Source organism: Lipophrys pholis (assembly GCF_963383615.2).
Source record: "Lipophrys pholis genome assembly, chromosome: 1".
Taxonomy (NCBI): Eukaryota; Metazoa; Chordata; class Actinopteri; order Blenniiformes; family Blenniidae; genus Lipophrys; species Lipophrys pholis.
The window spans coordinates 51,175,936-51,248,024 of record NC_137635.1 but is presented as its reverse complement, the minus strand read 5'-3'; the positions used below and the strand labels follow the sequence as shown (position 1 = coordinate 51,248,024).

Sequence of the window (72,089 nt, the reverse complement as noted above, 5' to 3'; positions counted from 1 at the left end):
TTAAAATGAAGATAACACAGCTCATACAGATTCATATGTAGGTTTGTTTTATATACATGACTGTATCTTAACTGAATATACTCTTTTAGCTATTTTGATAATTTTCTATTTTACTTTATCTAATCATTTAAGCTTTCTTCAAAATACTTTTCAGCCAAATTAGATAGTTTATCAGCTGTAGTAGCTTATTCTTTGACTTTTTTTCCCCAAGCAATTTTATTCATTTTTAACTATTTGGCCTTTCTCTGTTTTTAGCTGTGTTAGCAGTTTTTATTAATCTGAATCTCAAAAATGTATAAAAGTAATTGTATTGATTTTTGAAGGTGCAGGATGTAAAATTTTAGTGAGTCGTCTTGTGTAAGTAATGCACTGCACCATCTGGTGGTACAGAGCGGTACTGCAAGAGTTGAAATATTTATATTTAAGCATACTCCGTCGTTATTTATGATCTTAAAAGTATTTTTACCTGGTAAAAGTATTATTAACGTGTAATGTGAGTATTTGTGATATATATTATTTCCCAAAAAAAGAAAAAAGAAACTTAAACCACCACTGAGCCCCAGTGATATTTATAATGGATTACTTCCTCTGCCTTGCACTGAGCTGCATTGCAGAGCCAGATCTTTGGCTCACTGTGAGAGCCGTATCGAATGTGTCCGAATCGTCCTAACGGGGTGGAAAAACGGTGGGATTAGGGCGGGCCGGGCGGCCGCAGTGGGCCAGTAATATCCCGTCCACATTCTTCACACTCCGGCTTTATTGAGTGGCGGCTCGGCGGGACGACATTCCTCCGGTACGCGACTCTCTCTCTGCCCTCTGCTATGCTGAGTATGCGCAGGTGGCTGAGGGAGCCTCCATTTATTTTCCCCCAGCATATGAAACAAATGTTTGGCATTCCTGAGAGCGGGCGCTCCGCTGCAGAGCGGCCTGTTAGTGGGCGGCTCCGCGCCAGCTACACATTTCACATTCACATCCCAGGAAGGTGAAAAAACACACAGAAACATATTCTGTGCGAGTGCGATCGCTCGTCTGGAGAGAAAAAAATAAATAATTACTGAGGAATTTTCCTCAATTTACTTTAAGAAGTTTAAAAAAATGAAGATGGGGAAGACAGCAGCTCTGAAACTGTTTTCAGGAACCATTAAAAGTAACAAGCTGAGACTTTAGTCACTTTGACCGAGTTATACTAATCAGTGACCAAAAGTCAAGGCATTAAAGCAATAGATGACTGTGGTCTATTGCAGCACCGATGAAAGTCACATTAAACAGGGGTTTGGTGAAATAGTAACCACAGTAATCTGACATTTCTCAATGTCTGTGAATGAGTTTGGGACCCAAGCTTAGTAATTCAATACCAACAAGAAATAACCACCTCAGTTTCAGCTACTGAAGTTACACTTGTTATGTTAGCGTTAGCAGTTGCTGGAGCTAAAGGTTACTATTTCACCAAAGCCCTGTCTCATGTGACTGTCAGTCGTCCTGAAAATAACATGAAAAATGTACCAGGCTAATGCTAATGGATTACTGTGATGCCACCGCTTTTGTTTTCTTTCTTTTTTTTTTTTTTTTTACCAGTAATGTGTTGGTAACTGATTATTATCATTAAATGGGTAATGTGGTTACAGTTACTGAATATTCAGAAGGTACTTCTTGCTTTTTGAGCACACAAGAACAGGTTGTGAAGGTAATACATATAACACATATGAAGGAATACATTAGTTTACAAAGGTTTGTGTGTTTTAAAAGAAGAATAAGAATGATTAGTCACAATAAAAACACTTTTTGGGGGGTTGTAATGTATGATACGCATAAACCGTACCTCATAAATGAAACACTTTATGATCAGTAATGTATTTTCTTGTAGTTTGCATGCATATACTTCATAATAATAATACATTTGATTTCAAGGCGCCTTTCTTGGCACTCAAGGACACTGTAAAATCATATACTTAAAATACTTCTGAAAATCTAATGTCACTGGGATCAATTGTAGCTATAAACTCCCACATTGAACATATATAAGTCACATTATATGACTTTTAAATATAGGCTCAAGCACAATAACATGACCAGAGCGCTTACACACAAACACACTACTGTGACATTTTACCTACACACAAAAAAAAATTGTTTAATGTGCATAAAAATTTGCATAAAAACACAACAAAACCAAGAAAAGCTGATCAAGTTCAGGAGTTAGTGATAAATTGTGAAGTTTTGATCATGTCTTGATTCCAGACTCATCTGATCTTTGGCGTCCCCTGTGGACGGTTATGTGCATTGCAGACGCTTTAACTTCAACCTGATGTTTTGACTTTTTAAAAATGATGATTTTATTAAATATATGTGCTTCTCTGACTTTTTAATAATAGCTTTTATTGATAGGGACTCTGCTGATGTGCCAGCTGCGATAAAAAAGTGTGTCTGCAGTTTGCGGAGGTCTGCAGCGGCGTGCTGGAGGCCATGCGGCGCACACACGGCGCGCTCCCCGGGGGTGTGCCTTCACTCCCCGGGGTCTATATATGGGGATGCCGCGTCCCTCCGCGCGCTGCCTCCGCTCTTACCTGCTCCTCACATGACAACATGGACTCGTGCTTCCGCGCACTCTGCGTGACTTTCGTGCTGGCGTCGTGCGGCCGGAGGTCAGGTGCGGCCGGGCCGGTGATCCGCTGCGAGCCGTGCGACGCGGGGGCCCGGCTCCTGTGCAAGCCGCTCCCGCAGGACTGCGCGGAGAAGGTGCGGGAGCCGGGCTGCGGCTGCTGCCTGACATGCGCGCTCCGCCCCGGGCAGCCGTGCGGCGTGTACACCGGGAGGTGCGGGGCCGGGCTGATCTGCCAGCATCGGCCCGGGGAGGAGAAGCCGCTGCAGGCGCTGCTGGAGGGCCGCGGGGTCTGCGGGCCGGCGGCCGGCAGGAGGCCGCCCGGGAGAGCCGCGGCGCCCGCCAATGAACTGCCAGGTAACCGGGGAGAGCACCGGAGAGCTCACAGTCACTGTAACGGAGTACAAATACTCATATTACTGGAAGTAACGTGCACTTATGTGATTGTTTTTTTTCAAATGAGGAACTTTACTCATACTTTATTACAATATTGTAATATAGTTAAATTATTTCCATAAAGTAATATCACAAATACAGTACTGTGACTACTTTGAGTATTTTTTCCCAAATATGTAAACTTCAATACTTTAGTACAATTTACACTATGTAATCTATTTCAGTACTTTACAAATAATAAAATTTGGAAGTACTGTTTACTTTTTTCAAATAAGAACTTTACTCATACTTTAGTACAATTTATACCATGTAATCTACTTCACTACTTTTAAAGTCAAAGTGTAGAAGTAACAATTTACAAATATGCACTTTTATGAGTGTTTTTCCTAAATATAAGTTCACTTAGTACAATTTAGATAATGCAATATACTTCATTACTTTTGAAATCATAATAGCATAAAGTAACTAACTACAAATATCTACAGTATTATAACTACTTTGAGTATTTATTTTTTTTCAAATAGGTAATTTTTCAATACTTCAGTCCAATTAACACCTTGTAATCTATTTCAAGTTTGGAAGTAACGGATTACAATTACTTGCACTACTGGAAGTATCAAGTACTTTTATGTTTATTTGTTTTTTTTGATATGTATCTTTACTCATGCTTAGTCACATTATACATCATGTAATCCAATTCACTAATTTTGAAATCATAAGTATGCGAAGTAACTAATACAGGACTGTAACTTGGTACTTTGAGTATTTTCTTGGAAAGATTTAACTTTCCTCATACTTAAGTACAATTTACACAATGTAATCTACTTCAATACTTTTAAAATCATAGTAACTAATTACAAATACTTGCATTACTCAAGATAATGTGTACTTTTATGAGCTTGTTCACATGGGGAACTTTACTCATCCTCTAGTACATGTTAGATTATGTAATCTACTTCATTACTTTTTCAATGAAAAGTTGGATGTAAGTAATTACTCACAAATCATCAACTAACTTGTACTTTTATGGGTGTTTTTTAATATAAGGAACTTTACATAGCTAATTACAGTTTACATAATGTAATCATACAATACGGAAGTAACTAATTACAAATACTCCCACAACTGTAACTAACATGTACTTTGATGAGCATTTTTCTTAAATTATTGCGCTTTACTCATACTTTAGTACAATTTACATCATGTAATCTACATCATTACTTTGTGAATACTTACAGCTTGGAAGTAACTAATTACAAATACTCCTATCACTGTAACTAACAGGTACTTTTATGAGTTAGTTTTTAAAACACTTACTTGACTCATATTTAAGTGTGACTCACACCATGTAATCTACCTCACTACTTTTGAAATCATAGGGTTTGGAAGTAACGAATTACAAATACTGTACTTTAACTGCTTTATACTTTTATTAGTATCTTTTTTGAATTCTTGGCAGTAATGTCCACTTTTATGAGTGTTTTGTCCCAAACGTGTAATTTTAACAATATTTATGTACAATTTACTCCAGCTACTTCATTACTTTTGTATTCGTAGGGTGTATACTCTCATTAATGGTATTTTCTCAAAGAACTCAGATGTTTAGAGAGTACTTCTGAAAAACCAGAACCAATTGTTCTCTATCAGTCAACTGATCTTGTTGACCCTTGCCTTCACAACGGTTTTAAGTCGCTGTCGTCTTGGCAACAGCATTTCCTGTAACCGCGTCATCCACACGGCATGGCGTTTTAGTAAAACGGCACTTCGGCTTTGACGTGTGGGCGGGCGAAACGCGCATTTGCTGAAAATGATGATGTCATCGCCTCACATCTTGACCCCGCGACGTCACTTAACAACAACAATGGCGGACTACGTGCTCCAGGTCGAGCTGCAGAAGTTACTGAAGCTGTGTAGTTTAATAAGACGATATGTTAGACTGGTCGATTTCTCCATTGTTGCATGGTCCATGTTTTCTTCACCATTTTTTGTGTATTTCTGTGGCAGCGTAACAGCGCCTCCTATAGGCATGGCATATGTACTACATAATTTTGAGTAGTTGTAATGGTGTTGCGTGGAAGCAGAGGTTTCCTGTGTGAACGAGGAACTTTTTTAAGAACAAGAGGGAGAGAAAAGATCGCTTTGGCTATAGTGGACAGGGACTAAAGGGCGGCGTTCACATTTCCCTGTTTGATCTGGATCAAGGTTCTCTTCAGGGAGTTTCTAGGAAAGGCCGCTTCGAACGCTCCCCTGAACTCTGAACCGCATCTAACAAGCGATTTCTGGTCCCTTTGAAAAGGTCGATCCCGGTTCTCATGCAAGCGGTCTTTTCAGCGGGCGGGGTGAGAGGACGTGGCGTAGAGCGCAATGCATTCTGGGTCCAATCAGAAGAAGCAGACACAGAAAGAAAAAGTTGGAAAATATCTCGTGAGCAGACGTGGAGTAGTGAGGAAGAAGTAGAGGAAGACTCCTATTGATATCTGGTGTGAAGAGGATATGTTGCCGTTGTTTGTTGCAACCCATTAGCCACGAGATTATTAGCCTAGCCAACACGGGCTAAAGCGGCGGTACTTTCGATTTTGGTCCGGACCAATCAATGAGTCGTGTTTTTTTCTTTACTTCCTCTCTCATCAGCGCTTGTTTCAGGCAACAGTGCCCCCAAACGGGCAGCTGTTGTAATTGCTTGACATTTTCCAGGCGGTTTGATCCGGTCCCAAAAGTGCTGCTTGCACGCCAAACGAACCAAATGAACATGGGAACCCCCCCCAATGTAAACCACGTCCTGAACTATTCAATTGTGAAAGGCCCCTCAGAGTAGACCGTGACCTGGATGAATGAATCTTCCACCAATCTGTTCTGTTTTCTGCCTTTAGTGGAGAACGCCGAGACTCTGGAGGAGGAGCGAAATTCCACCGGCTCCGGCCTTCAGACCCCGTCCAGCACCCACAGACCCGCTGGACCCCTCAGACTCCCGCCTCTCCCCTTCTTCCCCTCCGTCAAGTCCGACATCCTCCGCCGGGACCATCAGAAGAGGACCCAGACCTTTAAGATGGAGGATCTCCCGGGACCGCTCATCACGGACCAGCAAAACTTCTCTCTGGAGACCAAGCAGGAGCCCGAGTATGTAAGTACCGAAAACCGATATTTTTCCGTCCTGGGAGGACGGCAGGAATGTTTTTCTCCTCTTCCTCTGTGTTTTGGTGTTTTCCTCCGCCTGCGGGTGATGAAATGCTTTGGGTCGCGGCGCTGACGGTTGGCAGGGATCGCGAGCGGGAGAATGGCATGGCAGACGAGTGGGTACCGTGGCCCTGTGGCTGACCCGGGTCAGGCGGTTGTTTAGCCACAAGGCGTCCGCGTGCCGGGCGCACCGGGAGCCAGAGAGTGATGGATTGGCCCGCGTGAGCGCCTGTTGGGAAGCCCTGCTGCTATTTTCATCGTCTCCTTGGCCAGAGAAGTGAGCACGCTCTAGTAATGGGCTTCGACTGGCTGCTGTGATTAGTGAGTGGAGAACTTGGACTTGAAGACGAACCTTTTTGGTTCCTTTAGAACCCCCCCCCCCCCCCCCCCCCCCCCCCCCACACACACACACACACACCCTTTGTGGAATATGTCACAGTTTTAAGCAGCTTTCACAAACTTTCAAGTGCGGCCGAATTAATTTCTCGCCTCTTTTCATATCGCCAGCACCATTGTTGAGGCCGAGCTGAGCGGCGAAGCGGCTTAGGCAAATTATGTCCTCATGAAAACATTAAGTTCGTACCACTGAATAAAACAGTTTTTTTTTTTTAATGCAGCCATGTAACTTAATATTATTTCCTAGAGAACCTAGGATGCCTGCAAAGCAGGTTTCTCTGTAGGAACACGGTGCGGTAGATGAAGTGGTTGGCACTATCGCCTCACAGCAAGACATTTGGTCCAAGCTTGGGGGCGTCTCTGTGCGGCGTTTGCATGTTCCTCCAGTTTCCTCCCACGGTCCAAAGTCTCTCTCTTTCTTTTTGCCTTATGTTGGTCTGGTAACCCAAACAAGGTGTATCCTAAACTACCGGCAGAGCGTAAAACTAGCTGTTAGCATTCCAAATTATAGTTCAATTTGTGCAGCATCTTGCTTCTGTGCTGCTTTTCCCTCAACTCCACTATTTGGAATTCCTCCTTCAGAATAACGTCACTTCCTGGGGAAAGAAAGAAAAAAAAAAAGCAGGTTGTAATTTTCTAGTTTATCAAAACTTGTGTGGATGCCTCCAGTGAAGCTGTTCTGGTTCCAGTTAGTTTTGAGTATAAAAGAATAAATGAGTCCAGATTTCATTCACAAAAAGTGGTCATTTGGACATGTGGGTGTGAAGGACTCATTTAATGCCGTGAAAACGTCCAGCAGACGCTGCGCTTTTATCACGTGTGATGACTAAATGAGGTTCTCGCACATTCATGCAAAATTCATCAGTGTGACGTGTGACATCCAGGCAAAGTTTGAAGCTGTTCAGTTCGATCACCGTCTTAACAATGAATTAAAATCTTTTTCTTGCATTTGTCTTTCTCCACCTCGTTGTCCAGAGATGCACAATGACGGAATTGATCGAGTTTTGGCACTATTCCTCGTGTAACGTCTCGTTGTGTTGGATGTTTTGCAGGGTCCCTGCCGGAGGGAGATGGAGAGCATCCTCAGCAGCCTCAAGATCACCAACATCCTCAACCCCAGAGGTTTCCGCATCCCCAACTGTGACAAGAAGGGCTTCTATAAGAAAAAACAGGTAGAAGGCTGCAGATAATCACCTCCTGCTGGAGCATTTATCGGAATAGGAACACAAAGTTAGCCTTTTGCTTTACGTTAATAAAGATTAAACGCTGCGCCACGGCGGCTCTTTGGCTCTCCTGCAGCCCAATTACAGATTTCTTGCTGTCCTCCTGCATTCATCGGTAGTTATTAGAGCCTCATCACTGCACCGCCACACCAGTGAGGTAGACCCGAGCCGCTGGCTGCTTGAAACAGGAAGCCGCAAGGGGCCAAACCCCAGTGGGGCCGACGGCCGGGACGAGGGCCGCTTTAACGGGAACCCTCCCAGGGAGACAGACGTCAAGGTGGCCGCCGGCACCCCATGCGCTCGCCCCATAATTGCTGGACTTTTTTTTTGAGTAGGCAAGACACAGAAATAGAGCTGCAGCCATCCCCGCGCTCACGTGGTTCCTCTTCACCCACGATCGGGTTGTAATAAATGAGCGGTCCTGACGCATTCATATGGAGGCACTTAAGGCTCCCGCGCCACTGCATCAGCGAGGCATTATTACATAGCAGCGCCTCCTGCTTAATGGAAGTTTTTCTCCTTGACCTGCAATCATCTCATAACCAACCTCGCAACGCCAGGCTCATTGTCTTTGTTTATGCAGAGTGCGCCCGGCGTACCACGCTGAGCCCTCAGGCGCTCAAGGAGAGGCAGACACATGCTCAACGTGCACTCTCGCAATATTTTAAAACCAAACTGCAGCGATTAACAGTAAATGCCCGGAATGGGTTGGTGCATTAAGCAAATGTTGGATGATTTGGGTTACTTCAACGGAGTTCTTATCTTACCGCAGCTCATATGAAAAAATTAAATAAATAAATGAATAAAAAAATGCGTGTGTTTTTATGACCGATTCACTAAGTTTCTTGTAAATATTGAGCAAAAAGGAGGACGTGTCCCCTCCTGATCATCTCCAGCTCCCTCCGTGGAGCTGCAGCACAGTGGCTTCAGCCCTTTTGAAAACCAATGGCTGCATGTTTTACTGGAGTGGAGGTTGACCTTTAGTAAAATTGGCAGTAAAATAACAGCCCTTGGGTAGCTCCACAGACTCTGTAAGTCATTTGTAGTACCCATAATTTGGAGCTGTGGGGTATAATCAGCAACAGATGATTCGTACTGGCCACCGGCTTCTGAAAATAGATCCCGCTTCACAGTTGTTCACAAACGGGACTTAAGCAAATATTTTACCAGGTTTCTGTTTACCTTAAAGCTCCCTGTGTGTGTGTGTGTGTGTGTGTGTGTGTGTGTGTGTGTGTGTGTGTGTGTGTGTGTGTGTGTGTGTGTGTGTGTGTGTGTGTGTGTGTGTGTGTGTGTGTGTGTGTGTGTGTAACAGGAGGTAGACCATAAAAGCAGCTCAAAATACCACAGCAGGCTGAATAGCCAAGGCTGCGTCGACTCAGCACAATCTGCCCATTAATGCCTCTTAACTCTGCTGTTCTACTTCATTGACTAAAGTGGCTCGTTACCCATAATGCAGCGTATTCAACTTGGGGTCTGCGCCTCCCTCTCTCGCTCTCTCTCTCTCTCTCTCTCTCTCTCTCTCTCCCTCCCTTCAATTTCAGTGCCGTCCGTCCAAAGGCAGAAAGCGAGGCTTCTGTTGGTGTGTGGACAAATACGGAGAGCCTCTGCCAGGCTTCGATGGGAAGGAGCGAGGCGACGCCCAGTACTACAACTCCGACGGCCAATAGGAGGAGAGCGGGCGGCGAGGGCGGGAGGGAGCCAACGTGGAGAATTGTAAACAAATGGAGACACTGAGGATATTGGAAGAGAGGTCAAGAGATGACTCGACCGATATATGGATGTTTTGCTCTTTCTATCTGTTGCCTGTGGGACCTTTTTTTTTTTTTTTTCATAGGCGGAGCAAAAAGGGGAACAGAAGAGATTTTTTTTTTTAATTTTCAAGTAGAAATTGTGCACATTTTGTACTTTTTGTTCCTGGGATGAAGCTGTTTTTTTGGGGGGGGCGGGGCGGGGGGGGGGGGGGGGGGGTTGTCTCTGACTCATTGCGCACAGCTCCCGGGAAGACGAACCAGAGGCCTTTCTTTTTCTTTCCCCCCCTTGACTGTAAAACGCAGTGACCACGACGCTCTTCATTTACGCACAATTTAAAAAAAAAAAAAACAAACAAAGAAAAAAAAAAACGGCATATGTGTTACATGCTTGTAAATCACCACCTATATGCTCCGTTGCTCGTATGTTCCATTGTGTGTGGTCACGTAAGCATGCAAGTGCCTTTTTTTTATTATTATTATTATTATTATTTTTTTTTTATATGAATTCCCCGGCCGCTCTCCCGCTCCCCGACGGGCTGGAGGCGGCGGTTGCGACTCACAGTGCACACGATGGGACATTTCTATTCACACTGTGGTTCTTACTGTTTTGTTGTCACCTTGCATAAGCTGAACATTTGAGGTATCTCTCCTCTCTGTGTAGCCAGTGATATTTTTTGCAGCACTTGTCTGGGTTTAATGCTGTTTGCATGTACAATGCAACCCTCAGAGGTCTATTTTTAATTAATAAAGGCAGTTTAAAATAATCTGGGAGTCTTTATTTTTCTTTTTCTTTCTCCATCTATTATAAGACATCCTTAATGAGTTCGTCGCTCCTGTCTACTGAAAGGACCTGCAGCACGTTATAAATCCAAGATAGATGTTTGGTTGATTAATTAACGTTTTATTGAAGATACACATTCACACATATATATATATATGCATATATACACACATCTCAAATAAAAATAGGAATAGCAGCATTCCTGGTTTTCACTGCATGGCCTCCACGGCAAACAAAAACATCGAGACATGAGTGGAAAATTTTTTTTTAATAAATACTAGAAGCGCTCAAACACAAACGCTAATCGAAGTCCCTTTAATAAGTGAGAGAGAAGTGTATCTGAGAGGAGCTCTCAGAAGTCCTCCGCTCACCATGTGGGCCTGCAGAGACTAGCAGAGGTAGACAAAATGCTGAATAACCCGTCCCCTAACCTCACAGCCACTCGGATGAGCCCTGATATGTTTGTGCTCGGCCGCCGCGCACATACTTGCGGCACTCGGAAGCATTTCCCCCCTCAAAATACCCATTGAGGAAACGCCAGTGGAGATACATTCAGGTTGGATGAATGAGCGGCTGTGTTGTTTCGTGCCAAGTGTAAGCTCCACTTTTGAATGAATCTTAGAAAGAAAAAAAGGAGAAGAAGAAGAAGAAGAAGAAGAAAAAAAAGATTCTGAAGACTCCGAAATGGGGCTTGGCAGAGTTTCGGACTGGTGTTTTTTTTTTGTTTGTTTGTTTTTTTTTTTTTTTTGGAGCAATGGAGTTATTTAGTCAGAAACACAAACAGAGTCGCCCTATTTACAACTGGCAAACATATAAAACATCTAAAAATGACAAATGGTTAATCACAGTGAGAATATACAAGACGTGAATAAATAAACCATGATACATACATCATGTAAATAAAAAGGGAGGAAAGTTCCCTCTGTGGAATAACATCCTGTGACTCTGAGAGTAGGTTTACATTCATGTTGAGTCACAAAAAAAAAAAAAAAAGGAAATGGCCACGTGTGTGAAGTGTGTTTGCGAGGTAGTCCGTCTTCTAGTGAGTGACTTCCTGGTGACACTCTGAGTCACCGACCAGGTCGCTGGACCCCGGGAGCTTCTTCCCGTTCCAGGAGGAGACGCACCAGCAGCGAGCGGGCGGTCCCGCCAGAGATGACTCACACTGAAGCAAACAAAATCACCCCGTAATTTAAGCGTGGATCCCGTTCAGGATGTTGTGGATGGGCGTTTCCATGCGACGGATTCCTACCTGCTTGGCCTTGTAGAAGCCGTGCTTGTCGCAGTTGGGGAGGTAGAAGGTCGTGAACTTGTCTCCGAGCTTCTGCTGGGAGCTGGCGATCATGTCCAGTGCCGTGTGCAGCTCGGTGTGACAGGGACCCTGAGCAGAGACCAACGCAGTGAGAACAAGTTCACCACAATGCCACTGTCGGACCGCTTCGGTTCATCTTATCTCTCCTGAAAAAGCCACAATGCCTCGCGCACAAGAACTCCACCTTGTGGACACAGTGACAAATTACCTCCATTTCATTATCTTTCAGAGGAGACAAGGAGACAGTTGGGACATGTCTGTCAAAAAAATAAACAAATCTCCTTCACCCTTTATAAGGCAAGTAGCTATTTAGTTCCCACATCTCTTCTTGTTTCTTCCAAACTCACAGTGAGCGGCGAGTAATTTGACAGAAAATACAGAGAAAGATGTATCTCTGACAGGCTTTTGGGGTATTCGAGAGTCTGTCTGAGTTCTAGAATATGTTAAAATTCTAGAGTCTGTCAGACTTTTAGCCTGTCAGTATTTGAGAGTGGGTCTGAGTTCTAGAAGTTTCTGGAGTATGTTATAGTTCAAGAGTGTGTCAGAGTTCTAGAGCGTGTCAGTATTCCACAAACTTCTGGAGTATGTTGTAATTCTAGAGCGTGTCAGAGTTCTATGAACTTCTGGAGTATTTTACATTTCTAGAGCGTGCCAGAGTTCTACAAACTTCTGGAGTATGTTGTACTTCTAGAGTGTGTCAGAGTTCTATGAACTTCTGGAGTATTTTACAATTCTAGAGCGTGCCAGAGTTCTAGAAGCTTCTGGAGTATGTTATAGAGTGTGTCAGAGTTCTAGAGTGTGTTGGGGTTCTAGAAATTTCTGGACTATGTTATAATTCTAGAGCGTGTCGGCATTCTACAAACTTCTGGAGTATGTTGTAATTCTAGAGTGTGTCAGAGTTCTATGAACTTCTGGAGTATTTTACATTTCTTGAGCATGCCAGAGTTCTACAAACTTCTGGAGTATGTTGTAATTCTAGAGTGTGTCAGAGTTCTATGAACTTCTGGAGTATTTTACATTTCTTGAGCGTGCCAGAGTTCTACAAACTTCTGGAGTATGTTGTAATTCTAGAGTGTGTCAGAGTTCTATGAACTTCTGGAGTATTTTACAATTCTAGAGCGTGCCAGAGTTCTACAAACTTCTGGAGTATGTTGTACTTCTAGAGTGTGTCAGAGTTCTATGAACTTCTGGAGTATTTTACAATTCTAGAGCGTGCCAGAGTTCTAGAAGCTTCTGGAGTATGTTATAGAGTGTGTCAGAGTTCTAGAGTGTGTTGGGGTTCTAGAAATTTCTGGACTATGTTATAATTCTAGAGTGTGTCACAGTTCTAGAGTGTGCCTTTGTTCGAGAAGCTTCTGGAGTATGTTACAATTCTGGAGTGTGTAAAACGTCTAGAGTGTATCAGGGCAACATGTGCCACAGTATGTGTGTGTCAGAGTTCTAGAATTGATCAGAATTCTAGAGTGCATCAGGGTCCTAGAGTGCGTGAAAGTTCTAGAGTGTCAGAGTTTTAGTGTGTCCTCATACCACAGTGCGTCAGAAATCTAGAATGTGTGAGTCTTCCAGAGTGTATCAGAGTTCAGAAAATGTGTCATAATTGTGTAATATGAGTTCTACAGCGTTCAATGTTCTAGAGCAGGTCAGAGTTGGAGACTGTGGGACGGTTCTACAATGTACTATAGTTGTAAAGTATGTCAGAGTTCTGGAGTGTGTCGGTGTTCTTGAATACGTCAGAGTCTTAGTGTGTCATAGTACCACAGAGTTCTAGAACTCAGGCGGACGTGTTCTCACCTGCTGCACCAGTTTGCTGCGGATGGTGTTGACCTTGGCCTTGATGCTCTCTTGGCCCTCGGCAGTGTCTTGCTGGTCAAGAGGAAGGTTCAGACCCAACAGGAAGTGCAGGGAGCCTTGATCAGAGACTCCATCAGCTTCTTCTGGAGCAACAAGGGCGGAAATCTCAATTAAATCCTTTTTTTTCATTCAGTGGCAGAAATGAATCCTCCATAATCAACATTATAAATCTGGTGGATCCATGTGTAAACCTCTCTGATGGCTGACGGTACCTTGATCCATGTAAACTTTGTTAAAAGAGCAAACTCAATTAAAATAAGAAATGACTTTTAAATTACTGCTGAGGACTAATTAAGATGTGTACTACTCAGTTTGAAAAAATAATTCACTTTAGTGCTCAAGCACTTTTCAACACCAGCGCTTTCTTTAACAAATTTTTCTTTATAAAACTTGTATCTGTAGCCTACGACTTAAGGTGAGAATGTAAGTGTTTTTTAAATTTTTACTTAAGTCAGAAAGTTGAACAAGTACTTCCACCAGTATTTTCATACAAATATCTGTACTTATGCCTAATTAATGAATATAAGTATTTACGTACTTAAGAACCTGGACTTATGGACATTCACCCGCCCCCACCCCGTTAACTTAAGTTGTTTAGTTGTAACTAAAGTATACAAAATTAAAGAATGTAAAGTAGAAAGTAAAAAAAAAAAAAAATGCGTAAAAGTAAGAAAATCCAGGTTCAAGCAGATGCTTAAGAAATACTTTAAGGACTTTCACTCAAAAAAAAAGTTTAAAAAAAAGTAATAATAAGAATTATATATATATATATATATATATATATATATATATACATATTGTTTTTTTTCTCTTTTTCTTATACCTAATTATAGAATGTAAGTAGTTAAGTTAAAATAGAAAAAAAACTTTAGTAAAAGCAAGAAAATCCAGGTTCTAACAAGTGCTTAAAGGGAGGTTACAAAGTTTACCAAGGACTTTCACACACACACAAACAAACAAACAAACAAACAAACATCTGTACTTAAACTTAATTGAAGAATCTCTGTTGTTTACTTCTCAGAACTTTCTTACTTGTACGCAAGAAGTACTTGGATTATTATTCCTATCATTTACACAGTATTACATGATTGAAATAAGATTTAAAGAGGGAGGCTGTACCTTGGTCCTGGTCCTCGCTGCAGACCCCCTGACCCCGGGTCAGCGCGTGCAGCGGCCGGGCTTCCCCGGGCCGGGGGCTGCAGCGGAGGCCCTCCCCGCAGTGTGCCGTGTGCACCCCGCAGGAGGCCCCCTTCTCCAGGGCGCAGGCCATGCAGCAGCCGCAGCCGGGCTCCCGCAGCACCTGCCCGCAGCCCGCGGGCACCGCGGGACAGTCGCTGGGCTGCGTGCAGGGCGCGCAGCGGATGGGCTCCGGTCCGACCACCGGGGACGAGCGCACCGACACCAGCGCGGCCGCGAGCACCGCAAAACTCAGCTTCTCACGCAATCTGAGCATCTCCGGGAAAATCTCTGCAGATCTAGTCAGTACCGGCAGTTCTCTCCTTTTCAAGGGATTTCTCCGAAGTGGCGCTATTTGTACCTGACCGCGGCCTCCCGGCGACGTTAATGATTGACTCCCGGAGCGCGGAGAGCCTATTAAATATTTTGGACGCGACCCCGTTTGACGTGCGTAGGATCCAGGTTCACTAGGTCTGTCCGTCAATATTGACGCTGGAACGTAAAGTGATGGTACTTCAAAAACAAGCCACTTTCACCTTTGATGTGGGAAAACAAAAAAGCGACTTGATCGCCTTGATTCGAACTGAGCCTCGATCAAACGTGAGGCGAAAAATGAAGGGCGATCCAAACGAGGATGTGAGACGATGGAGGCTGCGTGTTAAAAAACGATAAACATTCATCCTGCCCAAACAAGGTTCTCAGTCTCTTCTTATCTGGCAGACAGATAAACAGGATCGTTCCCCTCTTTACCATTGCATAACCCCTACATTATGGATTTCTCCGCTGGGATCACAACATGTTTGTCAGAAAGAAAGAAGGCAGTAAAGAGCTTGTTTTTCCTTGGTGTAGTATTTGTCTTGACGATCTATGGCAAATGCCAAAAAAGCACCACTTGCTAAAGCTGTGAAATGGAAGAGATTTAATAAGGTTGACGGAATCCAGCGATTTTCAAAACAAATCCTGAAAAAATCAAAACAATTTAACGAAGAAATCAAATGGATTTCTCTTATAAAAGCACCTTGAACAGTCCCCAACGCACTTTGCACTGCAAGACGCTCAAAGTGTCCGTCGGGAGCAGTTTGGGGTTCAGTGTCTTGCTCAAGGACACTCAAACGTATAGGGAGGGGGAAAATTGGGAATCGAACCCACAAATGTCTGAATGAGAGACGACCACTCTACCAAGTGAGTCACAGCATGTGTTAGATATGTAAACTGCACAAAAAGCAAAGATCAATAGTGAGTTATAAACAACACCCCAATGTTTCCATGTTTTAGCGGCAACTTATTTCACAATGCTTCTGGACGTATGCAGAAAAATACTACGTTTTATCACTTCAGGTGAAGATTAATGCCAAGCACTGCTTTTATACTAAAGGTGGGAGAGTCGTTGGAGCTGAGAGTGCCGTGGAGGAGGTGCAGACAGCGAGACAAAAGAAAGCGGAATGTAATGATTTATTGACTATTCACATCAATTGAAACTTTTCTTTTTACTCGTAACTTTTAGAAAGGGGTCAACATGGCTGACGGCCTGCTTTTCTATCGGCGCGGCCTCTGTCGTATGGTATGTAGGCCACGTCCGGCGAGCTTGTTCTACATTCGACGAGATCATTGCCCAACAACGTCGTGTTACTCAACCGCCAGCTGATGTGTTGTAGCCTCCTCGATGTTGACCATCAAGTCCACGAGCCACGGTGGGAACAGGTCGTCCTGGGGAGCCTTTCAAAGATCAGGGGGGGAACGAAATAAATTTACACACAGCATTTACTCGCAAAATGCATTTTAAAATCAGGGAGAATTTAGATGGTTCGAACACTTTCAATTTTCTCCTGCATGAGCATTTAGCAATAATACCCTGAAAAGCTAGAAATCAGAATTAAGTCACTGAGCTTGTCCTGCAGTTGCTTTCTTTCTTTTTCGAGTGGCGGTAATGGTATGGCACCAGCAGATGGCGGTAATGCAACTGTATGGATGCAAACTGCTCTTGAGCCCATGTGAAGAAGAAGAAGAAGAAGAAGTCACTGATCTATTGGTGAATCCAGAAACCATATGATTTTCACAGGAAGAATATAATGATCTTAGGTAAGAAAGTATTTATTTCCTCTTTACTTGTTTTGCGATTAAATTGGTTATTTTGTAGGTCAACCACTATTGAACATGTTTCCCTTTGTTTGGTTTTAGCAGATATAGTCTAGTGTTGTTTGTCATAAATAGATGCATCAGGCATCCCAAACAGTTGGTGAGATAATTTCCATAAACACTGACATGAAAAGATCCGTCGGTCAGATTTAGAGCTTTAAAATTCTTTATAATGAAAGACCGTAGAATTGTGGAAAAACTGCCAATATTTTCAATTAAAAACATCCAAGCGAGAAAAATTCTACATATCATTTCTTTAAAATTTTGAAAATGATGTCCAACAATAGGCTCTAAACATTAACAGTGAGTACAACGACATTCCTATGGACAGACAACGAAGATGGATTGCTGTTGCAGGTGAATTCACAACTTTAAAAACCCGCCAAGTTTATATGGGATATGGACTGGGAGTCATCATGACACTCTCGAGGCAAACATTGTTGTTATTGTCTATCTACAGAGCATGAGTGGAAGAACTGCACATGTGCAGTAGCAGCATTTCAGAAACGTTGCACTTTCCTCTCGTTTCCACGGATACAGAGTCGATAGTGTTTGACATTTTTAGCATTTTTCCACAGAGTCAGGTCACGTTTGCACATACCCAGGTTTTTACAAAAACTGAGATGTCCCCCTCTGCATACCCCCCCCCCCCCCATAAAATCTTCATTTACACCTGATTGGTTACAAATAAAAATCTTCATTTACACGGACCCGCATATACTGCTGATTCAAAGCTACTATGAGCATGCCAATCCTGTAGGGGGCAGTGTAACAAGAAGCGTGAAGCCATGATAGCCAATCAGAGTCAGCGTCACATGTAAACGTGGCCTGCGTGCTTTCTAAAAGTTCCACCTTGGGAGCCTTTTCTCAAAAAGTTGTCGTGTAAAACCGACACCTAGAACACGAGGAAGGTTTCACGTTTTCACTTGACGACGCCGTCGGCGTGTGACCCGCTCCTTTTACCTGGACTCTCTTGGTAGTTCTATATCTCCTCCTCTGTCCCGATGCGGACCGCTGTACAGGCGCCGCAGCGTCCTCCTCTGCGTCCTCGGCACTTTCGGTCGGATCCGACACAGGAACCTCTCGCCCATCTGCGTTCTGACCGCCGGAGGGTTCCATCTCACTGGAACCGTCTTTACTGAGGGAACGGGACCGCCGGCCAGGCCTCCGCACTCCCAGTGGGACGTCGTCGTCCTGACTCTCATCTTCATCCAGCACCTCCTCGCTTGGAAAGGTCCCCTGCGCTTCCTGCTGCTCCTCCTCCTCCTCCTCCTCCTCCTCCTTATCCTCCTCCGCTCCTCTCCTGCTTCTTTCAGTCTCATCCTCCGGTTCTTCCTGGATGGGCTCCAGATGCAGCTTCTTTTCCATCATTCGCATTCATTTAGTTAAAAAACACGACTAATCCAAACATGCATCATCTGTAAAGACTCACGAAAAGAGGATTCACACTCACATACTGCCTTTGCACGTCCATTTGACCGAGACGTCCTGATGATTCCCTTCTGATTCCTGCAGTTCTCCTCTTGTTTGCTGTTTCATCAGCCGATCATTGAGACCAGCTGTGCATGATTACTGATGATTCCTCCTGATCGCTGCACTCTTTCCCAAACATGTTCAACAGTAGTTAAAACAAGCAAACTTTTCCATTTGAGATAGATAAAACATTTAATGGGCTTTAAGTCTCAGATTTCTCTTTGTTCAGACTTTAACTTGCTGACCTTCGACTTCAAAACACGCTGCTTGAGAAAATCAAGCTCTTAGGATTTATGGCAGCTTTAAAAAAATGTTTTTCTTTTAAATTTATTTCAATATTGTACTTTGATCAGTCGACTTTGTTAATAATTTAAATACGTTTTTAACATTATTTTCTTCACTTATTTGCTGTTTGCTCAATCTTTTTTCTCTTTTCATATTGATATTCACTCATTTTTTTTCAAATCTTTTCATTATTTGAATGATTTTTTTAATCAAATATTGTGTTTTTTTATTCATTTATTTTAATTTTGTTCTTCACTTAATGCACATTGTGTTGATTTCAGGTTTATTTCAGATTTTGATTTTTACATTTTCCCACTTAATTCAATTTGATTTGTATATAATAATAATAATAATAATAATAATAATAATAATAATAATAATAATAATAATAATTATAATAAAAGAAAATCCTTGGCATGTCTTTTCTAAAGGAGACTGTGTAACGGAACATTAAAGTAATTCCAGTTATCAGGTAACTTTTGCATTTATGTGTAAAGTGCATGAAAAATTTATATTTCTTGGAAATAAAATTCCACGCGACTCTAGTTTCCTGAAGTTACGGCTCAGTTAATTATATTCCAGGAAACAACAGCTGTAAGCTTGGACTTCTTCTCCCCTTTTGTTTTCTTGTTTTCTTTTCCATGTCTTATTGATCCGATGGATTTCATTGATCTACTTTTTGACCTGTTCTCAGCCCCGGTGACTCCGGGGAGGATGTTGTTGTTTGCTGTTCGGGCCGGTTTGATGCTGAGAAAGAGTTTCTGGGAGAAAGATATCTTTCATGTGCGCTGGATTAAATCCTAAAAAAAAACTAAACTAAATTGGATTGAATGAGCTGTTTTTCAGGTCAAGGATGAACATACTTCCAATGTTGAGCTGTGTAAAGGGTAAGTTCACACTTTTACACCATTGAAGCGAGACTGAGCCCAAAACTCTGTGTCACAGGGCAGAAAGGAAACCATATATACATACATACGTACATATATAAGCACTTAATTGAGTGCCGCTACCGAATGGAGCTGACATATTAACATGGTCGCCATATTGGATGAGGACCCGCTTCGCCTCAAGTTCGTTCACTTTTCTTGTGCAAGGAGGTTTTCACACAATTAGAATGAAGAATACTCAATGGAATTCTGAATGTTTTTGAACAATAAAAACCTGTCTGTGTGTTACATTATATTTCTGTAAGAGAATACAAACTAAACTGGTTATGTTAGCTAGTATGGTCACACCAGCCTGTTTTACATGACCACAAATTAAAAGTAGATTTCTTATCACTCAGTTAAACATAAAACAGAAATATGGGTAACGTAAAATGTGGAAATGGCTCTCTGTACCCCCTTGTGGCCAATAGCTAGATTTCTCTGTCTGCCCCAGATTTTCCACGAGAAAGTTATTTATTTGCCTTTTTTTAAAAAAGAATTCCACGCACTAGGGTGTTTAGTAAATAATGTATTTCAATTCCATGTTCATCTGTGTTCTTTTAATAAATGTTTCATACCTGGAAAAGGTAGAAACCTTTCTAACAACTAAGATGGGATAATTTTATGCACCAATATTGTCTTTATTACAAAATAGTCAATAACCCAACTTTACACTGTACAAGATACAACATAGTTTACAGCATTTGGCTATTTACAAAAAAAGTATGATCTGCATATCAAAGTCAATATATCTAAAAAGGCAGGTTGCAATCACTGTAAGCTTATTGAGTAAGGCAAAACATTGGAGACATGACGTATTTACACTTTTGCAGATCGAGTGAAAGTCCTACGCGGTGGTTATGATCGTCGACTCTGTGTGTGGGATGCGGTTAAGCTTATATTCATCAAAAGAAAACTCAAAGTGGAGCTTGAACATCAGAAGATGTAAAACGTATATGCTAACATGGCATAAAAACAGAGGAAATCTGTGTTTGTTGGATTATTTCTTTGATGGAACGAAGCTTCTTGTCTTTTTGAAAAAAACGTGGATAATTCTCCCTTAAATGGTGCCACATTTGTAAAGAGCAGGCATTTGTGGGATGAGCAGTAGGGCTGAGTATGTGGACTGTGGTTTGCAGAAGTTAGTGGGATGAAGATAATCTATAATCTGGATTATAGTTTTAAATTACATACATTTTCAAGATGAAGATGCTCTGCAATGTAGATTATAGTTAAACATACATCAATTAGTGGGACACAGATGCTCCACAATCTACATGTAATCCAAATTTGAGGAAGATGCTCTATAATCCGGATCTGCTGCTCATCACACAAAAACATGTCCAGTACAAATGTGTCGCCGTGCAACATATAAATAAAGAGATTTTCTAACTGTATTAGATGTGTTGTCAAGAAGCATCATTACAATGAAGAAATGAGCGACTGAACACACATTTCCCATCTTTTTTATGTTACGCTCACAGAGTTCCTGTGGTCATGGGTGCAATCCAACATGGCGGCTAAAAGAAGGGCGTGCATTTGTGGAAGCTGTGTGCTTATTAGAATGCGTGTGCTTAACGCTGTGGGTGAATGGCCGTCCGAAGCACATGTACATGGATACACATACCGTATGTTTGCACCATATCCTGCAGAGACGTACGGCTTTGTGCAATCGTGACTCTTACACTTTTGGCATTGACTCTGACGGCTCATATCAGACCCAGCGCAATGGCCGACTCTTTTCCGTCCCCTCCATTGCCTCCGCACCGTCAAACTAACCCCATTTGTGAGTATTCAATGCTTCACATTGCCTTAAACAAGTGTAATAGAGGGAAATTTGTTATTCCAGACACCTTTTTTTTGCCTAGAAGTGGCTGAAAAAGACGTTTTTGATAGTATTAGTGTTACCTCCTGTTGAGGCAGTAAAACTGAGGATCTGTGGAAAAAGCTCAGTACTTTGGTTTTCTTTCAAAGGGAGCGTCATTACTATGGCTGTCAACTCTTAAAAAAAAATGTCATGCACTATTACTGTTACGATAGTATAATAAAAAGCATATTTCATACAGTGAGCTTTCGAGTATAAAAAAAAAAAAAAAAAGAAAGATTTTGTGCTGTTTTGTTACAATTCAGAGTTGATCACACATGTATACACACACACTCACAGGTACACACATGCATGCTACACCCCAAAAAAAAAAGAAAAAAAAAGAATAAAGAAAAATAACACAACTTCCCACAGTAAATAATGCAATGTATCCTTGGCAGAATCAGAAAGACAGTGCAAAAGCAAAGAGCAAGAGTCTTTTTTCTGGATGTGGGTGCACACGTCTCCTCGTACATGGAGTATGTGCCGCGATAAGGAATAAAGACGCACGTTATACCTGGATCTGACGGAACCCAGGAACACCTGGAATCAAGAGTTGTGGAGGTGTTCAAGGGCGATCGGGGTATTTGTCTCTTCACTCTACATCCAAAGAGTGGCAAGCAGGTCAAAATCCCTAAAAGCAAGTGTGATTGTCTGTGTCGTCGCTTCTCATCACATCCGGGAGGAGCATTTCCTGGGTTGAGTCGCTTGTTCAAGATGAATTAGAACATAACTAAATAAAAATACCTGGACAGACGTCTCCACCCCTCCGCTGAGGATTTTAAAACCGGAGTCCTGCTTACACCGCTACGTCCGCCACCGCCGCCGCCGCTGCCGCCTCGATCCGGATCTCCGTCACCTCCAAGTCCTCGTCCTCCTCGCCCACCGCCGGCACACGTGGCGAGGGCAGACATATTGCTTGGCTGTTGCCGCTGCTGGCGGCGTTCATCTGGACGTTGCTGCCCATGCCAGTGTGCGCGGCGGTCAGGCTGGCGGCCGACGACATGCTGCCCAGGTTGGTGGGGACGCTCGTCTTGCCGCAGGAGTGGATCCGGCGCGCCAGGCTGACCGAGCGCATCACCGAGGAGGTGGTGGCCGTGCCCACGCCCTGCACCTTCCCCTCCAGGAAGTAGGTCAGCATCTCACCTTTGCCCTTCACGCTGACGTTGCCGCGGGAGACGAGGTCGTAGTTCATGTTCAGGAGCCGGTAAACATCCTCGGTCACCTGGATCAACAAGGCAGAAGCGTGGAACGGTCAGCAGAACTCACGGGATGATGCTCTGAAGCAGGGGTGTCAAACTGATTTTACTTCAAGGGCCACAAAGACACGATTTGATCTCGAGTACAAAAGCATTATAATCTACATATGACTTTTTGATGCAACAAAGTATCAATATATCAACAACTTCATATTTAATGAAGTATTGTTTTACAACACGTCAAACCTGAAATTTAAATTCTAACAATATTCCGCCTCAGTTCACCATGTGCTTTACAACTTACAGATCACCGTGGGTTTTTTTTATTACACCATTTACATTTTCGAAGACATGAAACATTGACGGCACCGAGTGGGTTGGATGGTTGGGGTGCTAAAAGCAATAGCACCGCCAAGAAATGAGTTTAAAAAAAAAAAACGCTTGAAGTGTAAATATTGTCATTTGTTGTCTGCCATGATTGTGTATTGAATTTCAATAAATACTGTCCCAAAATCGATCTTTCAACACAAATATCAATCCTCAACGAGGCACATTGGGTATCAATACTTTCAAATCACTAGCTGCTGTTATTGAGGTGAGAGAGACGTTTCCTCAGCTGGCGCCTAAACTCCTCCTACCTGTATTTTCCCGGGTACTCCGGTGCTGTCCATCCGACTGGCCACATTGACCGTGTTGCCCCAGATGTCATACTGAGGCCGGCGTGCTCCGATCACTCCGGCGACCACTGGGCCCACATTGATCCCTGTACAGCCACATAAACCCAAGCTGAGTCAGGAGTGCAGGTTCTGAGCATCTCTGAGCATCTCGGTTTAAACAAAGCGGCAGTCGGATGATTTATGGTTCCAGGTGCAGACTCACCCACTCTGAGGACAAACTCATTGTACGACTGATAGTTGATTTCGTCCAGAACGTCAAACATCTCAATGGCGTAGTCTGCGATCGTGCTCAGGTGGTCGTAAACTGATTTTTTGGCCTACAAAGGGGAAGTTTACCCAAAAAATATCAGCCTTTGCATGAAAGTCCCAATCATAACCACAATAGAAATCCAAATATTTGATTGATTGATACCTTGGTACCGATGGTGGGGACGAGACCTACAGCGGCCATGTAGGTGCTGCCAATAGTTTTGATCTTCTCGATGTCTTTGTAGCACTCTTTATCCATGAGCTGCCAAACACACGTTCAAGTCAAAACCAAACAACACACAATGCAAACGAACTGAGGAGAAAGCGCATCTCGAGGAGAAAATACCTCATCAAAATCTGCGATAATCTCATTCAGCAGTCTCAGACACTCCACCCCCATGTTGTTGCCGTCCAGCTCGATATAGAAATCATTAAAGTTTGGGATTGAGGCGAAGAGGACTCCGACTTGTGCGTAGGACTGATAGTATAAATCCTAATGGGAATCAAAGAAAGAGGACCGGATGAGTAAGAAAAAAAACGAGTCCTTTCATTTCTCCTCATAGCCGTTTTGTTTGTGGGCCATCTACCTGTTTGTGTGTCTGTCTGCATGCCTGTGTATTAGCGTGGCTCACCATGTTCCTGGGGTTCGACATTAGGAAGTGCTGAGCCACGTGTGCAGGCAGAAGGTTGAAGAGGATCCTCCGGTTGTCCAGCTTCACCTTCTCCATGCCGTCTCTCTCCTCTTCCGCCTGGCGGCAGCAAACAAGAGCACAGCCAAACGTCAGCTGCTTCCCCCGGGTTCCCGCCACGCGGGGGCAGCGAGAAGCCTTCCGAGGCTAACGCCACGCGCTGCTGCTGAGCCTCGCAGTTGGATGGGCAGGCTCGGGTATATCAGCATGACTAACGCAGCTAGTTAAAGGGTTAAATGGTTTAAAATTCAGCTTCAACACTTCTCTCCCACTATGTAGGACACTCAGTGCCAGTTGACACAAAGCCAAAACAAGCTTCTTATCCTTGTTTTGGTGAGGAACAGACAGATGGCGGCCTATAAATACATAACCTCCTCACATAACCAGACAGTTTATACATATCGAATCTGGACGAACAGGATTCCTGCAGTTTTGTTGAAAGTTTTACTCTTAGAACAAAAATTGAAGACACTGCTGATCAACAGTTGGTCTGATATGTGTGCATCATCCAGTTATTGAGTCCATCTGTCAGTCAGTCTGATCAGATTCTCTAACTACCATAACTTTAAGTGACATAACCTTCACCAGAAAAACCACATCTTCACCTTTACAAAACACATAAACCAGTGTTGTGCATCAAAAAGTGAAGATAAAACTAACCAAAACCAAAATACTCCAATTATAAGTGTAATAAAGTTACTTTATTAGGCTTTGAAAATAAAAAGTAAGTAGTTATTAGTAAAAGTCTTGCAATTGATGTGTCTTATCAATGTGTGTTTAACTGTATTTATATATGGAAGTAAGACATTAAAAATACACTGCTCTAACTAGGCAGTATGTTATGCTACTTTATTGGTATTTTTTACAGTACATGACTATACTCATACAAGTTACTGAAACTTAGTACGTACATACGAGTTACTTCCTCAAAAAAGTATTTAACTTATTTGAGAAATTTCTGAAAATAAAATGTTTCAAGTGAATGTGTTGGAAGTTTGAGAAGAGTACTTTTAGCTGAGTACTTTTTGATAACAATACTTTCATCTGTGATTGAGCACAATTCATGACTATTTACCATAGTGTACTCAGACATGAAAGTAACATGTTGCAAATACTGATTGTTGTAATTTAGAAATGTTTTTTTAAAGTAATATTTACATTTCAGTAATAATGAACTGTTTCATTATTTATATGAATGCAATGTTTACTCAGGTTTGAGTAAACAAAAAAAGGTAAAACAAGTAAAAAGTGGTGATCTGAGAATCGTGGAGGAGAATGGTGAGTGGAAACACACAGACCTGCACAGCCCACAGGAAATCCAGGCGGAGTTTGAGGTCGAGCTGCCTGGAGTGGAGGGCCAAAGCACTGACGAATAGCAGTAGGGACAGGAGGGGCTCGTAACCCCGGATGTGGAAGGACCCCCCACTGTGAAGGAGACCAGAACACGAGTCAGCGCCACACCGGACCACACAGGGCAATGCACACAGAGGAGGGCCGGACGGACCCCCCACTGTGTTCGGGAGAGGTTTCAGTCAGGAGAAGTTTTAAAGGGATTTAAAGGGAAGCATGGAAGCTGTTTTTAATTCATTTATTTTTTTAGAGTTGCAGAACTCTGGTGGGAGGGGTCTGCTATGGTGGGCGGAACCTCAAGACTCTGGTCCCGCCCCCACATCGGACCCTCACAGTCTGCTGATTTGGGATTAATAAGCATGTGTGTGATGCTTCAAAGGCTGGGCAATGAAAGACACACACACAGACACACACACACACACACACACACACACACACACACACACACACACACACACACACACACACACACACACACACACACACACACACACACACACACACACACACACACAGTGAGTGTATTGCTACGCTGGCATTATTTACTAATGGTATTAATAGTTACATGAGTTATTCAGTTATTTGGATGTGAGCTGAAATGACATCACTGAGTGGGAAGAAGATGCTCTATTCTGGATGTTAGTGGGAGAAAGATACTCTATAATGTGAACGTTAGTGGGAGGGGGCCTCTATAATCTGGATGTTAGTGGGGTCAGGTGCTCTATAATCTGGCTGTTGGTGGAGAAAGATGCTATATAATCTGAATGTAAGTGGGAGGAAGATGCTTGATAATCTGGAAGTTAGTTAGTGGGGTGAAGATGCTCTATAATCTGAATGTTAGTGGGAGAAAGATGCTCTATAATCTGAATGTTAGTGGGAGAAAGATGCTCGATAATCTGGAAGTTAGTGGGGGCAAGACACTCTATAATCTGGATGTTAGTGGGGGGGAAGATACTCTATAATGTGGATGTAAACTGAAGTCACATCAGTCAGTGTCAAAAAGCGACGGACGTGTAAGTTGCACGGTTTCGTGTGCAGCCCACCCTGCGGTCTTGCGGAAGCCGCTCAGCTCCAACACGGTGATGTAAAGCACCCCGAGGAGGAGCATCAACGCCATCTTTGGCAGCCAGGAGACACGTAGGAAAAGCGCTAGGGTGAGCGTGCCCACCACGCAGCACAGGAAGGCGTAGCGGGCGCCGTCACAGGGCAGCTCGGCCATGGTGTGGTTAGCACCGCTGTCCACATCGATGATGAGGATGGAGCTGTTGGTGTCGGGACCTCCAAACAACCAGGGCATGCAGCCCACCTCAAAGGCAAACAGAAACATACATTTATATAAACTAACCTAGTTATTCAGTTTAATGTCTAATTGCACTCCGATACGAAAGCATAGAACAAAACAAACAAATACACTGGTTCTAAAACTTTTTTCCTTCTCATCCGGGTCAGATAAAGTTGGGATTTTTGTCCTGGATGAAATCTTTTGTGTTTATACTTTGACTTACCACACAGGCCTGAGCCACAGCGTAGATTAATAGCACGATGAGAATGCAGAGAGCCGTGCGGATCTGAATGGTCAGGCACCCGGGAAAACACTGAGACACCAAAACATCAACAGAAATGATGAGGCAGATGACAACAAATAATCGGTATGTCACATCCTGATCTGAAAAACAAGATGTAATGTATAGACTCACTGAAATGTAAAAAAAGCTCTTTTGAAATCTAGATTGTAGTTTTGTCTGATCCAGCGGATCATTCTAGATTATTTACCCACAATAAACAAAGATATAACGCTTTTTTTTATCTTTAAAACTAACGACTGAAACAAACACATATACCAGTGTCTTCAGTGGTAAGCACATACTGTGTCTATGGAAGTTGTTTAAAGCTAAACATCTTTTTAAACATCTTTGGTTTTGCTTTTTTCAGCCGTTACAATTAAACCTTAATTAGAAGCTTTTATTCAAACTGTATTAGAAAAAAACATATTTTAGCATTCACACACAACAACATATGTCTACTTCAAGTTTCAATCACAAATATCAGAAGAAAATAGTATAGAAATTTAGATATAAAGGAGTAGGTATTATTTTCTCTTTTAAAGAATCGACTTAGTAGCTGCAAACATACAGATACTTAAGTTGCTCATGATTTGATAAATAGTGATGTAAATTACATGATGTAGACTGTCATAAAAATACCCCAAAAATTAGACTTAATCACAGTAATACATTTGCAACCTTTCACTCCCAAGTCTATAAACATGGAAAGTGAGTGAAATCCATCAGTGTGAGGAAACTAGGTGAGTGAAGGACTGAAAATTAAAAGTCTATCGAGCTTGTTTTAATCAGAGTGGTTTAAAAATAGACCACGTGTGGTTAAACTGATACAGAAAAGCTTCAAAATGTCACAATGTCAGCAAAAACTGATTGACAACAGCTAATCTGATCTAAAAAGACAATAAGCAAACCTTAACTTTGTGAAGAGAAAACAGGAGGGAGAGTTCTTGTACTTACCTGTATTCTAGTGATGTGCAGATACATGATACAAGCTACCAGGAAACAGATGCAGAAGACAAGAAGGACTAGAACCACTGTGCCCCTGAGAGGGAGGAGAAACAGGAAGAAGCGGCGGGGTTAGCTGGAGAGCATAGAAAACGAGCCGACGACAGGAGAGAGAGAATGAAGGGAGAGGAGCGTTCGTCGTACGTACTGTGGTATGATGAGAAGATACACAAGGCCAAACAAGGCAGCGAGGATCAGCGAGAGCACCACCGCACTGGTGAAGTACTCATCAGGAACCTGGTGGTACTGTGCGGAACCAGAGAGGAAGGCCAGTCGGCGTCAATACTGTCACTTCAACATTGGTTCAAAGTGCAAAATTGGTCCAAGAAAACTAGAATGAGACATTTTTTAGTATCACAGACCAAAGATGGGCAATCGTGGCGTAATCGTCTTATGTCATACAGTTTGAGAGGTTCAGAGACACAAGTTGTAACGAAGACCTTGTCTTCCCTGTATACCGCGCAATGTGACTGCTGCTGCAGGTCAAAGATGAGAACGACCAATAGGAATACAACAGGAAGTGATGCAACAATCCCAGTGAATCGTCGGGAGTGAATCCCGGTGAAATCCGCCACATCAAGGTGGACTGTCTCCTTTATCATCAAAGGATTAAGTATATTTCAGGTGCATACAGTAGTTTGACAGTTTGTGTCCCCGAAACATTGTAAAATAAAACCCCAAAACAAACAAAAAAGCCTTTTTTGAGCTTAAACTATGTTTACATTTTCAAATATACTTTGTTTTACCTCTTAAAACTTTGGTATACAACAATTAAATATACTTTGAGTATTGTAAACTGCTCAGTTATCGCTGCCATTTGTTGCGAGTATAAATCCAGTTTATCAAAAGGTGTAGCATGGAGTAGAATTCCATTGACTGGAGTGGCAAAACAAGAAGTTATTTGTCTTATTAAATCTCATACATCTTCATTCGAGACGGTCAACCTATGTAGACAAAGGTTGCAGGCTGATGCTTAATCCAACCCACTTAAGACGAATGGCTTTGTGCTCTTCACTTGCCTTCCATATATATTCCATTATACTAGGTTTTCCAACTTTAAAGCGCTCCCTGGATACCCTCTAGTGGCACTTTTACACTAGCACCTACTCAACTACTCCGTTTGCAGGGTTTGCCATTATGGTCTACTATCTGAATCATGGTTTTAGGCAGCGAGCCGTCCAGCCGTCATTTGCAGCTGCACCCACCAAATTAAATTAAAAAAAGACATTAAAAGAAATAAAGCTTGGAGTTACGTGATGCACCTGAACGCATCACCCATGTATTGGGGGCATGAAGCTCGTTAACCTGTAAAAAAAATCCATAAATTAGCCGAGTCATTGTTTAATGACTGGGTTCAAGCCTGTGAAAAAAGCAGCGGCTTATAGCCCAGAAATAACGGTAAATTTGCACGTATGTACTGATGTAAAAACTCAAACATCCTCAAACTAATGGCCTCATCTTGCTGAACATGGCGATGCCTTTAGTGTTAGCGTTAGCTCTCCTAATGGAAGTTACAGTGTTCATGTGAGCTGTCTTAATGTAGCCGCTAATGGAAGTTACAGTCTTAGCATTAGCTGCCTTAAGACGAAAGCTATTGGAAAACACAGTCTTAGCGTCAGCCGTCTTAATGTGGGACCTACTGTAGCGTTAGCCGTTCAGACGTGGGAGGTAATGGAAATGACAGTCTTATCATTAGCTGTAGCTCAGTGGGAGCTAATGGAAGCTATGATCTTATCATGAGCTGTAATCAGGTGGGAAATAATGTAAGTTACTGATTTAGCATCACTGAACCTAATATTTGTCTCATTCTTCACTGCTGAAGAAGGTCTACCTTGGTATTTCGCAGCTGCACCTCATGTTTGTTTACACCTACCTTCTAGCTCACATTGTGACACTGTCACTTCCGTTTTCTGGAACATTGTTTGTGCAGATGTAAAAGAAGGAAAGAAATCAGAATAACAGGTATATGAGGATAATAATAAAAAAAAAAAGCGCATTGCAGATAAAGTGTTTGTTTGTTTAAACAATAATCGCTTAACGGGCAATGATCAGATTTTTAGTGAGCATGTAAATGCACTCAATGACTCATATATGGTGTTTAATGTGTTCTTGTGAAAGAGCTGGCTAAAAAAAAAAAAAAAAAAGCTTTTGCAAGGATAAGTGCTTCACACTGTTATCCAACTCATTATCGAGTGATAATCTGGAAGACGGCCTTTTATTTCTCGCAAAGATCCCTCCATGTTCCGACGTCTGACCGGAACGCACACTAACTGTGCAGACACAATATTCTCCCGCCGAGTCTCCGGTCCCTCACCCTCTGCTCGCGGTCTGAACACTTATACATGAGTGTGAGGAAGTTGAGGTCCGCCGTGTCCGACTCGGTCTGTCGGGCCTCGATCAGTCGACCGATGTATCGGTTGACCCGCGTCCTGGGGCTGCTCTGGATCAAGTTAGCCTGGTTTGCGTTGTTTCGGTTTCTCATTTTCTGCGGAGCCGTCCGCATGGCCCTCCGCTAGTGATGCATGTACAAAAAAAAATAAAAAATAAAAAACAGAAAAGAAAGAATGAGAAATATTTGAAAACACAGCGCTTTGAATAACAACATTCTTGATAAACAGGCTGCAGTACAGCGCCCTGTATTCTCTGTGCGACTGGAGTATTATGATATTAGGAACAAGGGTGAATACAAGTCAACAACAAACACAGGCGGATGATTATACTTTCAGATGAGGACGTCGCCTTCACACTTAACTTCATTACCGAACGCGCCCCGCTGTGTCTGAGTGTCTGCAGCAGCCAAAGTGAGCAGCCTTGCAAAACATTGTGTATTGGAGCAAAGCCAGAGTGTTGTGTGCGTGTGCGTGTGTGTGTGTGTGTGTGTGTGCATGTCTGTGTGTGCGCGTGTGTGTGTGTGTGTGTGTGTGTGTGTGTGTGTGTGTGTGTGTGTGTGTGTGTGTGTGTGTGTGTGTGTGTGTGTGTGTGCGTGTGTGCGTGTGTGTGTGTGTGTGTGTGGGTGGCTCGGTGCAGTGAAGGGGGCAAAGGGTGAGCCAGAATCGCCAGAGTGTTGCGATGAGATGTGTGCAGCTTCTTCCATTTTAACCTTCTTCGCTGTTCCTGCGCCTGTTTCCCAACCATGTTTGCGCCTGCTTCCTGTTTAGACAATGATATCCTCCATTCATTCATTATTTCACCTAATTCGAGATGCTGAAACTCAGGCCCCGTTTACACGACGACGTATCAAAGTGAAAAGGCCAAATTTTTGCGTTTTTTTTGTTGTTGTTGTTTGTTTCAGAAAATAATTTCATGTTGACACAGCAACGTCCTAAAAATGTTCTCCATTTACGTGGAAAATGGCAGAAGTGCTGAGAACAATGTGGTTAACATGCCAGGCCACAAGGACGACGATGTTAGCTTGGTATTCCGGGTGAATCTCAACTCTCAAACTCCCAAGTCCCAGGAGACTATGGACTGGAAGTCATGACACTACGGAGGCCGCCATTGTTGTTATTGTCCATCTACTCGTGCAGAATAACTAGTTAACTCTAATGCAAATAGTTGGCCAGTGAAGAATAAAGACACGCTGCTCATCTATTATAGCAATAACAAAAATTCATGCAGATAATCAGTTTCCTTCTCTAATTATTATCTTTCCCCGTATAATGTGTAATTATCATGTTTTTATCAGATTTCACTTCACTTCCCTCGTTTTTTTTGTTTTCTTTCATGAAGTAATTCTCCCTCTTTCCTGACCCTGTGTCCATCCCTTCTTTCTCTGTGCATCTTCACGCCGTTGCTTTGGGTTATTTATAAGGCGGCAGCTCGTTGGCCTGTGGACTTCTCCTTGTGCTCCATATTGTGCTCCGTGTAGCACAGGACACATCTTGCAGCCATGTCTGGTGCACAGGAAAAAAAAAAACTGCAACCCCCCCCCCCCCCCCCCTACCCTATTCATTCTTCTCTTGTCCCTCATATTGCTCCCCTGCGTGCCTTGAATGTATATGTCATATAGCACAGTGCAAGTGTGTGTGGCCTGAATCTGAAATTGTCATTCAGGGGCAGTTTATATATGATATATTCTGTCTCTCTTTCCCATTTTTCTCTTTCATAGACACCAGTTTTCTCTCTATGATGTGAGGATACTGTTATTATTGGTAATGTAGACATAAGAGGACATTTATGTTGTGTGAGGTGCAGACTTGATGGATGTATCCAGAATACTAAAAGCTGCATTTAAAAAAAAGAAGAAAAAATGGGACCTTCGTCACTTGTGTTTAAATTTCAAGAAAAGAAGCTCTTGACATATCTTTAAAACCCAAGAGTTCTCCGCTGTGCCAGCAAGTGCTCGTGTTTGGAAACCCCTGCGTTTCTTCTTGTTTTACTTCTTCTGGTGAATATTAGTGGTACCGGAATGGTGATAGTTGCATAGAGTTCTTGAATGTGTGAGAGTTTTAGAATCCGTGGGAGCTCAAGAATAAATGAGAAATGTGTGGGAGTTCTACAACATGTAAGATATCGAGATGTGTTGGGAGTTTAAAAAATCTGGAAAAGTTCCACAATGTGTCAGTTCTAGAATGTGTGTGAGTTCTGCAATGTTTGAGAATATGTGCGAAGATTCCCAGTGTGTCTGAGTTAAAGATCTGCAGGTGTTCTAGAATTTCTGATATTTCTAAAATTACAGAATGTGTCAGTTTAGACTGTGTGAGAATTGTAGAAGTTGTGACGGTTCTAGAATGTGCAGCTTCTCGATTGCGTTGGTTCTGGAATGTGTGTGAATTCTAGAATGCGTGAGAGATAGAGAATGTTTGACATTTCTAGAAGGCGTGACGGTTCTAGAATGTCCCAGAGTTCCAAAATCTGTCAACGTAGAAGAATGTGTGAGATTTGAAAAAAAATATATATATGTTGGTGTTATAGAATTCCTGAGATTTCTAGAATGTGTGAGCATTCTAAAAGATGTGAGAAAACAGGATGTGGTTTGAATCATGAAACAATGAAGCAGTCACAAATGAAGTCTCTGGACAGGAATGAACTCTAGACAGTGAAGCTTCGAGTCGACCACAACACGATCAAACACAGACACGTCAACACAGACAGTGTGTTTATACCTTATCACCGTCCTCGCAGTTCATGACATTGGAGAAGGGAATCTCAGCCTTGAACATCTTCCTGCAGTGCATAAGCTGCACGAGTAAGTAGCACACAGTTTTGAACTTCATCTTTTTGGCGGGCTTTATATCCGAAAGAATCAATCCTGGGAATATCTGTCACCAGATAAGAGACGGGAACAATGATTAAGTCAAGATACAGTTTAATAATATGTCTTATGCAAAGGCTTTGTAGGTCATGCACAGGCACTGGAGGGCGTGCACGTGCACGTGCACACGCGCTCACGCACACACACACACACACACACACACACACACACACACACACACACACACACACACACACACACACACACACACACACACACACACACACAGAATCATTAGGAATTTCACTAGAAAGTGGTTAAGAAACAGTAGCTGGGGCAGTTTTTTTCAGTTTGGTCTTGTTTCAAAGGTTAGAGCGACTCCAACACAGCAGTCAGGGCACATCTTTCTCTGTGCCGTCAGAAATATGAAGAAGATTAGCAAAGTCTCTCCCCTATCAAAGAGAAATACATGTAAAATACACACAACTGTAGAGCTCAAATACGTAGATTCCTAGGAGGAGTCAGGTCACACACAGCAAGGCTTCGTGTGCAGGACGCAAAGTCCTACTGAGAGGAGGAACGCAGCGGGCCGGAGAACAAGAAATGGCAGAGGGAAGGAGGAGGAAAGAAAGAAAAGAGAGTAGGAGAAAGGATGAAGAAGAATGGAAATCGAATGAAGAGGAAATAGGATGGACTGACAGGAAGAAAAAGAGGAAAGGAAATAATGAACAATAGAAAAAGGAAAAAAGTGGAGGGGAAAGAAGTGAAGAAAGGAAAGGAAGGGAAATCAAAAGAAATAAAATGAAAGTAAACAAGAGGAAATGTAATTTAAGACAAGAAACAGAAGTGGAAGTAAATGTAATCAAAGGAAAGGAAAGGAAAGGAAAGAAAAAGATAAGATAAGATATCCCTTTATTTATCTCGCATGTGGAGACATTTTCAGTGGTACAGCAGGAACTAAAAAAAGCAGATAAAAATACAATATAATAGAAAAATATGCACACCTAAAAGTGCCGAAGAGGAAAAGAGGAGAGGAGAGGAGAAAAGGAACGATGGGGCAAAAAGTGTAAAAAAGTGTAAAAAAAGAAGAGTGGAGTATAAAAGAACTGAGAAGAAATTGAGGAAGACAGAGGGAAGGAAAGGGAGAGTAAACAAAAGAAAAAAGAAATAAAAGGAAATACAGGATTGGTAAGAAAGAGAAAAGAGGAATAGATTGGAAATCAAAGGAAAGGAAAAGGAAAGAAGGGAGAATAAAGGGAGCAATGGGAAATGAATTGAAGAAAAGAAGTGACAGAACTGGAAAGAAATGTAAGAAAAGACCAAGTAGGAAAATTAACAAAAGATAGAAAAAGAAAACAAATGAAAGAAAAGACAATTGAAACGATGAAAGAAAAAGTAAAGAAAGGAAAGCAAAAGATGGGAAAGGAGAAGAAACAAGAGGAGAGGAAGAAAGGAAGCAACATTAAAGCAAATGAAGAAAGAAAGGACTACATGGGTAAGAAACTGTAGCAGGAGGAAGTCGAAGGAAAGGAGAGAAAAAGGAGGAAAAGTGAAGAAGGAAGGAAAATAAAAAAGAGTAACTCAGAAACAAGACTGAAATTCCCTCTCCAGCTGCTTGTGGCACATCTGTTGGAGACGTGCTTGTTCGTGTGTGTGTGTGTGTGTGTGTGTGTGTGTGTGTGTGTGTGTGTGTGTGCGCGCACACACACACACACGCACACACACACACACACACACATCTCTGCAAGTTTGTCGGACTGTGCAAATCTGAGATGATAGATGCCACGGGCTGTTTTTCTTTCCCTCTTTATTGCCCCGATCCAATCCATTACAGGCTCGACAACAGCGAACGTGTGAGAGCTGCATCACACCGGGCCGGATGCCGCGATCACATCAAGGCCGCTCGCCTTATACGTGCTGGCACGGAGGTAACGGGGAGCCGGCTCTGTCCACCTCGCCCGGCTCTGAGTCACCAAAGAGCTCCAGTAAGAGGGATTAGCTTACTCCGGGAGCTTTGCTGATGTTTACAGTGCTCTGCCTCAGGTATTAAAAGGTTCAGCTGAGGCCTTGGTAGAATAGACGGAGTCGTGGAACTAAACACTATCGATTTCGACGACGCTGCGGGATACCTTCCGTCGGTGAGATGGCACTATGAAGAAGGTTTCGATTTCGTGTTTTTGGAGGAAGGCGTTCCTTTCGTGACCGTTTCCGGGCTCCACCTCGTAGTCTCCGTTCAGGCACTCGAGAGTCGACCGGGTGATGTGAACTTTCCTGGAGAGAGCAGAGGACGCCAAGCGTGAAACGTCTCGAACAATTCTGGGCTGAAGGGTTGAATGTTGATGGGAATACTCAGAAATACAACATGCAAACAGTGTGTCGTCAACGGCTTCAGGGCCCCGTTTAGACGACAGCGTGTTCAAGCGCAACAGGATTGGGGTTCTGTTTCCATGGCAACGGGGCTCGGAGTCACTGAAAATGCAATTTTTTGGAAAATAGGTCTCCCAAAGTGGAACTTTTGGAAATCACTCCGTCTCCGTGGAAACAGAGGGAAACGCAATTTTTCTAAAACGCTGCAACAGCACAGGCACACCACAGCCGTTGTAAATAGTTCTGTCATTTTTTATGTTTTTAGAACATTCTTCTCTGCGTGTGTGTGTGTGTGTGTGTGTGTGTGTGTGTGTGTGTGTGTGTGTGTGTGTGTGTGTGTGTGTGTGTGTGTGTGTGTGTGTGTGTGTGTGTGTGTGTGTGGTTTCATTACAAAAACAAACGACAGCACCCACTCTACATGAAAACTACATCATTTTCAAAATGCTGTCGAGTAAACATGGAACTTTTGCCTCAACGAAGATGTAAAAACTGATGTGTTTTGGTTATAAACATTGTCGTGTGGACGGGGTCTACTTTTACTTGGGGTGAACAGTAGTTAATACACCAGCTCAGGCTGCAAGTCTACTAGAGTAACAAATGATCGTATGATAGTTATCAGATATTGCCTAAGGTCATGGCATTACAGTAATGCTTTCCTACTTCAGGTACTTCATTGTTATACCCACAATTTGTAATTACCAAATTTAACCCTTCCAACTGGTTTTGTATTTCACATAACTTTGAAATCTTTCTATTATGACTTCAGTTATTGGAACTTTTTTTCATCAAAGTAGTGACATGTCAGTGATTTGTTATATTGCACTATGTACACACAGCAATATAACCACATTCCAAAGACAGAGCGCTTCCTGATATTGGAGCTGACAGTGAGTGGAACTGTTCGTAGAGCGTCAGGGTGCGCCGCACTGACCCAGGCAGGCCTCCAGCCTCCATCACATTGGCCAGGGTCACATCGTTTGACCACACGTCGTACTGCCACTTCCTGAGGCCCAGCACGCCGCACAGCACACGGCCCGTGTGCAGACCCACACGCATGTTCAGATTGACTTCTGTGGCCTCGGCGACTGACCTGCAGCGACACGACATGTGGGGAGTGACAGAGGGCTGCAGTGGATCGACAGAGCTTTCATGAGCTGGAAGCATGGAAAGGAAACATGCACAATATTAAACAGACTCATTTTGGAAACAAAGACTGTCGTTATTATTACTGATATTATTATTTGCATTTTCTATAGTCGTGTGATTTTCTTATTTTTGTCTTAATTTCACAGATAGGTGAAGCGAATGGTGTTTTATTGTACTGTTTATAAAGAACAACATATATGTTTTCTGTTTGCATTATTTTTTTCAATTTGGTATTGTTATTGTTGTCATTGTTGTTTTTGCTCTTGTGATTGTCATTATTATTATTGACTGCTGCTGTTGTCATTGTTATTGTCATTATTGTTGCTATTGTCATTGTTGTTGTTATTGTCATTGTGTTTGTCGTTGTCATTGTTGTTACCGTGATTGTTGTTTTTGCTGTTGTCGTTGTCATTATTATTATGAACTGCTGTTGTTGTCGTTGTTGTTATTCGTACTGTCACTGTTGTTATTGTTGTTGTTTCTGTCATCATTGTCGTTATTATTATTGACTGCTCTCGTATTTTGTTTTTGTTATTATGGTTCGATTCATGCTGGTTTTAATGCTGCCTTCGTTGTAACTGCTATTATCATATTGATAATGTCATATCGATAACACTATAATCCTTCATACATCATAATTAGAATCATTTTTATCTAATTGCATTTTTACCATTATTTATTTATTGGTTTCTATTTAAAGTAGCATTTGTATCTAATTGAAGAGGTCAAATGTGAATCATGAATCCGAACAGAGAGAGAGAGAGAGAGAGAGAGAGAGAGAGAGAGAGAAGCAGCAGCTCTGCAGCTCCCCAACTGCTATCCTGTTCAAATGCAGCAGAAGAAAAGAGGCTAAATCAGGAATAAATAAAATGTGGGAGAAGAAGCTTCAGTGTGACAAGATGTGAATGAAGAACAAAAAGCTGCTCACACAAAACAGAAATAGACCATCTTACAACAGATAAAACTTAAATTTAGCATTTCTGTTTAATCGGGGAGGGGGGCTCATCCTGATTAGCAGCTTTTAGTGAAGTCATTAAATGTACTGGGGTCAATTCTTTTCCACTTTTTTATTCTGCCGGTTGAACAAACTCACTCCAAAAATAATGAAAGAAAGATTTTCTCGCTAAACTAGAGCCTCCATAGTGGAGGTCTGTTGTTGAAATCCTGTTAAAATGCAATGAAAACGTGACTGGAGTCTCACGTTATGGTGTCGATCATGTCGAGGCCCATCTCTACGCAGCAGTGAGCGTGGTCGGTCTTCGGCTGGGTCAGTCCAGACACGCAGTAGTAACAATCCCCCAGGATCTTAATCCTGCGACAGTGGTTCTCCTGTTCAACAGAGGAAGGAAGAAAAGCCGGCATGTTAGAAATCCTTCATTAGGTCATATTTTATTGAAAAGGTTTCACTTGGGTACTTAAGAAGAAAGAAAAAGTCTGTTATTATTATGCAATGTTCCTCAACAAAAATTTGAGAAGCAGTTATGGGATATTTGTACTCCCTGAACACTGAACACAGCTCATTGGGATCGCTTTGTACTCCTGTTCCCAACCTCGGAACATCCTTTCATCGACATTCTCAGTGTTTACAATTTTTCCTCGTCTTGTCATCCATTCATCCTTTGACCACTCACTCCTCCCCCTCTTCATTTTCATCAATACGACCTTCCATATTCATCCAAATCCACATCCCCCATCACACACCTTCCTATTCATCCCCATCCCCCTCCAACCGTTCATCGTCCCTCCTTTACCAGTATTAGCAACACCTAGTTACCTAAACCCAGTCCTGTCACAGGTTTATCCACTGAATTCCTCATTTATGTGTGACTTTATATCTATACATATATCTATTTATTTTAGTTCAGGGGCCACATGCTGTCCAATTTCAACTTGAGTGGACTAAATTATAACCTTTAAATTAAAACTTTACATCTTTTTCTTTGTCATGGTGTAGAGCAGTTATCTTTTTTTTTTTGCAAAAAAATCAAACAATCACTATGGGAAATGACTACAATCTCAACATAAAGCCAATCTTAGTGAAACCTTCTGGTTAAAAATACACTGAAATGTCCAATAAAACTTCTGTCGCTGCTGGATTATGCAAGTTTCTCCAAATCGGTTTTGACCCACAAGTGTTATGTTTGGCGGTCCTGCTTTACATAAACTCTAGTGATGAGGACAGACATGTCAAACACTTTATACACAGTTAAGGACAGGATAAACCTGACTCGGTAAAACAGCGTTCTTTTCAGCTAAACGAATTCAAAGAAACCCTCAAACAAGGTGATAAATACAACAACATACAAATAAAACAGACATAAACTACAATGCTGCGTCTGCATGATCCCGTTTTTTTTTCCCATCATTATCTAAGGGAAGCTCTTGAGAATTGGAACACGCACCATCACTCAAACGTATCCCACAATGCAGCGTTGAATCAAAGGATCCGTCTCACTTTAGGGAAAGAGGTGAGTCACTATCACTCTTTAGGGACAATAAGCAGTAGCTTGAAAAGACAGCTTACGAATATAACCCATTATTAGAGGATATGAGCAACACATTCATTTTACCAGGGAGACCATGTTACTGTGGGGGCCTTCTCATAACCCTTTATTGTTTCCATGGCGGTAATGGGATTGCTGGCCATGCATGTGAAGAGCACAAAGACTCATAATTATGCACATCGGTGGGCACAAGACAAGACGGATGCTCTATTTTTACTCTGTGAGCTTCAGTACAGCACAATAGCTGGAGCTGGTTGGCTGCTCGTCCTGTGTCGGTTTACCTGCTGTGGTCAAGCTTCCTGAATGCTCTGTGGGGTAGAGGCTACTCAGGAAAAACACTCAATGTTTTTACACCGAGAAGATCTCCATAATTCCACTGTTTTCTTCCACTTTTTGGTTAATTACCAGGCTTAATGTATACACCCCAGTTTTTGGCTCCACATTTAAAAAAAAACAAAACAGATTTTATGATATAAGATCTGTGATAAAGCTTATCATTTACACGACTACCCTTCAAGTGAAATTGCATCATTTTTGTGTTTCTGTTTCAGAAAAGATTCACTGCAATGTTTTGTTGACATGGAAATGGTAAAAATACTGAAAACTTTGGGACCGGTTTTCAAAAAGTTGCGTTTTCATTGGCTCCGAGCACCGAAGCCGATTCACTTCAAGGGTCTAATGACTTTCTTTTGCCACAAACTGCAAGCTCCGTCCCGTAGTTGTCTCGTCATCATCAGACAATATAAACTTGAGCGCTGGAGCCGGTGAGTTTCCTTGAGGGTGACTTTGGGCGAAGTGAAGCAGGAACAGATGGTGCTGTAGTGAGACATGGCCCAGGCCACGGGAAGCAGGGAAAGCCCCGGTTACTTAGAGAGTCTCTCCCACTCTGTACTTTTCCTCTGCTAATCTGCAGTGTGAGGGTTTAGGAGCTGATTCAGACCCAAGCAGGATTAACGGCGTCATGTGACTGAAGCATTGTGGGCAATCTGGGTGGTCATCAGCACGGGGGAGGGGACAGAGGAGGAGCACAGTATGACACCTACTTACAGTTTCATTTGCAAAGAAACTACCTAGAAATGTGTTTTTCAAGCAAGGTCAGGAGATAAAGTGAGAAGCACCCTCTGGGGTACGAGGCAGTTGTATTAGCAAACACCTTACAAACGGCACCACCCTCCTTTAATGACAGCAGGAATGCAAATTGGCAAACAACACAGTGTGCACAGATGAGCAGGAAGAGAGAGTCAAACACGAACATAGGGAAGGAGAACATTCAGTAAATGATTATGAAGAAAAAGATGAGGCAGCTGGGAGGTGAAGCTCATTTCCCACAAGTCCCCAAAGGAGAGGGCAGCACGCACTATGCTCTGCCTTTCATACAAATACAAAGATCAGGGCTGTGCTGATGGGAAAAGATTAGGATTTGCACTCCTGAATCTTTGGAAGGGCTGAAAGGACAATGGAAGGTGTGTGTTTGCTGAACGTGGCCTCTGATAACCTCTGCTTAACCCTTCATATGACAGGCGATAATGTCCTGGCATACTGAAAAAGAATGAACCCTACAATGTGGATGGACATTTAAGGATTTCCTGTTTCATGCTCTTTTTCAATTTAGCATGATCCCTATAATGTAAAAAAAATTTAATAAATAAAGCTGAAAACATGTGAGAACGTTGTAAACAAGTTACCAGGTACGGTCAGTTACCCAATAAAGGGTTACCACTTCGGCTGAATCCACAAATCACTATATTCCATGCATTTTATATCAGGTCATTTCATTTATTGGACAGAATTCTGTTATTTCCAATCCATCCTGGCCTGTTGGAGTCTTTCATTTCGACTTCCCATCAATATACAGAGACAGTGATTCATTGCAAAGGCGGCCTCTGTTGAGCAAAATCTTTAGGAGTGTGCCGGTATATTTCCCCCGTCTCCGCTAACTCCTCTGCACCGTGGCATATGAGTGGTTATTCCCCTTTTAGTCACCAGCAGCTTTTTTTATTGATTTGAATTAATTTCTGCACAACAAATGGAAAAGATATCAACACTTCCACCACCCACCCCAATCTGGTGGGTTAGAGCGAGTGGGTGTTGGAGATCTGTAAAGTAAAGCTATTATTGAGGATATATTTAACAGATATGACAAATAACAAATGTTCAGTGTTCCAAGACAGTTTTTTTTTGTTGTTTTTTTAAGGATGGCACCAGGATGCAGAACATTTGATAAGAACTGGAAACAGGGAACGTTGTTTTTTTTTTGGGAAAGAATTGGATGAAAATAATCGGAGAGGTGGATAACGTTGTTTTGGGTACAAGTTTTATACACTGTGTTCTGCCAGCAAACGCACACTCATTGTGTAAAAGTTTGGGCAAAATCTTCGCCAAACTAAAAAGAGCAGTTTTGTTTGCAAACAGTAGATAAATATGAAAGTCTTGATTGACTGAAGGGATCGGAGGATATACCCCCTCTGGATTGCATATTATCTGTACTATAAAGGGAATAAATTTGACACCCCCTCATGGTGATTAAAGCTACTTCACTTCACTTCACTTCACTTCACTTCACTTCACATTGCTTTGACTTGCAATCACTTCATGCAGACAAACTTTTTGAAAACACTCAGATCGTTTACAGCACTTCATCTGTTTCTGTGAAAATGGAGATTGTTTTCAAAATGTTGCCGTGTAAATGCTAAATTTTCCTGAAAGGAAGCCACAAAAATTGTGCATTTTTACTTTAAATGCTGTTGTGATAAAGGGGCCTCAATTACCACCAAATGTATATTGTTTTTCCTACAGAGGACAACACTTTTTGTCTTTAAGGCAACTCCACAGTTTATAAACTTAAACAAAGAAACTTTTTCCTATTTTTTGGGGACTTTGCATTGACTATCATTCATATTATGCAAATAGAAACACTTGTTGTTTTCATGCTTTCCACTGACTTGCATTTAGTTCCTGCAACCTTAACCTATATAACTTTAATCATTGTCCTCATGGAGAACATAACTTTTGTCCTAACATAAATAAACATCCCCATTAGTGCTGTAGAACTAGAACACACGGCAAGAACTCTTTAACGAAACCTCAAAGTTGACACAGTTTTGACCTAAATGTGTCTATTAAGTAAAGCAAATCCTTGTTAGTACCGCGTAACAAGAACACAAACACTGTGTTTTTGATCATTTCTGGTAAAATTCCAATGAATTGTATCTATATGTACTCTGGTTTTTAATTCTAGTCAAGCGCTGATGCCTTGATATTGCATTGTTTGTCTTACTCTGTATATTTCCTCACAGATAATGTCTTGTTTTCCATCTGAACTGTGAAGCACTTCGGTCAAACTTGGCTGTTTTTAAATGTGCTCTGTAAATAAAGTTGACTTGACTTATTTCATGCAACCAGGATTGCAGTTTTAAAAATGTTTTCCTGGTAGGGTCCCCACTTTGTAAAAATGGCTTCCTGAGTCCCCGTAAGCGTGGGAAAACCAGAATCCTTGTATACACACACTCACACAAACAAACAAACAAACACTTTTCATGTTTTGTGTTGCAATTACGTTTGAATTACATTTGTTTGCTGCAGGTTTACTCAAAAGTTAGGAAACAGAAACACACATCACATCGTACTTCTTTCCTTTATCTGCTGGATATATTATTCTGTGATACCAGTTAATGATAATAACATTCAATATGGTAAAAAAAATTGCATGCTCCATTTAATTAGGGTATATGAACGACATATTCCACATATAATCAAAAGCTGGAGTATATGTGTGGAATATGTATGGAATATTTGCAGTAATTCAGATGTTTTCTTGTCTACTGTTGTCATGTATATCGATAGAAAAACCCTGAGTCCAAGTTAATGTAATCTTTCAAAACAGTTTGTATTTAGGTGTATTTTATTTCAATCATAAAAAAAACTTGCAAGTTTTTGATAATCATGACTTCTGATGATTTCATCTTTATGTGACAAATATTTGACTAATAGCGAATAATTGGGATTGTATCTTCAGTTTCATAGTATTTTTTTTTTCCATGGAGCTGAAGGGAGTTTTGTTAAATCTCATAAATAACCCTGATGATGAGATCTTTCGGATTATCTCTGTGTGGACTAGGAGAATACAGTTTTCAAACAAAAACTGCTCTATAAACCCAGATTATTCAAAATCAGGGAGAATAGTGCAAAAGACTCATTATGGGAATCGTGATAATGAAGTGTTTTTCCATCCTGATACATTATTAGCGACTAAAAATATGAATTAAAAAATCTCAGCCGGGTCTTCATTTTCTTCACATGAGTCATCAAATATTATGAAAGTTTGCTTTCTTTGTGTTACACAAAGGGTTTTAGTTTTTTTTTTGGGGGGGGGGGGGGTGCGAATCTGAAGCATTTCTCCCCTCGAACTCCTTCATCAAGAACCCGAGCTGCCATGTTTGCCTTGGCTTCAGCTGCAGTTTTGTGTACAGGCGTCAGCGGGAAACAGCAGGACTTGCTGGTGATCCCTGCATCTGTGTCTGAGACAAACCCAAACAGGGTTATTTCATCGTGTTTGCACCCAGATTTCAGTTTTCTGGCAACCAGCTGTCACCATGTGGCCAATGAACCGCTCCTGTGCTCGATTTAGAAGTGACACATTTTGTGTCAGCATCCAAACCAGTTGTATTTGCTGTATTTTGTGGGCCCAGGATTTTGTTTGGTGCACATTTTGAACCTGCTGATGAATAAAGACTTTTCAAAGTTAACTTTGTGCCTTTAAAAAAAAAAGTTATGTTAAAGAAATGACTGTATCACTTGAGCAACCAAAATGATATTATAGAAATTTTAAGCACTTGTGCCAAGAATGTTAGAGTATGTTTACACTATGTTCACGGCAGCCCCGTTTGCCCAAATCGTAGTGCGTCTTGGGATTTTGGGGAATTCTGACGAAGGCTTAGCACGTTTATCACGTTGTGTCAAGGCTTTCTAGGCAGGAAATGTGGACATCAGACCATTTAGAAGCACGTTTATGCCCCAAAGGGCCACCAAGAGTGAAGGCAATCATTGTATCCTGAGACTATTTCTGGGTGCAGACATACCTCTTGATTTCTGTTTCGGTGGCAGAGTTTGTGGAAGGTGTTCTGTCGTTGATTGCTCAGACTCCAATGAAACTCCCCTCCGGGCCCGGCTTCCTCCCAGACCGTGCGCGCCGTGACGGACCGGAAGAGAACGTAATGCGTCGGGTCCACAAACTGTCACACGCCGGGACAACCCGCGGCTGAACGTGATGAAACGGCTACCATACACCGTAACTACGCCGTGAGAACCGTGACGAAGCGTGGCGCGACGTCACTTCCGGTAAGCCTTCCGTCCCACTACGGACCGCCTTCAAGTTCTATTACGGCCAATTCCGTACTGCTGTAGTGAGCAAGCACGGGAGTCGGAGGCGGCGTGTCTAGAGGCGGCGTGTCTAGAGGCGGCGTGTCTAGAGGCGGCGTGTCTAGAGGCGGCGTGTCTAGAGGCGGCGTGTCTAGAGGCGGCGTGTCTAGAGGCGGCGTGTCTAAAGACGGCGCTAAAGCTGGCTGTTTTTAATGGCATTAAGACGTTCGCTTTACAACCACTACGTAGCAGACTTTTAACTGGGTGAGTTACTTACACAACAGAACAACAACAGGAAATTACCACCGGTATAAACTGTCCCCCCGGAACACTTTAGCTTAACTTAGTTCTGGGGGTGAATTATGTAAACTCACCACACTGCCACGTTTTGAGACGTCCATCCCGTTCTGCTACGGGCTACTACGGTTCTCATCCGCGCCGTGGCCACCGTGGCAAATCTTTTGACAGTTTAAAAATCTGGCACGGCGCCCACGGCAACCCCGACCTGTTACGTCCCCCTGCGTTGTCTCACGTCTATCCCGCTTTGTTCACGGTGGCCTGAAGCGAGGCGGCCGTGGCTGCCGGGACCATAGAGTAAACATACCTTAATGTATTGGTGGCCATGTATGATGGTCAGAGAGTTGATTTATACAACCCAGCACTGTGTTCATATTCACCCAAAACATCCATCTTCTTTCAGTGCATTCAACATTATATCATCCAAAATTCCATATATTCATCCAACATTCAATCTATCCATCAACATTCCATCTTTTCATGCAACATTCCATCCTTTATCCAACATTCCATCTATTATTCATCCAACAATCGATCCTCCATCCAACCTTCCATCTCTTAATCCAACATTTTATCTATTCATCCAACATTGTATGTATTCATTCAAGACTCCATCTATCCATCCACCCATCCATCCATGTTTCCAATAATCAATCATCTTTCTATTCATCCAGCATCCCTTTGATATTCATTCAATAACAGAACAAACCTGTCTTTGGACTGTGGCAGGATGTTGGAGAAAACACACTTCCAAAGGAAAAGTACGCAAACTGAACAGACAGAAAGACTCTGAAGTAAACCGATAGCCACTGTACTGTGCCTTTAAAATCCTTCAAACTGTAAAAAGCCTCAGCTTTGTCTGAAATTATCTAAAGTGCCACACACATTCGTGGAGACAAGAAGGTTATTCTGCCGGTTCCAACGGGCTCATGACTGAATGAAATGAAACTAACTCGTCGAGGAAGCAAGAGACGGCAGACAGATGCATCACAGAGCCATCCTAAAAATGGAAACATGAAAGCGGAAGTGAACCAGAGGGCATGAAAGACGCCGTTGAGGGAAGTAGGCTGCTGTGTGTCAATCAAAAAGCTGAGAAACAAGGAGCGGAGGAGTCTGGGAGCTGTGATGCAGGGAGGTGTTGCAGCAGGAGATGAAACACAGAGACAAGAATGAAAAGGGAAAAAAAAGGAAAAAAAAGCTTTTCCGCACACACACAAGCATGCAGACACAAAAACATAGCTATCAATGTTATATAGCACCACAAGCAGCATGAATTAATCACAGGGCTGGCTGCTTTCAGAGCTGTTGTTTCGGGGAAACTCAGAATGAGAGAGAAGTGCCTGAACGCTAAAGAAAACCTCTTTTTGCATCAATTCGGAGTCTTAATCTTGTAACTAAATGCCACTCTTCTGGTAAAACTAACAAACATTGCTTTTGCCATTGTGGAATCCTTCAATCTGTCAGTTTTAATAAAGATCCAGTCATGTTTGGCCCATTTCTCCAGTACAGTACACTCAGTAGCTTCCGCCCTGTATGGAATAATGACTGTGTCTGTTCTCGGTGTCAATCTGCTGTTATATTTTCGCTGTCTGAGTTTGGGTGGCGATAAGGTTTCCAAAGCTTCCCCGAGACGCTTCGCTTGTCTCCGCTCCCAGCGGTAGTCGGCAGATTCTCAGCCTGGTGGCGGAGAGTTATAATTACTCCCAGCTTGTGTTCATGTGGGTGGTGGGAATCAAAAACCGCAAATACTGATCAGCGCGAGTGGGTTTCCTGTAAACTTCCATTTTCAAGCGGCAGCTCGACTCTCCGCGGCAGTCTGAGGCAAAAGGATTATTTTCTATCTTGATTTTATTTTTTATTTTTTTTACGCCGCTGTCTCTCGTTTTGAACACTTTGATGGATTAAAGCAGCAAACAGTAAAATCGGGATGTCAAGATTGTTTTTGCTTGTGAAACTGGTATTGATAGTTTTGTGAATATACAGGTGGGGGGGAAAAAGCGTGAAATACAATGGGCCATCTCTCAAGATGAACATTTAATCTTTGATAGTAAAATCAATCCTATACATTATAGTGCAAAAACAACACCTTACGTGCCATTTTAACACATTAAAACATATGGAAAAGCATTATGCTGCACATAATGACACATATCTAATAATTTTCTAATGTAGAAAGCGTTGAAATCTGAGAAATAGGACTTGATAACAGTAATTTTGAAAACTTGCGCTTAAACTTTTTCTGCCCATGAATGGATGGGTTTTTCAACACTGACTGGCCTTAAGATGCAATATGTAGTATTAAACTAAGTTTTCAAGTGTGTCAGCTCACAAGAAAGTGAAGTGACGACTGTTTTAACTATAAAGAAGAATTTTAGTAAAGTAAAATCTGAAAAGTTCATACGGAAATATTGTCTGACGAGAAAGTACATATTCCTTTAAATAGAAAGCTTTGTAAAACTCAAATAAACATATATTCTCGCTGCCTGCAAAATAAAAAAAAAAGTGCATGTTGTTGATCACAGTGAATATTAATGAACAAAACAAATGTCACACGTAGCTGTATTCTGTAACAGTACATTATGAAGATTAATTTTTAACGCTGCTCACTGCGGTAAAAGACACACAAGCAAAATTTTGACACTCTCTAAATTTTTGCAAATAAGCAGCGAGTCCATAGATGTTTAAGATAGTTTAAGTTGTGGTTCAGTTAATCTGTATGTAAAAACACATTTAGGACCATTTCAAAATGTATTTCTGATCATTATCTTAAACGACAACACCGACTAAATGCATCAACGTGTGTGTTGTTCATTTAAAAGTAAAAGAATCCAAAATAGTAAAAGGAAATTTTGGGGGTGATTTACCACATATGAAAATAGATTGAAAAAAATGTGATGTGAAAGGGTTTACAATAGGACGATATAACAATAACTGCTGGTAATCAGACAAATAATTCATCCATGCAGCAATTTGTTATGAAGCACTACGGTCACTTAACTTGCATCCAATATAATTTTGGGCAAAATAAACTTTTGTGGAATATTTTGTAAAGGTGATTAAAAATTTGTTTGGTGCAATTGTTCATTTCTGTAACACATGATGGGAAATGTTTAACTTTTCCCCTTTTCTACCGGAATGACGGCGTGACATGACTATGAACTGAGTTTAACTATGTGCATGAACTTTTTGGTCATTTGAGTGGAATCCAGAAAACGCTCCTTTAAATATGGGAAACTGCACAGAGACTTGTCGACTTGATAGAAGGAAAAGGTGAATAAACTGAAAAATCGGAGCGGTAAAAGGGACAAATGTCCTCCCTTCATAGTGGATGTCTCCCACACCTGAGCTAAAAGCAGAGTCCGTATCACTGAATTTGGACTTGAGCATGAATTTGCTTTTAAATCCCAAAGCTGAGTGCAGATGAGAATGTCGTCACACTGAGTGAGTGGGAGCTTTCTGAAGCTTGGCTCAGGTTTGTTCCCTTCTACTCCTTCCTGTTAAAAATTTAGCGAGAGGAGAAAGGGACTTGGTCAGCTCCATCAACACCACTTTAGGAGAACACTGTGTTCCTGGCCCGCTTCCCATGCAGCTTGACAAGTCCAAAGAGTGGACAGGTGGTGTGGAGATGGTGCTGGAATTGTATTATGAGACGATGCCCAGTGGCCATGTGGCATCGCCCGCTCGTCGTATGGAAGGAGAGGAGTCCGTGTGCCCACAGTGACCACAGCCATGAGTCACTGGCATTGCCACTTCCTGCCAAAGTGGATCAGAATGAGTGGGGCTCTGGGTCAGGGCAAGGCAGGAACATTTGATGACACGTTTTCATGACCGGGGAGTGTACCGTCGAGTGTAGTACAAGGCTCCCGACCAGCAGCCAGAGCAGAGATCAGACCCATCTACTCAGCTGGAAGTAAAAGAATGAGACAGCTCAGATCGCAAGAGCACGGAAACCGACATATTTAAAGATACCATCTCTTCTCGCCAATTTACTTCTGGGGCCAACAGTCAAAATATATCATTTCAACTTAAATGAGAGGCATTAGGGCCAAAAGCTTAAATTAACTCGAATACCAAAAGTTGGCCAGACTAGGGCAATGTTAAAGATGTTGACCCGAGTTTCTTAAAGGTACAGTGTGTGGGATTCAAGGTAGCATCACATTAGTACACTGGGCCGCAGTAGTGACTTGCTGTTTATCAGGTTATCAGCTTTGGTAAAATTCCTGTTGTCGGTTGTTGCTTTCTTTTGGTGTCAGGAACTGCTCTGAACAAAAGAGGTGACTCACTGTACCATCTAGTGGCACAAAATGGAAATCCAAGACTGATCAGGCTGTGGCTAGCTCTTCAGCTTGTTAATTTCAGTAAACGTCTTTGCTAAATCATGACGATTTTTATTTTTCATGTTCTTTTTGGCATTTTAGATGCATGTCACTTGATTTTCCTGCATTTCATGCTCGCAGTGTCACACTATAGCAGGAAGGTTTAAACAACCTGAAAAGGTATTTTTGGTGTGGGACTCCAAACTTAACTTGCACCTCTGACTTCACTGATGTGTGTATTGATATATTGATAATTAGTATGGGTAAAATGTTCCCAATGTTTTTCAACATTAACCTGCCTTAGAAACTAAATATAATATTTAAATAATACTTAGTAAACTGGGTGGCAGTAGTGAGTGTCTATTCATGTTTTGTTTTTTTTTGGGGGGGGGGGGGGGGGTTATGTGTATGTGAATCTGCTGCTCCTGTTGTTGGCATGAATGCACAAAGAGAGGTTGAGTAAATCACTGCACCCTCTGGTGGCACAAAGTAATATTACACAAATAAATAGAGCTGAGGCTAACTGGTTAGTTTACAAACTGCAAAATATTTCCCTGAAACATCAAATTTATTTTTAGGCCGTCAGACTGAAAATACAAAATACTTGTAACAGCTATCTATTCCTGTAATTATGCCCTTTTGGCATGGTTAGTGCAGTTGAATTGGAGAACTTTGCATGTTCTCCCTGTGCCTTTGTGGAATTTCTTTACCTTCTTTTGCCATCCAACCAAAAGATATGCTAATATGGGTTGACATGCAACTCCAGCTTTCCTGTAGATATGAATGTGAAAGATTTGAAAAGCAGATGCTGCTTTTTGATTCTCGCCTGCATAAAAATACAGCATGTAACGTACACATCATTTTTGCATTTTGTCTGTTTAAAAGGAAACGGGCTGAATTACTGAAAAAGATGTAGTTAGCATGCCAGGATACGACAAACTACCAAGACCCGGGAGAATATCATGACACTCTGGAAGCCGCCATTGTTGTTATTGACCATCTACCTGTACACGTGCCGAACAACTATTTACGACAGCCGTGACCCGCATGCACGGTTGCAGTGTTTCAGAAAAGTTCTGTTTTTTCCCCGTTTCAACGGGTCGGAGCATTTTCAAAAAGCTCCACCTTGGGAGCCGTGTTCAAAAAGTTTTGTTTTCAGTGGCTCCAAGCACCGCTATCATGCAAAGGGACAACCCAAAACACAACCAAAATCTTTCGTTTTCACTTCGTGTGAACGGGGCCCTCAGCCTGTCAATCAATCCGGTCAAACCTGCTGTGCACTGCAGTGATTGGCTGATGGGGGAAAGGGGGGCGGGGCCTGAACCACAGAAGGTGACGCCAGGAAAAAGGATTATTGTGATCAGGTTTTGTTTTTCTTGACACGTCAATGTGACAATCTCCCAAGTTTCCACAGAGCAAATCCAGACGTCCAAACAAAGAGGTTCTGTGTGAAAGAACAGATTTAAGATTGATCGGTGAAGTTATTTGACAGCAGCGAGTGGAATGAAAGCTGCTCCCTTTTTAGCCTGTTCTAAATTTGTTCCTGTAAACAAAGCGGGTAAAAATAGAAGGTCTCAACGCAGCCAAAGCAAAAGCTTCTGCGAAAGCAAAAAAAGGGTTAGTTGTAATCCCACGGATTAATGGATTTGACAAGGGCATGTGGCTGGTGTAAGTAATAGAGGCTAGATTACACGTAGATAAGGCCGAGGCAGGGTGATCTGCACATTTTTTTTTTTCACCAAACAAAGAGACGTCTGAATTCTCACCGCAGGTCAGGAAGCAACACGCTGGCTTCTCTTTGAGAGCTGTGCTGAGTCTGAAACACATGGGAGTCACCTCGACGCGTGCACAGGCTGCTCGTCTTTGCATCACACTCACAGAAAGTGAGAAGATTAACCGCGGCGGTAGAAGTTCACAACAAAAGTTGAGCGGATTTTCAGACCCTGAAAGCACAAGGAGTGAAAAATTGACAGATGGGGAGAGACTGAAATCTTTTTCTTTTTTTTTTTTCCCCCCCGACATGCAAACGCGGAGCAATCGGGACGCGTACGACTCTACTTTCCTCTCATTCGCGGGACGGAGGCGAGGCGAGGTTTAGCCCCGAGTAAATCTGGCCGAGATTAAAGAGGTCTGTCAACTTGTTCCTCAAATGAAGCGCCGGATAATCATATTAAGCATCATATGGGCCGGCGATATTCACTGTGACAGCATGCTACGCTAGTGCCTAGTGCCAAGCAGCCTGTGGACAAAACAGCACACACACACACACACACACACACACACACACACACACACACACACACACACACACACACACACACACACACACACACACACACACACACACACACACACACACACACACACACAGAAGTATCCTGAAGTATCTCTTTTATCTTTGTAATGTGGAAAAAAAGAATTCTCTAGATGCATTATGAGTCTTGAATAAAATTCATATATTCATTTTTTTCACAAAAATCCAGCAAGTAACACAAAACAGCCATGGATTCTTGAGTTACACTTCGTCATTTCCTCTTCTTTTTTTTAAACAGAATACCACAAAATCCGATAACATGTAAATTAAGACAATATCACATTTTGTTAGTGATCCGGATAATGTTCTGGATCCAGGATGCTGAGGAAAACTTTGAATTTTAATTCAAATTTAGAGAGACATCTTGATCATATTGTGGATACTGAATAATATGATCCAGATATGTAAGTGTACATATGTACCACGGGGGAACGAATAGGGAAATCTGTCTTGTATTTAATATCAACATCCTATATGCATTATTGGCCGTCATTAGACTGTTGGTAGGGTGAAAGAAGGGAGATGGACTCACTGTGGCCAGCTCATCAAACTTCCCAAACAGCTCATTGAGCAGTTTAACCAGCTCCTGCGCTGTACACTGAGAGGCCAGGCTGGTGAAACCCACGATGTCTGCGAACAGGATGCTGAAACAGAGACAGAAAACAAGGTTTGACTCAGATTCTGGAAACTCATCATGTCAAAGTGTACACCGTGGCCCAGTGCTGGGAGGAGAAGATACTGAAGTTGGGCTGTCAATGTTAAATCCCAAAAAGTCCCGAAAAATCCAACTTTGCAACTGAGATTACAAAAAAAAAAAAAATTATGTAAAGATGCATGCCTAAAACATGAAGTTGGTTTCCTATTGGAAGCTGTGCTACAATGACTTGCATGTGAGTGGGAAACATACTTCAACACTGGACCTTTCAGATGCGACGATCTCTAATAGCAAAACACTGACTAAGTCAATTATGCTGAATTATTCTGATTCTGGAACAAACGTCTCATGTAAATTCATCGTCATATTTTGAAATGACATTTAAAGAAGATGAGTCAAAGCATCTGAACTCTCCTGTTTATGTGCAAAACTGCTCGGAGAAAATGATTGCAAATCGATGGGAGAGAGGGAGTTGTCGAGCGAGAGCGACGAGGGTGAGAGATAGAGCAGGAAACCTGCCCTGTTTGCTAACTGAGTGGCAGCGCAGTCGAGCACAGCCACCGAAAATAGAAGCAGGATATTCCCACGGGGATCAGGAAGGAGACATGTCCTGTTAGGAAGTGAAGAGGAGCCCTTCCAGGTTATAATGCACCCATCAAGCCGCTGTCACACTCGCCACTTGTATCCCCTTCTTTGATATGCTGCAACAGACAGGGACTTAAAGTATCTGCGTCGACTTATTCCGGCCCCAAGAAGTGGGCAATGAAAAGCCTTAGTGCTCATTGTTGGGTCAAACCTCTGAATAAGGACAGAAATTAATAGAAATACACCCAGACTGGACCAAAGCAGGAGGACAAGAGCGGATTGACAAAGTTAAACGGTCACAAAAAATAATTGCGACCGTGTTATTTTATCTCCGCAGAGTGCTAATGCTAATCACGGCTTCTGTGGATGCAGGCTAATGCTAATGTAGCTTAGGCCCCCTTTTCGAAGACAACGTTTTCAAGTGAAAATGCCAAACTTTTCAAAGCGTTTTTAGGTGTTCATTCACCCGACAACGGTGCTCGGAGCCACTGAATGCGCAACTTTTTGAAAGCGGCTCCCGAGGTGGAACTTTTAGAAAAAAGTTCAGGCTCCATCTCGGTGTAAATTACTGCACACAACAAAAAAACAGCGCAAACTCGTGGCCTGCCAAGCAAAATACATCGTTTTCAGCATTTTTCCCTGTAAATGGACATCATTTTCAAACAATTCTGTGGAAACTCATCAAAACGACGCTGTGTAAAAGAGAAACTTTATGTGTTCTCTCCGTACACGGGTGTGTGTGCTTTCATGACAAAAACAAAACAAAAGAAGCACTCACTAGTGGCCCAACATGAAAGCTAGATCATTTTTCTGTAAACAGCATTGTTTTCAAAACACTGCCGTGTAAACGCAAAACTTTCCTGAAACAAAAACACAAAAACTAAACAGGAATTTAATGAAAGTATAACAGAAGCCCTTGTCAACAGCTTCAGCTTTTCAAGCCCAGTTTACATGAGAATGATGTGTAACACGTGTCTAATATATTCCAGAAGAAACAACTCATTTGATACCTTGTGTTATTTTACATATCTGTCAGATTCAACTCAACTTTATTTATACAGCACCAAAGACAACACAGTCATTTCTAGGTGCTTTTTACAGAGAGAAACCCAACAAATCCAGACGCAGTCCTCACTGCACACATGGCCACATTTGCATGTGAACCTCAGGTAGCTGAGGCCCTCCTTTATTCACCGAAGCAGAGCTGGAACTTTTTCTCCGAGTTCCTGTGTGACGGAGATGACTCATCCAGCTCTGACTGTCCTGCACTATGTGCATGTGTGCATCTCAGCGCCTGAATCACACTGCTGCCTTCATGTGGGCTCCACTTTTCACAACGTGACCGGGAGCTGGAGCCGCCACCGAGACGGGAGCCGCTAAATGTCATTTTGCCATCTCGCAGATGTCACCCAAAACCCGCGTTTTCACCAACAGCCATCTGCGGCCCGACAAATATTTGGAAGGTTAAGCACTGGGCCAGTGTAAATACTGGACGTTATTAATTAATGTGGAAGTCTGAAAAGAGCCGAGGGACACAACTCAGTGGAAACTGAGCAAAGAGCAGCAGCAAAACAATGATTTAGAGGGATCGGCCCACACAACACATGCCCACTTATTCAGTCCCTGAAAGTAACACAACAAGCACTGTTTCATGTCAGTGCCTCGCTCCAAGACAAAACTATTTCAACTCCTGTCAACTGCTTTCGCACTCATTGCTGTTATCTGCTGTGCCGGGAGTGTTCACATGAGTACGATGTGTGGAAACAGCATTGTTTCTGTGCTCGTTCGCTCATGTTCACCATGGGTGGAGCGATGAGCCTCAACAAATCCAAAATGAAACAAAATGTGACACCACAGGGAAGTTTGCAGACATGTCAGAGAGTTACAGCAATTAAATCTGAATTTTGGAACAAAAGACGGGAGATGATGACACAAAATCAAAGATGTCTGGGGGAAAAAAAAGGAGAACCTCAGAATACTGTGGTGACATAACGAAGATGTTTGAACTAATTGAATTCAGTCACTCACAGGGATCTGTCCATGAGGTAAAGGTTTCAAAAACAAACAAACAAGGCAAAATCAGAAACCCTAGAATCCCTTCGAAAAAAGTGCGAGAACGACTTCAAACGAATACGGAGGCCATGTTTACACGACAACGTTTCAAAACACATTGTTTTTGCAGTTCTGTTTCGTTTGTTTTGTGTTTACGCAGCAACGGTTTGAAAATGATGTCCGTTCACATGAAAGTCTGGAAGTTATGTAGTTAACGTGTCGGAGCGTTCTCAAAAAGTTGTGTTTTCAGTGGTTCCGAGCACCGTTGTCGTGTAAACGGCCCAAAACGCCGTGAAAGTTTTCCGTTTTCACTTGAAAATGTTATGTAAACAAGTGAGAGAGATTAATCAGTGAGGAAACAGGAAGTGAAGCATGAGACCATGTGTAGGAGAGTCAATATGAAACAGGAAGTGAGACCAACACGGATAAATGTCCCTCCGTGAAGATTACAAAACCTAAGGAGTACAACATCAAAAGGTATCCCATCACATAGTCCACAAATAAACGTCATGGAAGGCCAGATGAAATGTTTCTCACCACAATAAGGAGCAGAAAGAGACACAATCATAAACCAAGCAAACGATTTCAAACATATAAAATCATTGTAGATTAACCTCCCAATATTTTGTGCAGAGGTGCAGAAAACTCATGAACGAGATTCAGTGCTCATTTCAGACGTGATCCTCGGTGTGTGTTCACAATTTCACGTTTGTGCCTCTTTTTATACGTTCAAACATTTAGTGGATCAGGCCCTTTGTGCGGAAAATATAGAAAATGTGTTTACGGTGCGAAGAAGTTGGAGGGTGGGGGGGCCACTCGGGAGTCATGTGGTGCTTCAGACGTCGTCATGGAAACCATTTGGATGTGAACATAAAGTGGACTGAGTGCAGGTATCAAACAGACATTAAATCACCGAGCCTGATCCGCACACCCAACGGGTGTGGAAACAAGGCAGAGGACGAGTGTTGCAACCCCTTCCAAAGCTCTCCGCGATATCAAGAGTCAGGACTTTACCTCGTTTCTCTCAACGAGGCCTCGGCAGAAATAGTAGAGCCATTGATGTTTTCTAACAAGGCTGCAGCGCCGCGGCCTAATCGGCTGTGACGCGCTGCCGAAAGCTTTCCCATCGAGTGCGCGGTGCCAGAGTCTGCTGACCTCAAGTGACCCGCTCCGTTATTTTGGACTGTGTTTGCTCGGTCTCGGCCGCGTGCACACCATTGTCTCCACGCTCACGTGCACACGTGCACAGAGCATGAGGCTCCATTCAAAGTCCAGGTCGTCAAGGATAAAAGATTGTTTACGGGTGCCAAAAGAGAGAGAGAGACAGAGCTCTGAACAGATTCAGGTCGACTGTCAAAAGACGGATAAGTCTCTGTGTCAGCAAATGCTCGAAACAAAAAAAGGTTTCAAATTGAGAAGCGAATCATTACAAGCAAACTTTTCCACCAAGCACGTCATAAAACGGGAACGCAAGCTTACTCTGTAATTAGAAACCACATGTTCTGGAAATCGTTAAACTCCCAAAGATCTGGATCTCATTTAACTACAAGGTTCGCTTGATTGTCGTATATATCGATATAATTGACAGTTGAAATAAAAGCCACGACTGATGATCTGATGCTGTTTGTCTCGTCTTTGTTGATCATGTTTGTGATCAGCATCAGGGCTCCACTAAAGACACAAACCGCACAGCAAATTTACCTTGATGAACTCAAAATTAAGTGGCGATAAAATACACTGCTCCTACTTTTAAGTTTTTTTTGTCAAGACACATTCTTCATTCAAATGTCTCTGAGTCACTTACTAACTTCAGCTAACATCCAGATTATAGAGCATCACACTCATTATAGAGCATCACCAGGGATCACAGCGGGGGTGCAAGGCGTTGCGTCCTTTAAGGAATAAAGACTGGAGGCCCTCGATAAAACATTCATGGAAGTAAAATCCAGATTATTATTGCCATTTACTGAATGATAACAATATTCTGGGTCTGGGTCTGGGTCTGGGTCTGGGTCTGGGTCTGGGTCTCTGGGTCGAGAACGTCACATAAATTAGGTCCAGTCCGGACTGCTCTCAAAGAGGGGCGCTATCTGAAGGAGGCCCCAGTGCAATCAGAACAGAGCTTCATGGAGGTCTGTTCGCATTTAACACACACACACACACACACACACACACACACACACACACACACACACACACACACACACACACACACACACACACAAAGTGTTACGCAATAAGAATTTAGTCTCCATTGCATTTAATCCCTTGTAGCAACTTAATCCCGGAGCTAAACAAACTCTCCTCCTCAAGGCTCCCTGAACACAGAGGAAGAGGAGGAAGAGGAGGAAGAGGAAGAGCTGCCGGAAGAGGGAGAGAAGGAAAATGGGACAAGAGGTAGAGGAGGGAGAAGAGAAGAGGAAAGAGAGGAAGGGAAGAAGAGGAGGGAGAGGGCGGAAAGGAGGAAGATGAAAAGAGGAGGGTGTGGAGGAAGAGGTTGAGAGGAGGAAAAGGAACAAAATGAGGAAAGAAGAGGAAGTAGAGAAAGAAGGGAGAAGGAGGAAGAGGGTAAGGAGGAAGAGGATGAGAGGAGGAAAAGGAGGAAAAAGGAGAGAAGAGGAAGAAGAGGGAAAGGAGGAGAAGAGGAGGAAGATAATGATGATGAGGAGACACATTGAAACATGTGTTCTATTTAACCTGCTTTTCGTTTTAATCTCCATTTAAATCTGCATTAGAGCAACTCCCTACACCCTCTTGTGGTACGAAGCTGTACTGCAGAGCTTATCTGTGACGGCTTGGTTGGCTTGTTAATTTCCACTTCTTAAACTCATTCTCTCAGTTAGTAAATTAAAAATTCCATAGCCATATTTTTAAAGCGAGACATTAAAGATTGCCCTCTATTTTTCGTACAATCCGCATTTCTTTCCAAACACATGAGGAGAAAGTGCCGCGTCACGCCTCTCGGTCTAAAGCTGCTGTGTCGGGGGCCAACGTTGAGGATGAAGAATTAAATATTTCAGTTTTCGCAGCCCGGGGTGGTGTTAATGTTTTAGGACACTCTTGGGTGAGATCACACAACACTGTATCGCCCTCGGTGTTCCCTCCAAAGGACATGCTTCGTCAACTTATTCATTTCTTTTTTTAGCCCGCGTCGCAATGCATCGAGCCAGAGTTTATTTCCACAATCTCAGCCCCGCGGGGCCGAATGTGATAAGCCTGAATGCTACTGTAGAAACACTGAGTCCATTCACAGCCGCGCTGAGCTCCGGGTCGGGTCCTACCTGACATTGTCATGACGCTGGATGTAGATTTTGTGAAAGATCCTTTCTGGGGGCTTCAGGAAATCCTCTTTCATCTCCATAGCTACGTTCCTGGGCAACAGACTCATTAGCAGGCGCTCCTGAGAGTGTGTGTGCGTGTGTGTGTGTGTGTGTGTGTGTGTGTGTGTGTGTGTGTGTGTGTGTGTGTGTGTGTGTGTGTGTGTTGCAAAGAGAGGGAGGGAGAAAGAAGAGATAAAGTAAGTCGTTTATACAGTTAAATAGAGCAAAGTTATCAGAGGATGAAGTGTTAGTCGCGGTGAGAAATGTGCGAGACAAAAAGGCATGAAATTTTGCAGAAATGAATAATGTGCTGAAATGACTCACAGCTATTGGGGGAGGGGAGGGGGGCAAGATGGAGGTAAGGAAGGGGTTGGGTGCAAGGTGTGACTTTTTTTATACCCACGGTGGAAGCGGCGCACAGGCGCACCTACCTGCTTCTCGTTCTCGTCCTCCATGCGGAGCTTCTCCTCGATGCAGTTGCGAGCCTGCAGGAAGGCCTTCCTCTGGGCTCGCTCCGTCAGGACGCGCACAAACAGCCCCGACAGGTTGACGCTGGTGAACAGCACCGTGTTGGCAACCAACTGAAGGCAGAGAGAAACAAACCCATGGAACATTGAAAAAAAACAAAAATAAAACCCCAGTGTATTTCTCGGAGAACAGCTTCAAATAACGATCCAAAAAGTTGTGTCTTGTTTTGTGCTTTCAAATATGGGATACAGTCAATTCTGGGGGTGAGTTTACGTTTTCATGGGGAACTGATTTGGTTTTAAAAACATGATTTGGTTGATTTTCTATTTTTACTCTGTTCCTGTGCGCTGGCTCAGAAAGTGAAGGGAAGCTCAGTTCATTGTACTGTATGAACATGATAATACATGCACGTATGTACTTATGCATCTGTTCAAGTACGTGACTACTGTTGTTTGAGTTTATTAACTGTGACACACACGCATACACGCATGGAGAAATCTTTTGCTACTACCACAAAAACCGACAGATCGACAGATGGATGGATGCGTCGGTCACACACACAGACCGCTGGATCGACTGTTGGATCGACTAATTGACCGTTTAACCAACTGCCAAACCAACCATCGCATCAACTAACCGTCCAACTGACTGTCGGGCCATCAACTGACTGACCGGCCGATAATCTGGCCAAACAATTGACCGCCCAACCAACTGACCAATCATCTGACTGACCGTTAAACCGACTGACCATTCAACTTACCAATGGATCAACTATCCAACAGACCAACCCACCATCAAACCAACAATCTACCCAACTGACTGATGGTTCCTACAAACGCTTGACAATCCGACTGACCGACACCCGGCAGACACATTGGTCGGTTGGGAAAATGACCACACGGCTTGCTCGCCTTACAGAAGATCTGCTGGTAATGTCTTCTGTATATTTGGTCATCTTGAGGTGATTGCTGGACTTCCTTACACGTCATGGTGAATTTCAAGTTAAAGGATAAGACAAGTAAAGGTCTTTGCTGACCAATCATCGTTGAAAGTTTTTTTTTTGTTTGTTTTTCTCAGAGATTTCCTGAGAGTCTCTATATTTCGCCTGGGAAGGCTCACGTCTGTTACACCGGTTGGCGAAGTACTTATGTCCTATGTTGGTGTCAGAGAGGATCCGAAGGCATCCATGACACATGCTTTTTGTCTTATACTAGGTAGTGATCACTAGTTTAATGCCAGAAGTTCGAATAATGTCTGAAAAGGTTCAAATGAAAGACGGTGGGACTGAGCTACTAAAGCTTTGGAGTGTGTAAAAAAAAAGGCCCAAATGTGATATTATGCACAGATGTGGAAGCTGATCTACTAATGGGATGCACTGATGGCAGATGTGCAAAAGAACACACACCATCCATTTAGCACGTTTGCCTTCATGAATATGGAATATGGAATTCATTTTCTAGATTGTGCAAAATACAGAGAGAAGTCCATGCTGGATGATTAATGCACAATGTGAACGCGCTTGCATTGTTTATGATTGCATTTGTCATTAACTCATCAGAAGCTGTAAACCAGCTCAGCCTTCTGCAGAGATGATGCTGTTATTGTGGTGGGAGGCGTTCTCTCAGCCGGCTCCATATGACTTCTATTCGCAGACCTTATGATACGATGCTTTTGATCTCGTACGTCGAATTTTGACTTTGTGGTGATCATTTCTCGTGTTGGGTTTTTCAGATTTTGTTGCTGCGATACCTTAAACAGCAAAAATGGGTTGACCTGGCTAAAATAGATGAGCTCAGAGAGCTAAGAAAGCAAAATATTGCCGACCATCTGAAATGATTTAAAAAGCTTAAAACTGAAATATAATGACAACGGTTATTACAAGTAGGTCACTCATTTCATTGCCATTTTGGTATATATAGCTAAAATTCATGGTTATGAACTGTGTTCTCTTCATTTTTCACGTTTTGTTTTTCCACATGTATTTTATATCGTGGAAAATGAACTAAATTGCCATTTTGGTTTCCTCTATGTTTTCAGAAAACATCTAAAAGCAACCAAAAAATATAATGAACTACTATAAATGGAAAAAAAGCTCATATCAGAAATATAAATGGCGAAAATGTCAAGTAACGTTGATTGAAAACAGATTAAATAAAATGGATCAAATACAGGCTGAAAAAGTGAAAGAAGGCTAAGAATGCCTAAAACAACTGAAAAGGCTAAAAGCGGCAAAAAAGAGTGAGCGCGATTTTTCATATAGTTATTAAATTATATAAATGAAACATAAAGCAAACATTTTGGCATGTACAGCCAAACTACATGTTTGTTATTAAATGCTGGAAATGGTTAAAACCAACAGAACAGCTAAGATGATTGAAAAGGGAAACAAAAAACACCACAGAAACATTTACAACAACAAAGAAAAAGAAGCCTGAAACATCAAAATTGGGCTAAAAACTGACAGAACGACAGCCTGTAGTTCTTCACTGGTATAAAAAAAATTAAAAGTTTTTTAGCGGTAAACGGTTTGACTCAGTGAAGCTTGTGTGACGACCCAGTATCCTGCAAATCGTTGGCTGTTTGGACATTTGGACACACACACACACACACACACACACACACACACACACACACACACACACACACACCCTTTTAAAGCCGTTTCTGTGAGAAATCATTATACATTCACAGAAATGATGACTTTCATTGTCTTCTTATCGTCAGTCTGCATCAGCTGGAGGGAATGACGCACAACGTTAGCAGCTCATCAGTAAAACGTGTCTTTGTTTGTTTCACTGTGTTCCATAAATACACTGTCAAACCGCTCTACGGTATGTGTTCGTGGTAGTTAATGGGTCACATACGTACAGCCAAAATTCATCTTGAGTGGGCCGGACTGGTAAAATAGAGTGATAATAACTTTTAAATTTAAACTTGAAAGTTTTTCTTTGTTGTGGCGCAGAGTACACCTGCTGAAAATGTCCACGGTTTTTATCAAAACCAAACAATTACTCTAGAAATGTACTACGATCGCAACATAAAGACAATTTTAATGAAACCGTCTGACAAAAAAAACCAACTTCTGCTCTTAAGTAATTAGTTTTCCAATTAAAACTTTTTTAGTGATTTTCTATTTTGTATTTTTTGCTTAGTGGTTTAGTTGGCCTGATTGGAGGCTCCTGCTGGCCCATTTTGGTCCACAGGCCTTATGCTTTAGCCCCCTGGTACAGTATATATACACAAAGACCATCCATTGCTTTGGTCATGAGCTGCAGAGCTGCTGTCTCTCACCTGAGACCGCCTGTTCGATTGACACCACAACGGCTTGTATGAAACGCAATCAAACAATTCAAACACATAAAAGAAAATTCAACAAATCATAGTTGACCCGCTGGTAAATTATTACTGATATTATGCTAACTATTGCAACTGTTCAATGAGCAGCTTTTCTTTCTTTCTTTCTTTCTTTCTTTCTTTCTTTCTTTCTTTCTTTCTTTCTTTCTTTCTTTATTTGTGTTGTTGTTTTTTAATTGTTGTTTTATTATCCTAATCTCAGGGCTTTTTGAGGTACTGGAATAAAATGTCTTCCTAAAGGTTTCTCTCATGTACCCAGTTTAGATTCTAAACGTGTGTTTATTTATTGTTGGTTTTTTTTGCATTTTTCTTGTTTTGTCTTTTATCAGTGAAGGATGTTTATTTGCATTCAAAGCGCTTTACAAATGGGGTAGATTTTTCTATATTGTCCAGTCACACTCTGTTTGTTGTCCTGAAGTACAATAATAAGGGACAACTTTGAAGTGTTTCTTTCAAGTGTTGACTTCCAAATTCTAGAGCATCTTCCTCCCACTAAACATTTATGCTGTCATGATACGACAAATATTATGACGACACTTTACAGGTATTAGTAAAGTAACTCCGCTACTTATTTTCAGGAACTCCTACTACAGGCGTATTAGTTTTAGTAGTATTTCTGCATATGTGAGTTCATGATTCATGTTTTAATGTTTGTATGGTTATTTTTCAGTCCAGCTTTTATCAAGACACGCTTGTTTTCACTCTGAACCTGCCAAGAAAATGCTTTCCATACATGCAGCACTTCAATGTGACACTGAAATGAAGGAGCCGAGAGTGTAGTCGTAGACAAGATAATCACACTACTGCAGTGCAGGAGGCCTGTAGTCACATGGAACCGAAGCTATATCACACATTTGCTTGAGTATTAAGGTATGTAGTGCATGCTGAGTGCTTGGGACATGGGTGGGTGGCTAGTGCGAGTCTGGGCTGTGCGGGGTCATGCCACACAGCTCATCTCTAAGCTTAATGGATTAGCTATCTCTGGTCGGCCGGGCTAACGCCGTCCTTCACATGGCTGTGCAGGTATCTGCTCGCCGACATGCAGGGAAAACAATCTCCTCCGCGGACACGCCGTCATCATCCGAGGGCGCCGCGGACTGATCAAATCTCAATTTGCTCTCTGTGAGAGACGGCGAGTCTCCGTGTCACGTGATGCACGTGGGCAGAAATGTTCCATTACACCTGGAGGGTTTGAGTGATGTGACATAGCCCCCCCCCCCCCCCCTTCCTCGCACCTGATGACAGTCAGGAGTGTGTGTGTGTGTGTGTGTGTGTGTGTGTGTGTGTGTGTGTGTGTGTGTGTGTGTGTGTGCGTGTGTGTGTGTGTGTGTCTCACAGAAAAAGGCATAAAGATAAATATAAGGGGAGCGGCTGCTGTACCAATTTCTATTTCAGCTTGGAAATGGCATGCATGACTTTGCCCTCTTTTTTCACAACTGAAGCATATAGTATGGTGAAAGTGGCTTGTGTGTGTGTGTGCGTGTGTTTGTGTGTGTGTGTGTGTGTCCTTCCAATTTGCCCTACTTCTGGTGCGAGCAGGATGTCACTCTAGTTCTTCATTTCCAGCCAGCTCCTTCGAGACTGAATCATATCCCCAAGGAAACAAGTCACGGGCCTGCAAACTGCTTTGCTTGCTCATTTTTGTTTTCCTCTTTGTTTGTTTTCAGGCCCACAGGTTTGCATCAGCTCCAGAGCATCAATAAGGCCCCGTTTACACGACAACGTTTCACGTGACAACACCTAATTCGTTAAAAAAAAAAAAAGGAGTGTGTTTACACTGCAGCGGCGGACACACTGACAACGATGGAGTTAGTATGCCGGGCCACTGGAGGGCGCTGTTGCTTGATTTTGTAATGAAACCACACAGACGTGTGCAGAGAACAATACACTATAAACATGAAGAAACTGGAGAGAACCCGACACCCATATGGACTGATGACGCATTGAATGCTATCGGGTGAGTCTCAACTATTAAACTGCTGATATGAACGATAAAACTAGAATATGGCCCGCGAGTCGTACCACTACGCGGCCGCCATGTTTGTTTACAAGTGGATGAGCAGAAGGAAGGGGAGAGATGTGTGCATGCGCAGTAACAGGCTCTGTAGCCTCGGGCAGGGAATAGCGACCGTGAAAGAATCTTTCCACCTTGGGAGCCGGGATAAAAACTTTGCGGACACAGTGGATCCGCACACCGGTGTCTTGTGAACGCCCCCCCCCCCCCCCCCCCCCCCCCCCCAAAAAAGTTAAGAAAGTTTGCGGAGCATCACCATTCATCCTGTCACCGCACAGCAAGAAGTGAACTTTGGTTGATTTCCAGATATCATGTGTTTTCAGTCAGGCTTGATTTACTGAGATAGTGCACAAAGTGTGCTAAATTGTAGGCTCAAGTACATGAGATTACGCTTTCAGCTTCATGTGTTTTGCAGATTATGAACTAAGGACCTAAAGCCCCGTTTGCACAACAATGTTTTGAAGTTGCAAAAACTCTGTGTATGTATAAAAACATATATGGTCTTACATGTATATAATGTAAATATATTTATTTATTTTACTCTGTTTCGAATAATTTTTGTTTAAATTTTTTTTTTTTTTTTTTTCGCTTATACAATTTTTTGGTCTTTTCTTTTTTTTTGTTGAGCTTCTACAATACAATTTCATTCAAATGTACCATCTCGTGCATTTTGTTTGACAATAAAGTCATACGTTTTGCAGGTGATTAACTAAGGCCTCGTTTACGCAACAACGTTTAAAAGTGAAAACACAGAACTTTCCTTTTGTGTGTCCGTTCACTCGACCGGGATGGTTGGAGCCACTTAAAAACACAACTTTCTGAAAATGGCTCCCGTGTAAACGGGGGGAAATGAAACTTTTTGAAAATGTAATCAAACTGATCTGTCCATACAAATGTCCACGTTCTCACTATTGTCCATGTTTATAGCATATTGTTCTCTGCGCAAATCTTTGTCTGGTTTCATTACTAAAACAAACAACAGCACCCACTAGTGGCCCAATATGATTTTGGCATTTCTGCTATTACCATGTAACCACACATAATTTTCAAAACATTGCTGTGTAAATGTGGAACTTTTATGAAACAAAAATGCAAAAACAATGAGTTTCCACTTGAAATACTGTGTAAAACAGGCTTAAGAATGACAACTGGCACAAACGAAAGTATTCAAATTATGGGTTTTGTGTGCATTGGGCCCGTTTTTTTTTTTGTTTGTTTGTTTGTTGTTTTACATGACTGAACCTCCACAGAGCTCCTACCACTACACCAACATTCTGCAAGACCACGTTTTAATGTAAAAAGTTCATATTTTATGGGTCACATTTTGATTTAAAATGTTATTCTCTAACTCTGGGGCACATTCGGTCACTATAGAGGCCATAAAAATGTCCTTGGTAATAGAGGGCCAAATAATGACCAAGCTCTCCCACCAACGAGACATATGAGAATTATGGCCATTAAATTGGTTAAAAAAAACAACAACTGTGTGCTTATGATTTATTTATTTATTATTATTATCTTATTAAGTCAGCATGGATGTTTTTCTACTTCCACAAACAGTGATATGAGGGCCACATGTGGCCCGCCGGCCACCAGTTGCCTCCATCTGGCCAAACTTGACCTTGTTGAGAGGCTAACGGAGCTGTCCATGGTGCTGAACTCGCATAGAAAACCTGTAGCTGCACAAGTTTCTACAATTGTCTTTCTGACTGGGCAGTGTAATTGACATTATAAGTATACGAGATCAGTTACAAATATTCTCATTAGTGTGATTGATTAGCATTTTTGGTATTCAGGCATTTAATACAGGTAGTATGTGTGTAAGTTTACTCACAGAGTTAAATTTACACCCTTTCTTTTAAAATCATGAGAGGTGGGAGTAACAAATTGCATACTTGTATCCTTGGGTACTTCAAGTGGGTAATTTTACTTTTACTCAAGTACAATTTATGCCATATAATGTACCTAAGTAATAAGTCACAATACTCATGTTACTGTAAATATTAAGCATATTTGTGGTACTTTCACAAGTATTTCTATTTCTGTTTTACCCAAACTTAAGTACACCATGTAATCTGCTTCACTCTTTTTTAAGTCACTACTGAGGACATCCATGACATGAATATTCAAAAGTTTTATCATTATTCCTTTTTATTCTTAACGGAGTCAGAAACAATAATTTATTATCAGATTTCGGGACGCAACAGCAGGCAATATATTTAATTGACCTGAATTTTTAAAAGTAGGCCTTTTAATAGATTAAATATGCAAAATGGTAGTTTAAGCAATAAATTATATATATATATATATATTTATAGTACTATTAGTACTAGTTAAGTAGTTTTTCAAAACGAGTACTTTTACTCTTTTTACAGGTCCAAAAGTCTTCAGCAGTAAAGACTATTTCATGTTTACTCAAGTATTTTTTTTTCAGTGCTGTGACACCGGTTGTATAAGTAACGTCAGTACTTTTGCCACCTCTTTCCCAGAATGCAGTGCAGCCAAGGGTAGATATTATCAGTTTCTGCTGCTGTTGTTATTGTTAATATTGTTGTTGTCATTGTTATTGTTGCTGTTGTCATTATTTTTGTTGCTGTTGTCATATGTATTATTGTTATTGCCATTATTTTTCTCTTATTATTGTTGTTGTTGTCATTGTTATTATTGTTATTATTGTTATTATTACTGTTATTACTGTTATTGCTGGTATTTTGGTTATTGTTGTCATTTTTATTGTTGTTGTTGTTGTCTGTCGTTATGTTGTTGGCCTTGTTGTTATTGTCAGGGGCATGAATAGATTACTATGTCATTTCAGGCTTTATAATTAATTAACTAATATGAATTTTTTGTTCTTATTGGCGCTGGTCAGTTTTATGTAGTCTGACATCTGATCACATTAAGAGGTGTCCTGTTCTGTTGTCCTACTTAAACTTAGTTTTATTAGTGCTATTACCTTTATTAGTCCTCATAAAACTTTGCCACACAGACACACACACACACACACACACACACACACACACACACACACACACACACACACACACACACACACACACACACACACACACACACACACACACACACACACACACACACACACACACACACACCCGACCTTGATTTGCGCCCCTGCACGTGGCATCCACTCACCGTCCTCCACAGTTTCTGCCTCTTCACGGTGACAGAGGTGGCAGTGACAATCAGGTGCGAGATGGAGACCATGATCCCCAACAGGACGGCCAGCAGCGTCCGCACCGGCAGCAGCGCGTAGGCGACGAAGGTGACCAGGATGAGCTGCCACACGCCCTGCTCCGGGGAGGTGGGGGGCTCCATGCCCATGGCCCCCAGGGAGAAGGGGCAGCACAGGAAGGAGAAGGTGAAGCCGAAGAGCAGCGACAGGTTGACGATCTGCTGCAGCTGCGTCACCTGTAGGTACTTGACGTTGGTGACGATGAAGAGGGACACGAAGATGACACAGTGCACCGGATGGGACCCCGTGGAGATGGTGAGGCTGGGGCCGGACAGCAACTCTACCACGGTGAGAGTGGAGGACATGAAGATGAGCACGGCCAGGGCTTTGAGGGTGGAGGTCTGCTCCAGCTTCAGGTTGTAGTTTTGGAACAGGGACTCCAGTTCCTTGCAGTCGAACTCGTCCTCGCACACGATGGTGGTCAGATGGACCCCCGGCGGACAGTGACTTCTCTTCCGCCTGGTTTTGACTTTCTGAAACGGTATTTCCTCCATGTCAGTGCCATTCATAAACTGAATACCTGCTCACGATTCAGCTCGAACGGAAGACCGGACAAGAAGACGCGCACGGCGGGTCTGGATCTTGGAGCGTCCCGGACAGACCGGCCGGTGGCCACAGACGCGCTCCACACTTTATCCACAGGTTGGACTGTTGTTGTTGTTGTTGTTGCGAAATCACCCGACAGGAAGACGAAAAACCCCAATTTCTCCGTCTGTCTGTGAAGGAAAAAGACGCTGCGTAAATCACAAAGCGGCGAGCTGGCGGATTGTCTTGAAGCGCGGCGCTAAACACGACGTCCAGTCCTGATGGTAACAGCTTTTTGCGAGGCTCAGATAGGATCACGCCTGCGCATTATGAGGTGAAGATAAGAAGACAGGTCTCAGCTCCTCGGCGCGCACAGCCAAGGCTGTTTGACTAGTGCGGCTGCAGCCGTGCATCAAATCCCCCCCCCCCCCAGTACATGACATGTTTCCATCATTAAAGCCTGTCTTTTTTTTTTTTTTCTCACCCCCTCTTCCGTTGGTTGCACTAATTCATTTTAGCTCTTCCTCTCTCCTCCACTCACGCACGTGCAGAAGAGACAGGATCCGGAGTCTCTATCAGACCGTGATTCATGAGATTCTCACCGGAGGAGACTCTCGGAAACTGGCAGCTCCTGCGCGCGTCCCTCTTGGCACAGACATGGGGTAACACGATCGCACACCCATTCATAACAGCCTTGTCGAGTGAGGAGGCAGTTGTGCCCCCCCCCCCCCCCCCCCCTCCCTCCCCCACCTCCTCACCCCCCTCAGAGGCAGCATCAGCACCCTTTTTGGCATTCACGAGTCGGCGTCTCATTCATTACCACCGGAGGATTAGTCATCCGTCACAGGTGACCCGTCAGTGCCACAGAGGGGACAAGGAAGTGATGGATGGATGGAAGGCTGGATGGATGGATGGATGGATGGATGGATGGATGCATGGATGGATGCATGGATGCATGGATGGCCAAAGTCCAACACTTCTGCATGACCCCCTGTGCAGCCATGGATCCAGAGGAGGTTGAGGGGGGCACAGGGAGGACCAAGAGGGCATCGATAGGTTCTCACTCTTTACTTACCTCCAGATGAATCAATACATACAAAAATATGTATTATTTTTATTTTATTTATTTTTTTTGTATTTATGCGATAAACTGGCAACACTCCAAGGTGTATCCTGCCCTCTCACCATAGTAAGCTGGGATTGGCATCAGCGCCCAGCGACCATGCATAAGATGAGCAGGATAGAAGATGAAAGGATGGTTTGTTTGTTTGTTTGTCTGACGTTTTAATGACTGTAGGTTATGTAATTTTATTAGAAATTAATTGTATTTGTGTATTTTGTTGAACATTTAGTTAGTTAGTTAGTTAGTTAGTTAGTTAGTTAGGTAGGTAATTAAAACAGCTTTGTGCAGATTATTGAGACAAATAGTTGAAAGAGACCATTTCAATTCGTTTTCTATTATAATTGTTAATAACTGTTAAAAACTGTATTAAGACTCTGAATCTCAACCTTTTTTACTACTTCTGCGTCCTGCAGCCAACTGCAACATACTCATTTTTTTCCATTCGGAAGATGAACCCTTCTCACTTCACCCGTAAGCACATGGCAAAAAATTTGATATGTTTTGAAAATTGCAAATTTTAACATGATAAAAGTTTGTATTTTTAATGTTTAAAGTATTTCATTATTAACAAAACATTCATGTTTTACATATTCCCATTAATATATTTAGATTTCAGCTTTGTGTGGCTGCTCAGAGAACAGGATGTGGGGGGACAGTTTGCTCCGAGTCTGATCTTCATCTTCATCTTCAGGACATTCCCGAAGTGAGCTGAGCTCTAAAACTGTCCCTCATAATACATACTGCGTTGCCTGCAGGATATTTACCACTCATATGCAAATGAAACAAAGCGCTGTGGTTTACAATCTCTTGATGGCGGTGTAATTAATCTGGAAATGATTTCCTGTCGTCGCCTAGATCAATATTTCACTTCTTCCTTGTCTCGCGGCTCCTAAATTAATCACCATAATGAAGGAATGTTGTTTTCCAATCGCATGAGATGTCTTTCATTTCTATTCAGCTGTCATTGGATGGAGCTGCACATGCATTCCTTCACAGGGTTCAGTCACATCCTGAATGTATTTGACTGGTGCAGATTGAGACAAGGTGTGATTTACTCTGGAGGGGGGGATTGGAGGAATACATATCACCTCCCTTTAGCCTATGTAGACCCAACACTGCTGAAGTACTATTTTTTTTAATGCAATGAGGAAAATATATTTTCCCTCTCAGCTGTAACCTATCTATCTTATCTGCTCAACTCCAGTTGTCATCTGAGGTCAATCATTGTGAAAACATGAGTATTTTATTTGAAAAATGTGGGAAATTTCAATCAATACAAGTTTGCACTGCTCATGTGTTTAGTAAAGATTCATAATTTATTACAGTTAATAATTTGTTCCTTGAAGCACAATTGAGTTGCTTTACACATGGCTAATTATAATGATGATTAAAGCTGCAGGAAGCGTTGAAAGGGCCCTCGTACTTCCACGCACGCCATGGACATGCCCTTTGACAAAAACTCACAATTTTTTATCATTAATCATCATCAGCATCTTAAATGGGTGATATTATACAGCTTTCATGTGGGTCTCGTTGAACCATAAATTACGTTTTCAAAGTTTTTTGCTCAAAATCCAGCTTTCCCTTGATTTTTTAGCCATTGGAAAATTGGATCATTGGAGCTGCATTCAGAATCTGCTGTGTCTGTGTGAGCTGGACTGGCTCCGCCCACACATGCCCATCTTGGGAAGAGGAGAAAGTACTTCCTCTCGTGGTGCCATGTGCCAGAACAGATCTGCAGGAGGGTCAATTTGAGGGCCTACCTCGGTTGGGATTGGCTGAATCCCCCGATGACACAATATAGGGCTTTAATTCTGATTGGCTCGTTGGTCAACTGGCTAATAATAGTGGATAAAAGTGTAAAACCATGTATGGCAGACAAGGACTTCTTCATGCCGCCCGACGTGCTGCATATGCCTACCAAATCTCTTGAATGTGCAAGGCCCATAAAATGTTAACACTTTTGACACTTCTGATATATGTACACAGTTTTAAGAGTTTTTGAGCATATTTAGGACTTCAAAAAAAAGTTTGTGTGTGTGAAAAAAAAATCTGAATAATAATAATATTTATATTCATATACAATAGGGTCCTACACACTTTTCTGCTCAGGCCTTAATATTAACTTTATCATTCCTCGCGGCCTTCCTCGTGGCCTCCATGGGCAATCTGTTATTCCTATTTTCTATTTTCGGATTGGATGTGTTCAATATACTAAACAGAAGTGAAAAATGAGTTCACTGACTGTCACATCCATCCACCGTAGTAAAAAAAGGGTGTTTGTATTGTCCTGCTACATCACCTATTGTCATTTTAATTTGTCCTTATTACCTCATTAATTCTAATTCACTTCTAGAAAAAAAAAAAAAAAGAGCGTCATAATAATATTAGAAGTTTAATACTCCAGTTATCCTCTAATGATGATTTCTCCTCTAAAGATTGCATGCTGGGGGGAAAACGTGCCGTGTTTCTTTGCTTTTGGAGCAAGTGTGCATTCATCTTTTGGGACTTGTTGCCCTGTGCGTGGCCCGGTGCGTCGTTAGAGAAGAGAAGGGAGCCGTCATAAATGTGTTATTCCCTCAGCCTTACATGGCTTCAGGTGTAAGTGCACGGCCTCACATTGCCCACCTTCATCTGACAACAAAGGGAGGCCTTATGGGAGTTGTTCATGAGAGAGTCAGAAATGGATTTGACCACAGAAATATTATGTGGGATTCCTCTGGTGTCCAAAAGCATACCCGGGACGCTAAATCAAACACTTTTTTTTATCCTTGGGCCATCTCATCATTATATAAATCTTGTATGTGTAGGATTTGTCTACTTCATTATCCTTTGTATTGATGCACATTGGGAGCAACACACAGTAATTTCATTACAGGTGACATATGATGACAATAAAGCTATTCTATTCTAGGTGGATGCATCAGGAGCATTAACAACAAGCTTTCAATTTGAAAAATCTTTCAACGCGTGTGTTTGACTTCCTGTGTCTTTGTGTGTGGATCTTTGACACATTTCTGGCTCCATCAGCCCTGCAAATTATTATTATTATTTTTTTTTTTGTCAAATCAGGTGAAAGTAGTATGCCTTCTTGAAATCATGGTACAGACAGGAAAAAAAAATATTTCTTAATAAGAAAAACTTGTTTAGTACATTATCTTCAAGTGATATGA

The 72,089-nt window shown here is 42.2% G+C and overlaps 3 protein-coding genes across 3 annotated transcripts; 1 reads left to right on the top strand and 2 right to left on the bottom strand.

Annotated features, from left to right (window-relative positions):
• The first annotated feature begins 2,553 nt into the window (after positions 1–2,553).
• Positions 2,554–9,874, top strand: LOC308118050 (insulin-like growth factor-binding protein 3). The gene is made up of 4 exons (XM_080477265.1): positions 2,554–2,956; positions 5,866–6,116; positions 7,618–7,737; positions 9,330–9,874. Exons 1-4 carry the CDS (start codon positions 2,584–2,586, stop codon positions 9,453–9,455), a joined length of 870 nt encoding a protein of 289 aa, XP_080333391.1. The 5' UTR covers positions 2,554–2,583; the 3' UTR covers positions 9,456–9,874.
• Positions 9,875–11,359: 1,485 nt separating this feature from the next.
• igfbp1b (insulin-like growth factor binding protein 1b) lies at positions 11,360–14,936 on the bottom strand (the record flags this gene model as incomplete). Its single annotated transcript, XM_080461619.1, has 4 exons — positions 11,360–11,485; positions 11,573–11,701; positions 13,424–13,566; positions 14,603–14,936. The coding sequence occupies 4 exons, from the start codon at positions 14,934–14,936 to the stop codon at positions 11,360–11,362; spliced, it is 732 nt and encodes a 243-aa protein (XP_080317745.1).
• A 5,063-nt stretch (positions 14,937–19,999) lies between these two features.
• On the bottom strand, positions 20,000–67,777 carry LOC308110994 (adenylate cyclase type 1-like; the record flags this gene model as incomplete). Its single annotated transcript, XM_080465655.1, has 20 exons — positions 20,000–22,568; positions 23,181–23,305; positions 23,422–23,536; positions 23,632–23,730; positions 23,815–23,961; positions 24,101–24,217; positions 25,456–25,582; positions 26,551–26,813; positions 27,013–27,102; positions 28,027–28,111; positions 28,223–28,320; positions 30,389–30,586; positions 33,180–33,335; positions 35,398–35,539; positions 36,567–36,725; positions 37,983–38,110; positions 52,103–52,214; positions 58,144–58,262; positions 58,614–58,763; positions 67,169–67,777. 20 exons carry the CDS (start codon positions 67,775–67,777, stop codon positions 22,143–22,145), a joined length of 3,465 nt encoding a protein of 1,154 aa, XP_080321781.1. The 3' UTR covers positions 20,000–22,142.
• Between the last annotated feature and the right edge of the window lie 4,312 nt (positions 67,778–72,089).

Coding starts and splice junctions, on each gene's coding strand:
- LOC308118050 (XM_080477265.1), top strand. CDS start 2,584: ATGGACTCGTGCTTCCGCGCACTCTGCGTGACTTTCGTGCTGGCGTCG. Junction 2,957..5,865: donor GCCCGCCAATGAACTGCCAG/GTAACCGGGGAG, acceptor TTCTGCCTTTAG/TGGAGAACGCCGAGACTCTG. Junction 6,117..7,617: donor CCAAGCAGGAGCCCGAGTAT/GTAAGTACCGAA, acceptor GATGTTTTGCAG/GGTCCCTGCCGGAGGGAGAT.